The sequence below is a fragment of the Clupea harengus genome, chromosome 19 (assembly GCF_900700415.2).
Source record: "Clupea harengus chromosome 19, Ch_v2.0.2, whole genome shotgun sequence".
Taxonomy (NCBI): Eukaryota; Metazoa; Chordata; class Actinopteri; order Clupeiformes; family Clupeidae; genus Clupea; species Clupea harengus.
The window spans coordinates 16264289-16336377 of NC_045170.1; the positions used below are offsets into that span (position 1 = coordinate 16264289).

A 72089-nucleotide genomic window follows, 5' to 3' on the forward strand; every position below is an offset into this window, starting at 1 on the left:
ACAAGTCTGATGAGACCTAATTAATTAAGCTATTAGTGTGTGCATATAAATAGGGCATTGTGAAAGGCGTTTCCTCACTCGCCTCCCAACAAGAACTTGAGAGTTGCGCGTGGGCATACTTAGCCATAATAAGCTACTTGAACGTTTTATTACGATGGTACGTGTCATTTTGCAAGAATATTGACATTTTAACAGTCCAATGTCTCAAACAAAACTTTTTATGAATAGAATTATGAAATGATAGTCTTATCCATTGTTATGAAATATTTCTAAGGTAGCCTATGCCAAAGTATCCAAACACATTAAATATGCATCAAAAGCTAGATATCTGAGCTTACCCCACTTACTCACTAATGAAAGATACAGGGCCTGAGAAATGGCATCAATTTACGTTTATTTTAGACCCCCGTTTTTTAGACCCCCGTTTATATAACACCAACTAAAAGCTTCTAAACTTTATGCATATGCCTCATTAAAAGGCATAAAACGTTCAGATTGGATTTAATCCTTTATCACCTGGTCAAAAATAACCATGAGATGATTAGACTGGCATAGTCTAAGTTTTACTTTAATAAACATTATCTTAAAATCAGTCTGTGAGCAGGTCCTGGGTGTACATATGGGCCTTGACTTGCAAATGAAATTCACATTCTCCCCTCCTCCAAAAATAAAAATAAAAATGAAAGAGCTAAACAGAAGGGAGTGGGCCTGGCACTGGCCTTCCCACCACAGCAGACCGGAGATGGCCTCTCAGACCAGGCTGAAGGGAGAAGCACTGGTGACCTTTTAGGGCAGTAAGGGGGGGAGCACATTGACCTTGTGGGGTATTAACCTTTAGGGTCCCCCTCCTGCTCACCACAGCAGTCCAAGGAAAGGGAGGGAGGGGGGAGGGACAACACAACAACAAAAAAAGAGTACGGAGGAAACAATGGCCGGCGATGCACCCCCACCCCCTTTTGCTGACCTGACCCTCACACCCTCATCTCCATAACACTGCCCGTGCCTTTCTGGTAGGCTGGCCAGATTGAAACCTTATTAAGGAGACTGTGTGTGTGTGAGAGAAATTCTGTGTGTGTGTGTGTGTGTGTGTGACTGAAGTGTGTGTCAGGGTAATCCCCCCTGCAGCTGGTTGCCCATGACCGTGTCCACACACACACTGCCCCCCCAGCAACATCTCCAGGTCCCGTCCCTCCACCCTGTCCACGCAGAGATAGGATACACCACTAAGTCTGACAAGACACCCCTCTGACTTAATCTAGCCAGGCATAAAAGGCCCAAGCAGGGATGGGTGGGCGATGTCTCTATCCCAGCCTGGCTTATGATGCGCTGGGGAAAGGAGTTCCCCTGCTGAAAGTACAATTATAGGGCCAAAGTGATGGCCTGGCCGCAGCATGAATCTGCTCAGCTTAATCCAGATGAAAGCGTTTGGTTGGCAGGGGAAATCCTGGGGTAAATTTAACCCACGGGCTCTTTGAGTGAAGCGGATAAGATGAGGTGTTATAACTCCTACCAGGAAGCATTGCCTTGGTTACGGTTCTGAAGATAATGGTGTAAAATCCCTTTCTAGAATAGTAGAATAGTAATATCCACATGATGAGTTACACTGATGCAACATAAGGTGTGTCACTCATAAAAGTTGAATGGCACATTCTTGTTGGAGGCGAGATTTCCCCAGATGAGACTGCTGACCAGTTCAGTCGATGTCTCATAACTGACAAGCAAACAGGTTGACTGACTGTGGGACATATCGTGAAACTGACCCTCAATGGCTTTCCCATAAAGTTAGCAATGACAATCTTGTCCTCCATTGCAAATCCTCCATATCATAGGACTCACTTGACCATGAACAAAGTGGAGTCCCACAGACTTGAGGGAAAAAGCTGTCTCTGGCAGGAAATGTCTCTGGCAGCATAAGTGCCAGAGAGCTTATTGATTTTAAAGGGTTCGTTTTTTATTTATTAGCAAATATTCTTTATTAAACCAAGTATTTTACAGTCCAGAGAGACGCCTGAGGGGGTTGTTTATATGAAAAGAACAGTTTCTTCCCGAGGTCCTCCCCAATGGATTTAAACTTGATATTATGGCCGTTCAATAGTAAACACCGAAATTATTGCCTTGAATCCATACCATGCCTAATTCCGTTATGAAGCAGCTTGCTGCAAAGCAATAAAGGACACATTCAGTGATGTTGGTTTGAAGGAATGCCAGCTGGTCACCAAGCAGCAGCCATAAGTCTTGAATGACACTCAGCAAGTGGCTACAGTGGACAGTGATGCACAGTGACATTCAAAATCAGTGTGCATGTATCAAGCCCACCTGAAATATCACAGTTTGTGTGGGTGTTTATCGATGCTACCCAGGAGAGCTTGTGATTGATCGCACGGAGCTGTTTACTCAATCCCAACTCAATGTGCTCCCATGTCTGCCCCATGGCTCAAAGCATCCGTTATTTTAATTAAAACAAAAACCCCGGTTCCCATGGTGATTAAACCTTTATGGTAACCTTTATGGCCGACGCTCCTTTATATCATCACAGAGCACAAATCCTATATGTGGGTAAATAATGGAAACCCCAAAGTTCTATGATCACTAACAGTCAGTCATTTGATGTTCTGCAGACACTAGAGGAAATGTCCACTTGGGAGCTATGCTTGGTAATTATGCCACACACTAGAAGTCATTTAGCAGCAATCTAACAGCACCAGCTAAATTAGCATGCTATAACTTGCTATAACAAGTATTAATGGTGCTGTGTATATTACACTGTTGCCATTCAAATAAACTAATAAAACAAACTATGGACAGGACTAATACACTGGGGGCCCACATTTCAACTTTTCACTGGTGCCAGTGGTTTCCATATAATTCAGTGGCTTTGGTTTTCTTCCCTTCAGTATATTTGGCAACTTAGTCAAAGCTTCTTGTGAGGAGGGCCAAGTCATACTTGGCTCATCACAATCTAATGAAACATTGGGGGTTCCCTTCTGCCATGTTTTCATTCAGCTTTTTGAACATCACAAAGGTCCTTGCAATAAGGAATATGATGACATTACACAGAGGACCACTTGTTTTTCAATACTTTTTTCTACAGTCATAAATGGCTGGCTGAAAGTTTAGTGGTCCACTTATGGGACTTTTGTGGTCCACATAAGATGTTGTGGCTCATAATGTGATTGCATTAATGGAATCCTGTGCCCCCCCAGTTACTCTTCTTCCTTGTAATTAAAGACTAAAGGGGAAGCCATGTGGTGTCCTCCCCCCTGCAATTGGGGATTATTGCATATTGATCCGACCACAGGTTTGGCACACCCTATAAAACCTGGTTGTTTGACCATCAGAAACAATCTAATCAAACAAATGCAGATGGTCACTTCTGCTAAGGACCAAGAGGCTTTTATGGCTGATAGCAATCTGACCAGTAGTGGTCAATAGTTTAATTCCAAAAAAGGCTGAAATACATTGTATGATTAGATTTAATAAATTACCTAATAAAAAACATCGTCGCGTATCTTGCAATGATCATTTGCGGTATTTAATTAGCGTAGGCCACTAACGTCAGTCCGCAAAAGGCTGACAAAAACTAAAAGGAAGTGATAGCCTAATTAAGCCTCATTAAAAACATAGCCTGAGTCACAGAGGTGGCACGCGTTTGTTTCTCAGTCGGAAACGGTAGCATGTTTACACGACTTTGAACTTGGCATATGCCCACTAATGACAATCAATTGTTAAACAAAAGACTTTTGGCTCCCCCGCAGCATCTAAGCGCGGTAAGAGGCGGCAGTTGTGGGGAGGGTGAGTTTAACTCCCATTACGGAGACAAAAGGCGCAGCCGCGGGGCACTGAGATTCACACCCGCCCAGAGAGTCCTGTTTTCGCATTCAGCTCTTTTCAGTCCCTCCCCCAAAGTTCACAGTCTCTCATTGTCGAGCAGGAACGTTGTAATGGATATTATAATAGGGAAGAGGGATACAACGAAATATTTTTTTTAGACGTCTATGCATCTAAAACGTTAACAAAATAATCGTTTACATTTATTTTACACCCATTATACGAATTAAAAAGTAAAAATGTGTAACTGTTGGACAGGCTGTGACCTGAGGGTTCCATTTGGCAAGGACATTATGTATCAATGTTAGGCCAGTCATTACAGGTAGATTTGTAATGTCCAAAGCTGTGAGATTTTAAACTGTTAAACAGTACAATAACTTTTGCACATTGCTTAAATACATTGCAGCACTACAGTGAATTCTAATACTAGTATATTTAAATCTGTGTTCACTGAGGACAGGTGTTACTGGCAAATTAGTGGGTGGGAACAGCTTAGTTAAATATATCACATCTTGATCAGCCTTTTGGTTGCATCATGCAAACAGAGAAATTGTGGAATGCACTCAGTGAAGGGATTTGCTTATGTTTGCCTTATCCTGTTCTCCAGAAGTCTTTCAGTCTTTCTAGTTGGGGGCTGGGGTGGATCAGAATGAGTGTTTGGCATGACAATAGCCTGAAGTTCAGGCCCAAGCTCAGTGGGGACAATGGACCAAAAGACAGTGGGGGACGGAGAAATGACAGTTTCGGTGACCAGGCCCAGGCTGTCCTCCAAAGTCCCCTCCACCCTTCGCTAACTCTCCCATGACCCCCAGAAGGTGGAGGGTCACAGACTTGAAGATGAGGCTGGGTGGATGGGAACTCCTGCTGTGTTGGACAAGCCCATTCAACCTCCCCACTTCTCAAAAAAAACTAATTTATGACTCCCCCCTTTTTGATGCTGAATTCATCCCTGAATTTGAGCACTCAATCACACCACCACCAATGCAGGATGCATATAGGTTTGAATAGGCTATTAGCATGTTTCAAAGACTCTAAGCTAAGCCAGAGAATACATCTGGATAAACTTCAAAAGGCCCCTGTAATCAGGTTGTCTCAATACTTAGACACACACAAACACACACACAGACCAGATTATCCATGATATGGATGCTACTGCCACAGCTACTTTTGATGTATAAGGCGCTTGCTGTCCAAACAGCTCAGATTAGGAGGCAGTGAATGCTTGCATTGAGATACAAATAGAAGCTGCTCATAGCTGAGGCCCTTTGTGGATGCATCAAAAAGTGATGGATCATATAAGGGCCCACTGAGGCACTCATTGTTGTAATAGACAGCAGCAAGGGACTCGACTTGGAACTTTATTCATAGTGGCCCAATACTGTTTATATACAGGCACTCTATGCGCAGTCTTAATGATATAAAGTAAAATCAGTATTTTCCAAAGAGAACATGGTTTGAGGTTTATATATTTATCTATATATTATAATTAGTATTGAGGTGTAAGTGGTCAAGAGATTTACCAAAGATGTTGGAAATCAGGCCCCATGTTTATTTCACAACAAAATGAAGCATCCGTCGTTTGCACTTGAGACCTGGTGGTGCCGCAGAGTGGAATGGATTCTGAATCATCCAACAAGCACGGGCATATTAGACTGCACCTAGTGCGAATGTGAAGTCAACTCTACTGTTTGATCAGGAAGTAATTTTTCCTTTTGTTTGGAACATTTCCCCCTTCAATACCACAAACATCCTCAACCACCTATTCCACAAGGTCCCAATATTAGCCTTCCCAGGCCCTCTGCAGTGCCATGTGTTCAATATATGAGAGCAGTGGCTGCAGCTTGTGATGTAACCTTCCCTCCCCACAAGGGACTCCTGAATTACATTACCACCCATACGGCTTGCTGGTGGACCTGAGAAAGGGGCTTGAAGGGGGGTTGGGGAAGCAGTGAAACCTAACTAAAGCAGGAACAGCTGAGCCAGAGTGTCTCCCTTCTACATCTGCTGGGTGTGACCTCATTACCGGGGGAGCAAACAGAGAATTGGCCATCTCCTAGAGTGGACTGGGGTGTGGGATCTGGGGAGGGGGGACACTAGGAGAGATGGACAGGTGTTATGAACAGACAGAGAGGAGAATTGAGGGAAAAGCAGTGAAATGTATATAGTGCTTGCTTGCCATAATGGCATTGTAGAGGAGCTCATGTTACATAGGTAGAAAGGGTGAACCAAAATAGCTAAATTGGTTTATTGGCAGTAGTGTGAGTGACATAGAGGTCACTGAGGCAGAGACTGAGAACTGAGAACACCATGTGGGCTCACTGTCAGCTGTGATTATGATATCATGTGAGATGCTGCTAAATCAAACATAGGTGTGTACCACAAGGTGTAGCAGTCCACTCATCAAAGACCTTGAGGGATATAATTTCATGGAAAATGTAGCCAGGGCCTGTCTGTTTTTATGAGATGAGATGTATGCAGTGAGAATGGGTCAGCTTCTTGTTCGGTGATAGACAGAGCGGGATCAAGAGTCAAGGCATCACTAGGATATTTTCATCAACATCAGTCCAAAGTGTAGCCAGAGTCAAGGACAGGAGCCATGCATTGCAGTGGATTGGATACTCATGTGGGGTTTGCCAAGCAAGTGCAGCCAGCAAGACCCTGCTTTGCATCCTTACGTACAAGTTCAAGAGCAGACTTTAGCACCTCAGGCAAATCTGGCTCCCCACAACCCACAGCAGCTGGGAGAAGGGGAATGGCTATCAGTCTGGGTCAAGATGGGGCAGAGGGGTCGTCCCAGATCTGGGGTTACCCCCCCCACCATCACCCCCATGAAAAGCAGGGAAATGGTCCATGTCGGCAGGGTCGACGTTAACACAGAGCCGGGGTGAGGTGGTGGCATGGGAAAGTCACCCCGGGGCTGGAGAGAATGGAGGGGACATAGAGACTACGAGGAGGCGGGGGGATGAATAAACGAGGAGCAGGGCAGATGGCCCCATTTTTGGGAGAGGAGATGAAGGACCCCAGTGGTTGATGGGACATTTTTGGGGCGAGGGTGGGGACCGCCAGGGGTTGGAGGGTGGAGAGAAAAGCAGCAGTATCTCAGTGTCGTCACAACCCCTATTGTTATCGACAGCGGCCTGATTCAATGGAGGGTCCTTTAGCTTGACCCCCGTAACCCTTAGCGCTCTTCAGGCAGATCTTCAGCATTGTCCCGGGCTCCTGTGTGGCTCAGTGGCTGCTCGGCATTCGGCCCTATTGTGGCCAGTTAGTCAGGGCAGGCCGGGGTTTTTTTTTTACGAACATACTAACACAGCCATCAATCTGTCCAAGGGGATTGGATGTCAAGTGCAGTTCGGGTCTGAAAAAGTTTGCCCTTAGGGGTCGGTTTGAGTGGCGTGTCACTATTGTGGTCTCCGTCCGTTCATCAGTGCATTGACAAAATCTCTTCAGAGAGTAAAGCAGTTCCATACAACAACAGATGCCAGGTCAACACTGAAGTTATATCAGCATATATACTTTGTGTTTTAACTTGGATTCATTATTCCACTCACCAACATCATTGTTATAATCACCATCATCAACATAATTAGAAATGCTATCTCACCATCATCATCATTATTATCAGCATCGACATCATCATCATCAGTATGATCATTTTCATCATTAATTTGAAAACTAGATCATCTTCATCTCCACCACCACCATCATCATCATCATGAAGGTCCATCACTAACATCATCATCTTTACCAATGTGAAGTTCCGTCATCTTTGTCATCCTCGCCATCATCACATGATCATGTCTGCAGTATAAGAAGCTGTATTATCATCAGGTAAACCTATGCAAACCCTCCCCATCAATCCTCTTAACCGACCTTCCTCTCTTCCTTCCTCTCCTTACACAGGTGTGTGTAGTGCTTCTGAGTTGGCCTTCCTGTTAGAACCCAGTGACATCATCGCTGTGCGAGACAAACCCCTGATGCTGGACTGCAAAGTGGAGGGCGAGGGGCCCATCACCATGACGTGGCGCAAGAACGGGGTTCCGGTACCCACGGGCCCTGGCACACGGGCGCAGCTCCTGCCCAACGGCACCCTCCTCATCCCCAGCTTCCAGAAGAGACGAGACGGGGACGCCACCGACGCCGGAGACTACGACTGCGCCGCCCAGACCCCCTACGGCATGCTGGTCAGCCGCAAGGCCCACGTGCAGCTGGCATGTGAGTGTTGAGTTTAGGGGAGCATTATAAGGGCTGAGTCCTGAATAAATACAGTATATGCACTCTCATTCTCTTTGACACACACACACTCCGCTCACACACACACAAACACCCAAAGTATCACAATCACAATCAGTTTAGTCAGAGAAATAGAAAATAGAACATTCACTGAAGAACACGTATACATCTATATCACTGTGCTCATTGTGTGCATTATATCAACTGTAGGCTTGGCCACAACTAGCCCTTTCATACAAGCACAGGAAAACAGCTTTGAGCCTCACCACAGGACTAAACCACATGGGGTCCAGCTTCAGTGAAAACAAGCTTTACATTCTGATGTAACTGATGTCCCCCCCACACAGAGATACCTGGCAACCTTTGGAGAGATTATGTTTATCTCTGTTCCCTATAAAGAATGAGAAAGAAAATAGTCTGAATACCGAAAACTTTATTTCAGCACTATGGTACCAAAAGTAGACACACACACACACCCACACCCACACACACACACACAGACACAGACACACACCTACACATAGAGAGAGAGAGAGAGAGAGAGAGAGAGAGAGAGGTAATTTCCTCACCAGTTCCCACTCTGCTCTTGTCCAGTAAAGCCAGGGGGTTTGTGGGTAATCAGGCAGAATTATAGCTGTCACAAGGTGTTGCTCTCTCAAGGCAAGGGGGTTGCCATGGCAATGCACTCACATTGGGAGTGCCCTCTCCACTCACACCCCTTTATTGATTACAGGAATGACCGCTCTCTGGACTCTGTGTTCAGCTGGTTCATACCACTGCTCATTAGAACAGGAACAAAAGCAGTTCCCTTCTCATACAAATCAAATGGCAATGGATTATTTTGAGTAATAAACGGAGACACTAGTGATTTAAGATGCTTTAAGATGTTTACAAACATGACATCAGTTCTGCAGTGTAGTTTCACAGTGGTGACTTTGAACTCCCCCCCTGACCTAATGCAGTGTTGATAGTTTTGTGTATAGTTTCATGAGCAAATCACATTTCCCCGTCCCTGTTGGATAGAGATAGGCTGCTAAACCCATTGACTCTCTCAGTGAAAGATTACTCTCCAACTGTCTCATTCCCCTTCTGTCTCCTGTCCACAGCTCTGCCTAAGTTCCACACTCACCCAGAGTCCATGTCAGTGAATGAGGGTGGAGTGGCTCGCTTCCAGTGCCAAGTCAATGGGATCCCCGAGGCCAAGATCGCCTGGGAGAGAGACCGTGTGTCTGTCAGCACCAAGGACAGCAGGTGACGCCTCGTTTCCATACACACGCACACTCGCCTCTCACAATCACAAACGCATAGATGCATGCATCAGAACGTTCATTCACTCAACCACACAGAGACGGACGCACACACGCTTGCACACACACACACACACACACACACACACACACACACACACACACACACACACACACACACACACACACACAAATAGACACAGAACATTAACACATGCACATTGATGTACATGTGCTCATTTGATTATATGATTTGGGATTAAGTGCCAACTGGCATTACAACTCTTTAAACTCCTGTGTCAGCTCTGGGGGCCTCTGAGACACACACACACACACACACACACACACACACACACACACACACACACACACAGAGTTCTCATTGCTGTGTGTCCCCCTCTTTGTGCAGGTACACTCTGCTGCCCATGGGCATCCTGCAGATCACAGGAGTGCGCCGGTCTGATGCCGGCCTCGTCCGCTGCGTGGCCACCAACATCGCCAACACACGCTACAGCCACGAGGCCCAGCTCAACATCACTGGTAAGGGCCCATCTACTTCATCACCTGGGGATGCTCCTTGTGCATGTTATCGGTGACCATGCTGTTCATCCATTCTTTTGTTAATATACTTGTTCACACTTTTTTTTCAAGACACTAATAAAGTCTCTCTCTCTTTCTCTCTCTCTCACTTTGTTTTACTACCATTCTCTTTCTCCCTCTTTAGGTGGACCTCCCCGTGTATACAAAGAGCCAGTGATCCTGTCAGGTCCTCAGAACCTGACCATCAACGTCCATGAGACGGCCATCTTGGAGTGCATAGCCACTGGCAACCCTCGACCCATTGTGTCCTGGAGCAGGCTGGGTAAGACCAAGCAAACAGGCCCCAACCGCAGGGTTTAAAAGCACCATTTATAACTCCAAAGCTAAACACTCACTGCACAATGCATAGGCTTTTTTATCAGTGCTACCTGGATGCTGAATTTAAGGACATTGCAGCTTTCTGCCCATGTTGCACCAGAGTCATCTTTTAAGATTATAAGTATGGGCGGTACATAACTGACCCTTCCTAACCATGTTACTGTATGTCTGTCTTGCGTGTGTGTGTGTGTGTTTTCTAGATGGGCGCTCTATTGGTGTGGAGGGCATTCAGGTGCTGGGCACGGGGAACCTGATGATCTCTGACGTGTCGCTCCAGCACTCTGGCATTTACGTGTGCGCCGCCAACCGCCCCGGCACCAGGATGAGGCGTACCGCACAGGGCCGACTGTTGGTGCAAGGTAAGCATGTCCACAAGGCAGCATGGACACACTCAGCTTGAGGAAGCAAAATCCAGACATGTTTTCTACACCATCCTTGTTATTAGCCACATGCTTTGACAGTAATTATACCCTCAGATTCAGGAAAATTGGCTGATTGGCAACGGCACCAAAACGCAGGGGAGGATATTTACACTTTGTAAATTTGTTAAATTCCACGTTTGTTTAAAAATCCTTTTTTATAAAATCTCTCTGCGCCTGTCACTTTGCCAACACACAGCAGCTCACTAAAAGATGATAACTTCCAACTCAATGAACCAGATAAAGATTCTTCAGTTATCTGTACAGAAGAGGTATTTTTAGCAGTTAAGCAGATTCTGGATGCTGTAAATTATTTTTATCACCAGTGGCATCAGGTGATTAGGAGATGGCCATTCCATTCTTCTGATGGTGGCAAAATCATGTTTGAAAGCTGTGGTCAAGCATCAAAACATGATGGAGTTTTTTCTGCTGATTTTGACAGCAGTGGTCAAGCACCAAAACATAGCATCTCAGCTGATCAGTCAGATGGACCTTTCTCCTCTCTCTGCTCTCTGCTACCCCCTAAAGACTGACGGTGGCAGGGCTGAATCCTGTCTCTGTCCCCTTTTGTTGACAGCCTATCAATGGTAGTCTATGACACAGACAAACATGGCAGTGGACATGGGGTGTGTGTAAATGTTAAGTGTGTGTGTGTGTGTGTGTGTGTGGGGGTGGGGGGGGGGGGGGGTATTGTCAGATGGGGCCTTAATGAGAATTGGTGGGTGTGGGGCCTTTTGCCAACCAAGGAGAAAAAAATATTGGATTTGGACCTTTGTCCTGGATGATGATTGGTCAGAAAAAGTCAATATCCAAGCTCTAAGCCCTACCCCCTTATTTTCCCTCATCACCTTGGCGTGAGACCCTGACTGCCTCTATTTTGTAATTAAGCAGTGAGGGTGGTTTCCATCTGGTCATTGTTGGGGGGTTGGCTGGAATGGGGGGGTGTAGTTTTCATGACGGTGGGGGTTAAACCATGTGGAGGTGTCCCTGCCTAACTGATGACATTACTCATCCATGATGCAGCAACCGTCCACACGTTCATTCCGCTCATATTTCTCTGTGTCATTACCTCAGTTTAATTGGCTGCCCAGTGGGGTGAGATGTCCCCTCCTGAGCCTAAGAGAAACGCAGCACAAGCACACAGCAGAGATGCTCTGAAGGTTTTGCACACTGCGTGTCTCTATAGTGTAGCTCTCAAACTACACATTTTAAAGGCCCTGTGTGTTTTTTTTTGTGTTGAATTTCTGTTGTGGAGACATACTGAATGGCATGATGAGTTATTAGTTATTAGTTTGGTAGATACGGTTGGCTGTGATTGTTGATGGTGGCCTTATCAAAATGCACTGTGTTTTCAAAGTTGTTATGCAACCTTCACTGGTGGACAGCGCCTAATCAAAATCTTCTCAGCATTCAAGTCTGTCTATACTTCAGTTAAAATGAGCACTGACATGAGTCTGTGATAGAGTTAGGATTTAGAGCCATGGCCATTTTCAGTGCTTGTGTGTTTCCGTTTTACCGTTCGATCGTTACATTTTGCACCCAGCTGGGTTTTTTACCATTTTCTTCCCCCTGTGTGCGGCTTTTTGACCTGATCAATCAATACTTCCCCCTATCAGTCTTTCACAAGTGGATTGGCTCTGGACACTTTTGGGGAGCCAATCTTTAATGTATTCATTAATTTATTGATTGAATTATTTGGGGAGGTGGGAGCTACTGGTCTTAAATCCCCTATTTTCTAGCGCACCCCTAAATCCTCATTGCAGTTGATTGAAGCATCAATTTGGATTTTAATTGTGCATCCAATGTTTGTAATCACAGACTAAATGCTGGAATTAGTGTGTATCTGCATTGCCCCCAAACAAATACACGCTGCATCTATATGGCTCAGTAAAGAACAGCATCTATATGGCTCACTAAAGAACTGCATCTGAAAGCTGATACCATCATCTTTGTTCCTGTACTAGAAAAGCTTCCTTGCATGTGTGCTTTTGCCAGTCAGTGTTACTTACTGCCCTCTGCAGAATAGTTAAGGAAATGACTACTGTGATTGCATAAGATCACATGCTGTGACCTAAGGGTCATATCACATGCTATATGGGTTATGGGAACCCATCATAAGCATGACCTGAGTGATAAGCCTCAGCCAAGTTCAAAACTAAGCCCAGTTGCTGTGCTTCCCATCTGCCTCATGTCCATAGTGAGGTGATGGGAGGCCAGACTGTGGCCTTGTGTTGCTGGTCTTGGCGTGCAGGTCATCAGATGGGAGGTTTTGTTGTGTGTGTGCATATGCATGTGCTATCAGAGGTCTACAGAGGTGCTCTCTTTCTCACAACCTTGGAGTTCACCCTCACACACACACATACACACACACACACACACACACACACACACACACACACACACACACACACACACACACACACACACAGTTATATATATTCAGCTCCCCCTGGCCTTGAACTAGGCGATGCATGGTCACTTTTTTGTCACCGGCTTTGTTTTGCCGGCCGGCAGGGAGCAGATGCAGACTTGGTCAGAAGACAATAGAGGAGAGAGGAAAGGGTGTCGGAAGAGAAAGAGTTTGGGGATGGGAGGGGGGTCACAGTGGGGGAGTGAGGGATGACCTCTCACCTCTGGTTCCTCACCTTTGACCCTTCCCTTATGGGCTCCCTGGGATGCGGGTCGAAGAGAAGCACGAGAGAGGGCGGAGCTCAATTGATGGGCTGGGAATGAGAGAGAGTGAAAGGGGAGGTGTCTGGCTAAATTGCTGGGTCCCAGTGAGGGAGGGGTCTGGTGACAGACCCCCCCACCCTCCATCCCCATTTCCACATCCCTCTCATCCATCCTCCCATGCCTCCAATTGCAGTTTCCACAACGTCAGAAGGGGGGCAGTTGTTCTCGTCACAGCTGGTGGTCAGGCAGTGGCCTGCTGTGGGGCCGAGGGCCATTGTGTGTGGTGCCTGCACTCCGCTGAAAGGACCCCCCCCCCCTTTTTTTTCATATGAAAAATGGGAAAGGGATAGATCTTGCTGCAAGGCTTTTTTAAATGCAGATCACACAGCTGCCATAGCTTTTTTGACAAAATATGTCAGAATGCATCAAATAGATATCAGTCAATGCTTCAAAGAAATGATTCGTGGATGTCAAGAAATCTAGCAGAGATGTCAGTGAATGAGAGCCTGAGTGGCACTAAACATTTCCCTGTGTGTCATATTCTAGCCGTGACTGACACTGACACGTAGCTCCAATTCCTTGTTGATAACATAACATCAAAGCTGTTTTTGAAATGTTGCGTAGATGTGTAGCTGCAGATACAAGCCACAAACCACAGCGGGCCACCATACATCAATACTTTCTTTGCATGCTTATCACAGAGAAGTGGAGAACAGATGTAAAAAAAATGCAAAAGCTGTGACCTATCCAATCACATTCAAGGTTAGATCTAAGACCCTGTCCGAAGAATAACTGATCAATAACTGGTATGGTCTGCCTGATGTATGGACACCAGGCCTGACAGTTTGATCCTGGGATGCAGTCAGACAGGCGATCAGCTGAGAGACTGGACCTGACAGCAATCCCCACTGGAGCTCTCTCTCTCCTTCTCTCTCTTTCTCTATCTCTCTCTCTCTCCCTCTCCTTCTCTCTCTCTCTCTCTCTCTCTCTCTGATGCCTCTAAGGCCAGCCTTCTTCCTCTTCCTCCTGATTTAATTTCCTTTTTTTTCTTTAGTGACTGAAACAGAGGAGGTGTTATGTCTCTCTCTGAACTCCCTGTGAACCAAACATGGATGTGCTATATGGCATGATGCAGTGCTTCTATTTTTAGCCTCCCCTCAATCAGAGAACCTTAACCCAGAGGAGAGAGGCACGCAGCATGTGTCACGCAGCAACATACATCGCACATGAGGGATTATCATGTTTGCCATGTTGCTCCGGTCTGTAAACAGTAAAAAGTCCTCTGTGTCCTATTATTCCACAATAAGGACAACACTGCTCTATGGTTTACAGGGACAGAATCAGGTGCTAGCGCTATGGTGCTATGCTGCTATGGTTTACATGCACACAGTCACAAACCAGTCACCATTGTTTACTGCCATTGTAGTTGTAGCATAGCATATTTGCTTCTCTTCTCTGTCCTCTTTTGGTTGAAGTGGACAAAGAGAGCACAGCGTCTTTCTAAACAGCTGATAATTACTAATTGTACATAAGTATTTCTTTCTATGCCTCTTAGACTGGGATTCTAATTAGTGTGATCTTCTGACGAAGCATAGGTGTGAAAGGCTTCTAAACAGATATGGTGAATGGGACTAGCATTTTTTGAGTGAAGGAGATTAATAACACCACACACACACACACACACACACACACACACACACACACACACACACATTTTAAGTTTCAGATGTTCTTCCAAAGGTTTGGAGGTTTGGGTTGACCCCTAGTTTCATCCAGCCTGACAATGGCTTCCCAGGCCCAGCCCCTCCCTTCTCCTCCTCAGCCTACCCCTAAAGCCTGAACACAGCCAGCTCTAGCTCACAAAACCACACACTCATTTGCATGTTCAAGTGCATTCTCACTCACACGGACCCCCATTGGCACACTTAAGGCAATAATAACACTTGTGCACTAGTGCTATACTCTAGCCTTGCCCTGTTATGGCAAATTATATTGAGGGAAAAGCTTTGAAGCATAGCCCAACAACAGAATGATCATCAGCATCATTAACAACAGCAAACTAACTGAACTAAAACGACAACAAATTTATTTTGCTCATTCTCATTTCCAATGAGAGCACAGATCATAGTCAGCACCTGCAAATGACAAATACACCCTGCAGTATCTCCTCACTTTGTTTGCCCTATTAAAACGAATCTGGGACACAAACAACCGCAACCTTAAACCAAAGACACAGGAACCGTCCTTAAAGCCACCTCTCTAATGACCTTCCTCAATTATGGATCGGGGGACGATCCATATTTTTTGTCGTGTCCTCAAAGAAATTGGGCCTGGTGGACTGGGGTGCGGAGCCAGGCCTAAAGATCCGCGCCTGCATTGATTAATGAGCCCCTATTGAAATTGGCCGTTCAGGTGACCCCTGACCTCTCTGCACACATCCCACTAACCCCCACCCCCCCACCAAACTCTTCCAAACCCCCATCTTCCCAGGGTCCAGGGCCTGGTTGGAGAGGAGAGGTGGGGGTGGTGTGGGGGTCGTGTGGTTTCTCGTGGTGGTGGTTTGGGATAGTGTCAATAGATCAATGTGATGCTGGGGGATCGGGGAATAAGGGGGCTCTGAGGGGGCTCTACATATATGCATGGCCATTGTGCGGCTGTTGATGGAGTGTCATGCGTAACGTTGAGCCAGCATCTGTCCCTGCTCTGGTGGAGGGGAGGGGAGGGGAGGGAGGAGGTAAGATGGTCATTGGAGGAGACAGACTGGGGTTATTAAGGGACCAGGGGTGAAGTTCAAGCTGCAAGAAATAAAAGATGATTTTGGGGTGTTTTGTGGGTAAAAGATGAATGGCCTGAATATCTTACTTTCAGTGAATGAAAGGGCCACCATTTGTGGTTTGGCTCCAAAACTCTTTCCATGAGTCCATGACACATATACTTATACTCCATGTTCAAATTATACTGATTTGAAAAGGTCCACAACAGCAGTGCAGCAAAATACCCAGCATCCACCACTGTTCCTTTAGATTTAAAAGGACATTTATGTCATAGATTGTGTTTGCAAGCATAATCACATGCATATCAAATGTGTCTATGGCATTGTACTAGGTTTCACACAGTTGAGCAGGTCTTTACACAGCATTTGCTCATGAGAGAGTCCTACACATTAGCTCAGTTGAAAGTCACACATGTTATAGGGAATACTAAATAAAGTTGTAATCTTCTTCTGTGGTCACTCTGAAATCTATCTGCCATGGTCTGTATTGTGATGTTAATGCTGGCCATGGTCATTACCATTAATGCTATTCATGCTGAAACTCTGCTCTACAGTGCCACCTCTGGTGCAAATACATATATTGCAACAGCAACTTGCCTTTAATGGTGTTGACTCATTTTAATTCTTCACCTTACCCTTCTCTCTCTCTCTCTCTCTCTCTTTCTGTCTCTGTACATCTCTTCTTATCTCTCCTTCTCCTCTCTTCACTCTTTGATCTGTTTGCTCCTCTTCCTCCTCCTCCTCCTCCTCCTCTTGCTTCTCTCAGCTCCTCCTGAGTTTCTGCAGTGGCCACAGTCTGTGTCTAAGGCGCTAGGTGGCAGCGCTGTGTTCTCCTGCGTGGCCCAAGGTGTCCCCGAGCCTCACCTTATTTGGCTGAAGAACGGCAAGATCCTGACTCCTGGAGACAATGTTAAACTCACCAACAACAACAGGTACAGAGCCAAAACTGTTCATGACCTTCACTATCTAAAACAAGCTCATATGGCTTAGTATACACAGGGATTTCAATGACATGTAGACTGATATGACCACATATCTGAAAATATTCACCTTTTGTATTTGGTAAGAGGTATATTGGCCTTCTGTTTTGGGGTACAGACTGTTGTAAGAGACCTAGGCAAGGTAGTATTTCTTTCCTTGCAAGTATCCCTGCTGGAGGCATAGGAAATTAGATTATTGTATTGCAGTTCTGGCATTTGGCCACAGGGTGGCAGTCTATGATAGCTGTATACTCCGTCTCAGTTTCTCTCAAAGCCAGACATCTGTTGAAGTTATTCGAGACATATGGAGCTTGAATATATCAAGATCAAATTGATTACATCATAAAAACGTCATCATAAATCATATGACACCGATATGTGAATTTGATCATGTATCTCTCATTCCCAGATGCGAGAGGAAACACATAGTTTAAGCGCATTCTTTTTTAGTCTTCCCTAATCATATCTTAACTAATTGTCAATACTATTTCTACTATTGCTTCAGCACCCTTGCCTTAACTCGCATCACCTCTGAGGACGAGGCTATCTACCAGTGTATCGCCGAGAACAGCGCTGGCACCAACCAGGCTAGCGCACGCCTGTCGGTCTCTCTGGCTAAAGAGCTGCCGGATGTCCCGGAAAGTCTCAAAGCCACCGCGCTCTCCGGTACCTCGCTGCAGGTGTCCTGGACGCAGCCACCTGCCGAGGTCACAGATGGCATAATTGGATACGTGCTGCACATCCGCAAGATCTGTGGTAAGTTTCATTGGTTCAAAAGGTAATACAGCAGTATGCAGTAATATAGCCTGAGTTTGATTCCAATTATGTTGAGAAAGTTTTCACACAATATACATAATCTGGTATTTGATGCATACATTGGTTTATTATTAGGCTACATGATAATTATAGGTCATTAGATGTTAAAAACACTCCCTGTATTTTGTGAAATGGGATAGCCCAGCTCAGTGCTTTTAGTTTGAATACGAAAGCTGACAAGCTTTTTAGTTATATTACTAACAGTGATTTCAACAGTAATACTGTAATGTGTGTTGTGTCCACCAGGTCTATTATTATATGTAGTGTTGCTAGTTCATCATGAGTCACTGGCACTGCCATAACGGCAAGCTGCACTACAGACATTATTTACACTTTACCATTGTTACAATTATCACGTGTGATCGATTTTCAGAGCCAGACAGCAAGGAGCTCCAGGAGGCCATCAGCAAGACCACCTTCCAGCACGACCTCGTCAATCTGGACCCTGCCACCACCTACTCCATCTACCTCAAAGCCTACTCTGCTCTGGGGGCCAGCCCTGCGTCTAGCACTGTTGTGGCTACAACACTAGGGGGAGGTAGGGACCTGTGCACTGCCCTTTACAACACTACATTACATGGAGATATACTTAAGGAAAGACTATAGAGCAGTGGTTCTCAAACTTCTCTTGACTGGACCCCCTTTGATAGTGAAAAAAAATAGTCAAATGAAAAAAAAAACATTTGAACAGTTAAACATTTTCAATTTCATTTCCAATTTTTTTTTACATCAGTTAAGCTGAAATATTTGATCAGTTAAACATTTCTCTTTTTAAATCATATTTGATCAGAGCTCTTGTTTAAAACATTTAGTTGGTTGTTTAGGTTTCTCATTACGTTTATTTTACGCTCTGAACCCACTCCCCTCTTGCTGTAACTCCGCACCCCCAGGGGGCCCCGCTCCACACTTTGGGAGCCACTGGTACACCACTGCTACAGAGATTGTGCTATCCATGTACTTGAAACACTTGACCCTGAATGAAGTCAGCGTTTCACTTGAGAATTATTACTCTGCGTACACTGTTTAATATTTAAGTTTTGAAAAGAAATGAAATGACAGTCTGCTCTAATTTCTGAAGTGAACAAATCTCTTTTTCTCCTTATCTGTATGCTTTGTTAAATGCTCATTCTAGCAGTGTGCTTGCGTTTTATATTATAATGGAAGAAAAGTATTTTTATAATGAAAGAATCAACCGTCCATCTCATTTGAACTCCCCCTCTCTCTTTCTCCCTCACTATTTACCCATCTTTCTTTCCACCTCTCTTTCTCGCTCTCTCTTCCCCCCTCTCACTTTCTCCCTCTCTTTAATTCACAGTGCCCACTCCACCAACCTTCTTCACCAAGGTGGTGAACTCCACAGCGGTGCAGGTGATGTGGGAGCTGCCCAGTAAGGCTGGCAAGGCCGAGGGCTTCAGGCTGTCCTACCGCAAAGTCCCCCACGGAGAGTTCCAGGGGCCTCTGCAGATGCCATGCCATGCCAATGCCCACACCATCACCCATCTAGGTGAGGGGCTACGCTGTCCGTTTGTGGTGTATGATTGAGTTTGCACACAACTGATTAAATCTCTAAATAATTATTTCTCTAAATACATCTCTAAATAATTATTTCATAATAATTAGGTTTCGTTGGCCCATTACCAAAATGTATAGTTTTGATGCGTTGAGTACAATAGAGATTATAAGAAACCTTACCTTTTAGTGTTTCTCATTCACTGAAATGTTTGCAAAGGAAGGAGAGCTGCACCTCAGGCACAGACTTGCCAAAAAGCTAACTTAGCAACGAGGTGAAGGCGGGGGAAGTGACTTAAACAGAACTCAGAGAGGTGCTGTGAGAAAGCCTGGAGAAAGAGGAAGAAAAAACGTATTGGGAGTCACTTACAAAGTCAGAGAGGAAGGCAAAAGAAAGGGGGGCGAGGCAAATTGAGTCCAGAGGGAGTCTAGAGGGAGAGACGCCACTCAAACAACCACAACAAAAAAAGCAAGTGTACACAGCAAGCCCCAGTCAGTGTCATCCAGCGGATCAATACCTCCCTATATACTGCACTTACTTCCAGATGGGCTCAATATCTCTTCACCTCCTACTTTGCCAGGCCGTACGTGAGGTGAATCTATGATGGAGATTTGTTTGTGTCCTCTTTCTTGTCCCTCCCACAGTGCGTGGCGCAGTGTACGAGGTGAAGCTGGCGGCCTTCAACGGCAACGGGGAGAGCGACTGCTCAAAACGGCTGGTGTCCCTGGCCGAGGATGGGGCCAGTGCCAAGACCAGCAGCGGTGAGAGCCTGTGTGCGCTTGAGACTGCAGAGTCTCGTAACGCATGAAATTAGATGTAAGGGGGTGATTTAGTGCAGATGGGGGCATCCACAGCTGGGGTTGCAGAGAGTCGAAAAAATAGATACAGTACATGGTATGCATGATGAGTGTGTGTGTGTGTGTGTGTGTCTGTGTGTGTGTGTGTGTGTGTGTGTGTGTGTGTGTGCGTATAATCACCATTGCCATACTTTTTTCTTATGGCAGGGAGCCTATTTAATTGGCCCTATCCCGTGTTAAGTGATACGTTTTATTTTGGTCTCTGTGTGACATTGCACCACATGTCAGTGTGTGAATATCTATATGCCCACGTGTGCTTGGCGCAGGAGGAGAGACCCAGTGCGACTGCAGACAGGGCATGGACAGCTCCATGGGGGGCATCGTGGTTGGCATCCACATTGGCATGGCCTGCATCATCTTCTGCGTGCTCTTCCTCATGTTTGGGTACCGGCGCAGGTAAGGGGACTTCAAGCTCAAGACCTTCCTTCCTGTAAAATCACTACACTTTCTTGGCTATTCTGACACACCCTCAGATGAACTTGTAAAATGTATCATCTGTTTGGTTGAACTTTTCAATTGAACAATGCAATTTAAACATATAGAGCTCATGTAGATTGTAGCTATGAGATTAATGTTAGTGCGTTATGCTAGAGTATACTAGTGTCCTGTATAGCTTTCAGCATTACAGGATCTGTAGTTTTGGAGAATCCTAGCTGTGGTGATGAAGTCCCAGTTGTGAGCCTGGATGCTGTCTCCAGTTTCTTCTGTAGGAAGGGGACCCAGGACACTTGGTCTGTGCCACGGGGGGACGATGGTGGGCACCAGGTTCAGAACAACGGGGTACCCAAACAGGCGGTGACCCGAACGACTGAAGCCATTGAGTTAATGCCTCAGGTAAACCCACCCCCCTATCCCACTCACACACATACATATACACAAACCCAGATACACATGGAGCTTGTGAATATGAATAATTCAAACGAGTGATCCATAAATGAAAGTGAAACAAAAGATTGAATGTAATGTGTGCATTATATTTTGAAAGAGTGATCTATTTATTGTCTTTGGAAAGAGAGTTACCTTTATGTAGTCCCTGTAATGTCCCTTGAAGTGATCTGTCCAAATTGGGACCTGATGTCTTTTTTTGCCATAGATTATAGTTCAGTTCAGTTCACTTCTGTCCTTATTCATTTCCCAAGGTTAATTGAGTTGATAGGGAGGCGAGTGCAACCTCTAAGTGTGCATGAAAATACATGCATCAATATAGTCCTCCACTTGTGAAATTAAGCAATGTTGCACTTTTCTAATAATAACTGAATAAAATAATTGGCAGAGCGTGTTGCCTATAGCACACATGAGTCATTCTAAATACATTTGACCTTTAGGACTCTGACTCATGCCTTTAATCAATGAAGCCCTGACATATTTCTCCATCTTGGCCTGATGGCCTCCAAGCCCTCCATCTACGCCTAAATGAGATATTACCTCAGACCAGTTTAATAACAAGAGACACAGTGATTGATCACTACAAGAAAAAAGCTTAGCTGCAGAGATTAGTGTATGGCAAAACGGCCAATGTTGAGATTGAGGGCTGAGTCTGAACAAGCTGATTGGCACTTGAGAGCAGGAAGTGATCGATCAACTCTGATTGACATGTTCCTGATTAAAAACACTCTTCCTGTCTCACCTCCTCTCTTCTGATCTCCGCAGGGTCGCAACATTATCAGCCAAGGAGGTGCGCCATCTCGCCCAGAGCAGTGCCACGTTCTCGTCGAGCAGCACCCGTCTAACCTGCCTGGCACAGGCACGGGCACTGGCTAGCACTAACCCCCCCACCCCCGCTTTCAAACGGTTTGCCCCCCTCCCTTTACCTACGGTTCTTCCACTTGGCCTGCCCACCATGCCCCCTCTTCCTCCTTTAAAGTCTGTCAGCATTAGCCATGTCTTGTCTGCCCGAAACAGAAAACTTGCTGCTAAAGTAAAAGGGATCGAAGTGACCCCTGCCACAACCTAAGAGTCTAATGATGAATTTGGGGTCTTGTCTGGTTCTCTATGCCTCATTGGACTCCATTGCAGAGAAAAACCATTGGTTGTCCCCCCCCCCTCTCCCCATGACTAGCCTATCCCAGTTCCTCTCTTAGAACCAAAGCTTTACGCCTTTATGATCTGTGTGCCATGTGTGCTTTTGTCCACGTACGTTGGCACTGAATGTTAGCCTTAGGAGATATTATGTGACCGTGACACACTTTAGCCTCGGTTACTCAAAGTCTTATTTCCCATATATTGTGTTGTGGAGGAGAAGAGAGCGCAGTACTGATCCATACTGAGAAAAGCTATGTAATATTACCACAGGACTTTCTGCTTTAACCAAAACTTTCCCTCCAATGCAATGGTGTCCTGTGGTAATATTATGTCCCGCTCTTGTACTATGATGGTTAAACCCTAGTTGGAGCCAAATATTCAGATGTAGTAGGGAGTTTTAAAATGTATAGATTTCAAAAGGGACAGGTGCTTGTTTGACCGTCTCCTCATGTTTTTGGCCTTAGCTCTGCAATGCCAACAGATACACGATGCAGCCTTTACTGTAGCCTTGCGAAAGTGTGAGTCTGATAGAGTTGATTGTGTTGCGTTTCACCATGTTAGCCTCGAGGCAGGCCAACTCGGAAGAACCGTTTACTCCTAAACCCCCTCCAAAAGAACCCTAAAACCCTTTACCCACACCTCTTCCGCCTACTGGCTCGAGTCCTTCCCAAAGTTCCATACAATACCTCCAAAGATAGCTACCTCAGAATGTCCGAGCCATAGTTGAGACGAATATTTGCCTGCTGCTGTTTGAGCAAGCCTACCTCAGCCAAAAAAAAACCTGAAAAGAACCTACCCCTTCTTTTCACGCCACATTCCCTATGCCCTCTTCCCAATGCCCTGTACCCCCCCTCCTCCCGTGCCCTCCTACCCCTACTCAGTGTGCCAAGCCAGCGTCCCGTGCCAGCCTCCGCCGCCGCCCAAGCTCAGATGCCCATCAGGTTGACTGCCATGGAGAGTGTGACCCTGGGCTCAGAACGTCTGCAGCAGCCTTCCGTCGCCGCCTTCCTCCGATCGTTCTTCTATCTGCCTTATTCAAATACGTGCCCTGGATGGATGTCTTCTCATGCTCAAGGATTTTTTTCTTCCTCCGGTAGCAGTCTGTCTGCCAGTTGTTTTGTCTTTAGGCTACCAAAAGGAATGAAGGCACAGCACTGTGTTTTTTCTTCTTTTTTAACAGCCATAGATTGCTAGTGGAACAGATTCTGCCAAAAAAAGTGCTGCCTGTGCCACGTCAGGAGATGGCATGGACAGGTGCCTTGTCTCCCCTCTGCTTTATCGTCTTCCTGGAAGGGTTTTTCTATGAGAAGTATGGACCTATAAGAGTGTCTCCATGACTTTTTTTGCCTTATGGTGATGCTCTTGGCCTTTCCGTGGAATCCTTCAGGAGATCTTCTGATGCCAAAATACCTTGAGAAGACGCCCCCCAAACCCCCAACTGAAGAGCCAATCCCCCTGAGGTATACCGGATGGCTTTTGTTGTCCACACCCAACAGGTGATCTTTCTGAGCCGAGCCAACAGGTCTGCTCTCCAGATGCCAAATCGGTTACTGTGGGAACGAGTGGGCGCAAGCTGATGGCTGACCGTGTTTCAGGGTTACCTGGGAGACTGATGTTTGTATGTTCGTCATGGTGACTCCTGCCACGACCATGCACGGGCACGGCTAGCTTCCATTACTTGACAGCCTATCCAAAAAAAAAAGAAAGACTTTTTTATATGAAAACCAAGCTGAATGGTATCCAAAGATGTACAATTTTAAAATGGTTTTCGTTCTGTTGCTCTTTTCTAACATTCTTTTGAGATATACTTAATGCCATTCTAGTTTAGGTTTCTCATAGTTCCTGTTTTAAGGGGTAGCCACAATGAGAAATGCTTTCCCTGAACCAAAGCCAATTGTTACACGCAGATTGCTAGTGATCTGCTGACTAACAGTTTTGAATAACACAGGTTAGTGATTAACCACGGCTCACCTCTTTTGATATGGAACTGTCACATTTGCTTTGAGTTTACCATTTAACTTTTAAAAACTTTTAACCAAAATGAAAATGGGATATATTTTCAAGGAGATTTTCTATGTGAATAATGAAGAATATGACAGTAGAATTATTGCCAAAAAGAATTTAGATGAAATAATAATGTGACCAAATACCTTCTACATATTTTAACATTCATAGTCTTTATCTTCTGTACCACTTCCTCGTGACCAAAGCACAGGACCATGCATGTATGCATGAGGGCGTGGTGGGATTGTATAGGTGTGTGTGTGCTCTGTGATTGGCTAACAGTTGGTTAGTCCTTGGGACAGTAGAAGCTTACCGGAACCTTCTAGATGCAGAACCATGTCAACAAAGAAACAATTAATCCTAGTCAGATGACTAGATGGGCCAAAGAATGTCTGTTCAATAGTATCAGAAAAGCCTCCTGTGCTTTATCTGATAAACATTCTTTTTCCTCTGTTGTAAGAGGTTGGTCATACGATCTGAAGGTCTTTGCCGAGATGATGATCTCGGCACCAAAGAATTGTACTGTGAAGGGCGTTCATGGTCTATGCCAACCAAAAGCAGAACCAAAGGAGGTGTTCCTGTAGGGCTCTACTGTTCGCAAGGTCAGCCTGCAAACCAAGATGAGTGTTAAAGGTTTAACCAAAAAGCTGCAGTTGAAACGAGTCAAAGATGTGACTCAAATCCTTTTTTTATGTCATTATGAGATTGAGTGTGAGATGACTGTGATACCAAAAGACAGAGAGAAAAGAAGGACGTTTGTAACATGGGAAGTTGTTTGAATTTGCCCCCTCCCCCTCCTCCTTTCTTATGTGATCCTTAGTAGTGGTAAACCTAAAGCTTGCTCATTCTTCAGAAATTTAAAAACAATGTTTGCTGGTTGTGTTTGCAGAACATGTCTCTTATGTTTTCTTACGTTTTATCCAGCATAATGTTATGTTCTTCCTGCTATGTGCAGGCAATGTTGCCAAAATGAAGACGTTCATTTTTTTAAAATGTTATGATTATTATTATTGTTAATGTTATTATGAATGTTATTATTATTATTGTTTTTTTTCTGTTTGGTTTTTTTACTTTCACACTCTTGTTTATAGTTATTGTCTGGCATCTTATTTTCATTGAAGCAGTATTAGACTAATGTGGAAATGTTCATTAGGAAAGTAAAAATACACGGTGAGTCTCGAGTACGATATATATGGTTCAAAACCTCAACACATCCTAACTTCCCTCCTTTCAGTTCAGCATGTTAACTGAATGTTAAACTGTAACCATTTTGTCTTTACACCATGAGGAAACACCCACCTCCTATATCTTAACAGGAATACTATTTGATTAATTCACCAGTTCAAGGTCTCTTACTTTACCCCGGTACATTGACAGAGACAAAGGAAAGGAGATCATATATGATAAAGTAGACAGTAGAACTGTACCATGGACTCCCGTGTTCGATATTGGCTTCAATAGACTGAACCATATGCTTCTGACCTCTTGGCTCACCGGGTAGAAAATTAAGAAAGAAAAAATGATAGAGAATTAGAAACTAAAGGCTAGAACCAATGACAGAGAAACAGCAATGCTTTAATACCTGCTGTAATATTTTGTTCTGCAACATACCCACTTGTACGTATGTCTGTGTGTGTCCCATGAACCTTAAAAGCTTTAAACCTTTCTGTGAGGCAGGGAAACGCACCTGTGTCTCAAACCAAAAAAAAATGTGAGAGATGGGATACAGTTGACACTGTGTGTTTTGAAGGATAAAAAAGCAGCTATCACAAGAGACCAAGCAGCTGTCACCGTCATATACTTTTGCACATTGCATTTACAGACTACTACTGACACATGAATCTCACAATGTCAAATTGTTTAAAATTCTTAAGAAGCTGATCTTTATCCAGTTTAAACTTAGTTTGCCCTCAGAGTCCAGACATAAGTAGTTTTTGGATCGTTCGTGTCCAAACTGCCTCTCCTTTGCATCAAAAAGATGCTGAGCAGTAGTACATTTGGCCCAAATTGACAGAAAATGGCGGCATACATTTTTTCAGTCCTGCCAAGTCAAGATACAGTGCTGCCACTATATTGCCATCCATTAAGAACCACTACGGCATTTTCATGTGTCAGGTTGTGCATCATTCACCGCGGTGCTCAGGCATTAAGTTGCCAATTATAACCGCCGTATTAATCTATGATATTTGCAGCCTATTTGCTGTCAGACTTTAATTGAGATGCTGGTCATCGTTAAGAGAGACGAGGACGGTGAAATGCTGTGGATGTTCTTTCAGAAACTCCACTGCCAATAGCCTGATCGATAGAAAAGTCTCTGCCCTTCTCCAAATTCTTCTCCACACTCCCCATTGCAATGAATTACTTTCTTTGGCCTTATCATTTAATTGAAAGCGAGAGGTGATTTTGCATATTTTTTCCCACGACTATTGGTCAATAGGCAACTTGTACATCTTTAAATTGAACGGGCAGGAAACTCAAATGGCACCAATTATATTTTCTCCATCTGAGTTATTTATTATATAAGGTAATACTACAAGGAATTTCATCATTAAGTCTGGTCAAGTAAAAATGTCTTTCATTTCATCTCACGCTGCTTGGTCTCCGGTGAGGACGGCTTGCATTTAAAGGACTGAACACATCTTTATCCAACACGTCTTTATTTTCACTTTCGGTGTTTTTTTACATTCTCCAGATTCCATGGCGCCTAAAACCAAATAAAAAAAACAATGAAATAGAGAGATTGTGTGCGAGATGTGTTTGTGTGTGGATTTATGTTGGGTGTATGTATTACATCCACTCAGACAGTACCCTTAAATGGTTAATTATTTAAGAATATGTGAGATTGCATGTGCAATTACTGACACGATTGCAGTTCTTGTTGTTTTTGAGAAAACATATCAATAGTAACATCCATAATCGAATATGAACTTTGAAATCCTAACAGACAGATAGCATCTTAGCTTTTTGAGAAGTTGCATAACAGGTCGATAGAATATGAATAGAATAATATATAGAATAGTAGAATAGAATAATTATTATTACTATTCTATTGCTTATTATTCTAAAAATATGTAGTAGAATAGTAGAATATGATTTGATTGTGATGTTGCTGTGTCTTAGCCAAGCTGCTGTTGACTCTGGAGCGAAGTATTGAGAGCAGACTTTATTCATGACCTGATGACAGCATGAAGTGCCACAAGAGGCCAAGGTGAGAGCTAAAGGCCGAAATATGCTTCTATGACTGCGTTACGCAGTTGCTTCGACGGACTTATGAACCTTTTACAGTTCTTTGACAGTTGGTGGGTGTTGCAAAGCAATTTACTGCCAGAACATTAGGGGCGTGACTTTTTTTCCGAAGACCAGAGAATCAAATCGCAACGCTGAAAAAAAAAGATGGCGGACCAAACTCCGTAGATGGTCATATTTCTACATAAAAGTTGTTTGTTTGACTTTTTTTGCCTAGATTTTTTTAAAGTTACAGAGAAATAGACACTGTTGGAATGTAAAAACCCTGTTATTGTAACTGAAAAATACGTCTGAGGGAATTTGCAAAGTGTCTGAGCCAGCTATCTAATTTTAGCATACTACGACCCACAAGGTAAACAGCTATGTATTGACAGATTGACGGAGACGGATAGTTAAAAAATTTGGGAGGTGCACGTCAAGCCACGGAGAGGTGCTCGAAGAGGGTTTGCAATGACGGAGAGGGCTCTGCGTGTCTGCGTAAAAGGTTGACCATAAATTAGGCTTAAATCACTATGTTCCTAGCACACTAATCCATCACCAATCCATCTGAAAGACAGGGAAAATATGATTCTTTACCAAGCAGTAGACATTAGACAGGCACAATACATTCTAACTATGGCATGTACACTATTAGCAGAGCTGGAGGAAAATATGTGTCTTGGTTGGCAAAGCATCAGTGAACAGGATCCAGGTTCTGAAAAGATTAAGGTGCCGAAACCTTACTCTTTCCTCCTCCCTTGAGGGGCTTGAAACTTTTCCCAAGCAGATCAACCATAGCTGCCGGTGCCCTCAGACGGCATGGATGGGAGCCCGCTCGTAAAATGTTTGGAGAAACACCTTTTGGTTAAATTAGGCATATCATTTCTGTGAGCCCTCTTTGTATTCTCCTCAAGGGACTTCACGCCGAGTCAGCATATGGACTCACATATTAACCCAGAGCCTGTGGGACCTCTGAACATCAAATTACTTTGAAACGCTCTGCCCTTAAGGTACGATGTGCACGGAATGACATGATGTGGTGGGAAGGCATAAGCTGAGTCATAGGAAAGGCCACATCTCTATTAAGTTTGAAAAGATACACCACTCTAGTCCATGAAGAAAAGAGTCATTTCCAACTTCAACACAGTGACTATTCTGTGCAAATGAATCTGTCTGATGGATGAGAGCGAACAGGGCAATGTTGAAACGGCTGATGGATCTGTCCGCCCCGTGCCCGTTTCCACGGTAATTGGACCACCAATCACGGCCAGCTCATTCTCCTCTCATTAGCCACTGGCCAGTGTCAGGAAGCTCAGCTATTGTGTGTGCCTACCTTGTTATAGGACGGCCATATTAGTGTAACTTAGTGTATCTAGAGAGTATCTGCCATTTAGGCCTGAGCATACACCCCCATATTGTCCCCCTAGATACAGTCAAAGCTTTAGTTAGCTTTGGTGTTCAGTTTATTGGAGCACAGCGCTAACAAAACGTCGAGTGTTATATCAATTCCCACTGAGAAAAGAAGTGCATATATGCATGAAGTCAGTGTATTATACACACCGGTCTGAATGAAAGCTTATGCTAAATCACAAATTGAAGTCAAGATGGTTTTAACAAGATCTATGAGATTTTAAATAATCAAAAGAAACTAGAGCTACATGCTGTTATCCTACAGAGTAGAGCTACATGCTGTTATCCTGCAGAGTAGTGCCGTGGGAGGTACGCTCAACCTCTGAATAGAGAGAACACATCACTGGAGCAGACTGCAGAAGATCAAAAGACAAAAAAGAAGAAAAAAAAAGACACTTCTGACAGGCAAATATTTCATTCTTTTGTCAGGTCTTTTCAAGAGCAAAGTGAGCCTGAGACACTGCGTCTTTGACTCTGCCTGTTCCCAGTCCCGTTTCCCAGGCTGGCACAGTGATGGTATGCCCTCTCCATTCTCATGCATTATTTGTGCATCGCTTGCCACGCCATGCTTTCCACTGAGCTCCAGATGTTTGATTTTCTTCTCATCCCACGCCGTCATAATCCCATATTGTGTTTCCGTGTGATCCGTGACCACACAGCGCTGGTTGGAATTGATTTGAAATGCCTTGTTAAGGTTGATGAGGTAGATCCCCCCCCCCCCCCCCACCCCCTGTAAGAGGCTATTCAAATATTTTGATATCACAAATAGATAGATGTGCTGGCGGACAACATTATGAGTATTCCTCACAACACACAAGAAAGCCTATGCCATCTGTTGCATTGGTATATGATGTAATTTAGCCTTGCATTCACAGTCCTGCATAGTTATGTGCTATTTGTTCTTGTGTTTTAATTTGTTTTGCTTGTTGATAGAATTAATTTCGAAACACTGTTCATGACTTAAGAATGTATTAATCAACTGCCTTGTATTAATAATTACCTTGTATGAATCATGTGCTTATGTAAGCAACACTTGTAACAGCCATTTTTTTTGTTGTAATACACATACACTTTCATCTTCGGTAGAAACAATACATTTTGCCTAAAAAAGATTATGAAAAAACACACAGGAGTTCCCAATCCGCTCTTCTCTGCTCTGGTCAGCCAAATAATCCCCTGTACACACCCATGACCCCACTGACCTGAAAATCTATTATGTCAGTGCAGACAAGACAGATCCTCCCCAATGCAGTAAGTCACTGTCATTGTCTGCCGCAAATGGACACATCCAGTGACACCAGGCCTGGGATATTATCGCTAGGCCACCCAGCATCCTCTGCATCACCACGACTCGACTGTAATTACAGGGCTGTTTCGAGAGCCATTAGTGTTAAGAATGAGCCGTCGGGTATTAATCTGGGATGGGTGAGGACCATGTGTGGTGACTGTTAATGCTAACGAGACGGAGGGAGGTGATGGAGGGAGGTGACGGAGGGAGGTGATAGAGGGAGGTGATGGAGCCTCAGTGCCTGCCTGTGGGTCTCAGCCCCTGCTCCTTCATTCAGAGTGTGCACACATGTCGCGGCCCCTGGGGAACCGTGCCTTAGCCCACATGCCACATACAGAGCAAACATGGTCAATGCCGATCAAGATCGCTCGGTCAAACTCACACACACATGCACACATGCACACACAAACACACACACAGACACACACACACACACACACACACACACACACACACACACACACACACACATACACACACATATGCACAAGACACAAGCTTGGATGTTGTTAGATGCAGAAACACACACTCGCATACACAGACAAACACACACACACACACATAAATGCACACATACTGACACTGATGATATTGGACCCACACAAGCAGACCTGGCTTGGTTCATTACAGACACACACACACATAATTAAATGCGCCACCACCACCATTAGGCCTACATGTAAACAACACGGAAGCCCCTATTTACATAACTTACATCTTTACCACATTCGCTTTGACACGCCCAACAGAGAAGACACACGAGCATACCTTTGACTCAAGGATGCTACGTGGCACACTACGTGAGCTGTTACCATGGAAACAGTGCCATGTAAGTCCCTATCGTCTCAATCTGCACAACAGAGACCTATCTCTTTCTTAGAGGTAGTCCTTTGGCTACGCGAACGGTCAATGAAAGGTGACTAAATTAAATTTAAACATAACGTAGAGAGGGATAAAAGGAAAGATAGAATTTTTGTAAAACCAAAATGAGAGCTGGATGCTAAAGACTGTTGTAGCTTCCTCCTCTTTGAAAAACCAGTCATTTTTTTCATGTGCACACATTTGAACATTTGCATTCATTAGTTCCCACTTATTCCAGGCTAAGCGAAGGGGTTTGTGAGAGTTATGAAGATGTCAAAACTCATTGTGTAGCGCATTTCATATTTCTATTTCTGCTTCTCTCTGCAGAGCCAGTCTCAGTCTTCTCAAGAGCCTTCAGTGTGTGTATCCACCCGCCGCTGTTTGGAACTCAAAAGTCGAGTGTGATGAAAGAGTGTCTGTTGCCGCATTGCTGCAGTCAGGACCACACACACACACACTCACAAAACACACACACACACACACACACACACACACACAGTGACCGCAGCATTGATCGGCTCAGCAGCTGGAGTTGCAGTGTCCAGTACTGGATTCAGGTGCGGCTTGGCATTGGCATGACTACGCAAAGAGCCTGCACCTGTACCATCAAACAAAATGCCTTTCTCTCAAGCAGCCATTTTGATAGACCTGAGAGTCACCTATGTATTTTTTACCTTCCAACAGGCATAAGACTAGATGTCAGTCACACACACACACACACATACACGCACACAGACACACACACACACACACACACACACACACACACACAAACAAACACATTCACATGTGTACACAAACACCCATTGTGTACATGCACACATTTTATAAGCGCTGATAAAATGGCAGTATTGGGTTGTAAAAATAAAAGACAGCTCAGCTCAAACTAATGAAGAGTGTCACACATTTACACTAACACACTGCCTATTTAACACACACACACACACACACACACACACACACACACACACACACATACAGACTGCCTATTTAACAGTTTGCACTTAAACCTGATTAAAGCAATCACACTGTTGTCCACGGCCCCCGGACGCACTTGCAGGGAAAGGATGGTGCCTGGGAGCGTCTCGATTGAAACGTTTTAATCAGGGACGCGCATGGAGATGGCAGGGCTAATTACCAGAAAGACTGCAGACAAAGCCAGAGTGGTGTAGACAGCCATCAGCCTGCCTGGCTTCTCTCTGCCTCTCTGCATCACCAGGCTATTAGCATAAGCTGTCAGCCTGGAATTCACAGCATTGTGATGGATCCTTTTTGCAGGGGCAGCTGTTGTTGGTTATCACTGAAAGTTTTCAAGTTTTACTAGTCTGCATGTAATGAATGTATCGCATATATGCACGCACATGTATATATGTATATTGTGCACATTCATCGGAATACGTGGCTGTGCATATGTTAGGGGTTCATAGGGGGTTGAATGTGACGTCTGTAAGCCGAGCTCTTCGTTGTGTCTATTTTGTCTGTTTGTTGAGCTATTGATGCAGAGTACCTTTGGGATGTCTGTCTCTACCATGTCTCTACCTTCTATAACCTTGCCCACAGCAGAAACCCATTTACTTTAATGCTGTCAGTCTCCTGATCTTTTAAAAGCATAGTTCCTCCTCTACCATTCTCTCTATCTCTCTCTCTCTCTCTCTCTCTCTCTCTCTCTCTGTCTGTCCCTTCCCTTCTCTTTGATGTCTTTATACTCACAGACTTTTCTAATATCTCACATTTAGATTTGTGTACGTCTCAGAGTTCTCCTGTTACTTTCCATCACATTCACATTGCAACGTGCTTCATAGCACCTGGCATGAATAAATCCATGATTGCATGTTTTATAGTCGATCAGAATTTATTGCCGCATGGTGACAGTCTCATATGTCAGCTCTCATGGAGGCCACCTGATGCTTACCACACAGCTTCGCACACACACACACACACACACACACACACACACACACACACACACACACACACAGCTTAGCTATAGAAATCTGATTCCACAGAAATTATCCATAAAAGGCTTGCCTCCATGGTTACTTCATTGTCTCCAGCATGTCTATAAACCTCCTCCACGAACCTCCTCGTCCTCCACAACCCTGGCACTTTTCTCTTTTTTTAGACTCGCCAAAATCTCATCATTCCTTGTGCTAACTCAGACGTGGGGTGTAATGGCTTGAGACTTATGCCTGTGTGGTTTGCCTCACACTGGTAGAGAGGGGGGGGGGTTCCGAGGGTTAGCTTTTAGCCTTGGCTAGTTTGTACCGCCTAACCCTCACTTGCCCCCACCGCAGGAGGCATCGTTGGGGAATAAAGTGGAGTATTAAAAATCCCATTCTGGGTCCAAGGATTTCATTTTCCCAGGCACACCCCCAGAGATGGCAATTGACTCACTCAATAGGTTGTTTGTGGATATATTGTGGAGAGTATTGAATCTGTCATCGGACAACAAGGGACCCTGTGGTGTAGTAAGAAATTGTTGCACTGTGAAGGACATTGTCCCAGCACTTCCTGTCCTTCAGTGTATTGGGTCTCTGGAATAAGTGTTTGAAGTACTGTCGCCCTCTTTTAGGGAAAGTGATATGAAAGAACCTTGGCTAAAAGCAACAATGAAATGAGTTCCTCTACAACAATGAAATTAGTTCCTTTACAAATTTCAAACACCATTCACACAAACACACACACACACAAAGCTCCCTCCACCCCAAAACATGATAACCTTAATACGTGTGTATATCTATTTAGGACACACTGTTTCTTTTTTTTTTTTCAATAATGCATCATTTTCTTTATTTGTCAAGAATAAAATCTTTCTCTTTTTCTTTCTAAATAAAATACATGTACCTGTAACGACGAGAGAAGAGAGAGAGAAAAGTAATTAGAGAGAGAGAGAGAGAGAGAGAGAAAAGGAAATGGTAAACGTGTGTGTTGGCCTTAATGCTTGTGCTTAATGCTTTGCTCAGCCATGTTTTATTTCTGTTTTCATTTTGATTTGCTAATTTAACACACCAGCAGCGGTGGTAAGGGCCAACGATGTCTCTGAGCTGACTGGTTCAGAAATAGAGGCGATGGGTAAAGATGGCTGTTGAAAGTGAATTCATTACAGACCAAATTAGATAATGTTTTTGTAAAGCAAAGATTATGAAGGCAAAGGCCCGAGTGGTCATCATTGTTTTTTGGAGAAGGATTCAGACTTGAAGGTTCCTCTAATGTGGCTAATTTAGTCGCTAATTAGCTTGTCAAATATGTTTGAATATAGTAGTAGTAGTAGTAGTAATTAAAGATGATTTGAACTCTGGGGGAACTCTGTGGGGGGAACTTCACCCAAATTATTATTTCTACTATGTCTAGTACCACAAGATGGGCTTGAGTCACCCTTGACAGCAAAAGGGAAAACACTTACCCTTGTGAGACACTCCGGAAAATGCTTGTTTTCTTGCTTTGGCGGAGAAAATGAGGTATTGACCCCTGTGTAATTACACTGATAGCTCAGAAAATGACTCAGAGCCGGGAACAACTTAGTGGTTGTCTTGATTACGGCCCTTTAAATGTGCTTTATAAGAGAATCCTGATTGTGTTCTTTCCCTTTTGTGTTTTCTGAGCGGGTCTGTGCTTTAAGCTGATTCCTTCTCCCTCAGTTAAAGTAAATGTAGTGGACTGATTGGTCCTCACACACACTCAGGCACACTGCCGTCCATCTCAGGGGCCCCGGAGGCGAACTTGAGTGGCACTCACACTGTGTTTACATTGTGCATGTAGTGAACTCCCCATCAGCAACACCTACTTTAATGCAGTACATTTTCACCACATATAATTCCAATGAAACTCCCATGACGTAAATGGTCTATGTGAATGTCATGTCTACATCAAGGCTCAGGCCATCGCTGGTGAAGGACATATTTAATATGACTTCCATGTCATCCAATGCACATATTTGATTGATTAGTGAGGACGACACATTAATTCCTTGCCTGAGGATAACATATAATCTATGTATTCATATACGCTTATCAGGGCTCATATAGGCAAGCAGATAAACTATCTTTATACTTCGATAAATATGTCACTGTAGATTAATGACCCATTCCCACATTAGCAGATCATTTGTGTGATCCATAAGGGGTTTTAAATAGTCGAGTCATGGCCCATGTACTGTAATCTGCATTGTAAAACTTGCCAGTAAATATAAGCACTCCCAAGATTGCAATATAGCAAACCATTGATTCTTTCAGTTAAATGTATATGTGCGGGACACTACATTGTATTCAAGCATATAAATCTTGTAATCTTGTAAATAAATAAAGCATCTATAAATGTCAATAGATTAATAAACCATTAATAAACCAGCTATCTCTGAGTATGGGAGCTGCAATGCCGTACCCTGTCACTGGTGCAATAATCTCAAGTAATGAATATTAATGTTCCTTTTCTGCACAGGACATTTACCTCATAGCTGGAGGCTGGGCTATCATGTCCACACACACACACACACACACACACACACACACACACACACACACACACACACACACACACACACACAGGGGAAAGGACCGCATCCTAACCTTTCCCAAGTCTTTGGACTCGGACGGTGACATTTAGAAGATGTAATGAAGGCAATGACCCCAGTAGCATGTGTGACTGGAATACAGTGTCTGTTGGAGTGGAGTTGTGAACTGCCCTTTCGGCTGTATTGGGTCCCAGTGGAGGAGACCTCTCTGGGGATCCTGTGAGGGAAGGTGATGCATGGTGAGTCGCTGTTCTGTGGGTGTGTGAGGGCACGTCTAGTTGTACAGTGATGAAGTTGGCAAAGCATAGTTCACTGGGTCATTTGTGTGTGTATGAGTGTTGTGTTGAGAGGGGTAGGGAGGAGGAGGTGTGTGTGTGTGTGTGTGTGTGTGTGTCCTAAATGTCCTAAATTTCCCTCAGGATTAATACAGTATCCATCTATCTATCTATCTATTTATGTGTGTGCATGCATTTTTCATTCTCACCTGTCACAGCCTACCAATAATTTACTCTCTTTTCCCCCCCAAAGATGACATCCCATCAGTTTTCTCATCCTTCCCCTTTTCCTCTTTCTCTCCTCTACCTCTCTTGTCATCTCTCTCCCGTTTAGGTACGGCTGGAGGAAGCACTGGCTAATGAGCTGCAGGTGTGTTAATTAACATCGTGTTTACACTGGGATTTGGCAGCCTGCTGCAGCCACTTCTGTCAACAGGAGCCATTACAGAGATGATGCCTCTATGCTGCCCGCCATTCCTCTATTCTTTTATCTTTTCATACTTCTCTTTTTTCTTTCTTCTCCCCCCCACCTTCCCTTCCGTCTTTCCCTCTCTCTCCTCTCCCAGTCTTCCCAAGATGCCTTATGGCTGTGTTTACTCACGCTTTTCCCTCTGGCTCGGTCTGACGCATCTGCCGATTTAATTTTTTTCAGCTCTCCCTCTCTTTCCTAACACACTTATTTTTTTCTCTTTCATCCCTTGTTTACTTCCCTCCTTTTCTTCCTCCTCTGCCTGGCTTTCTCTCATCTCACACTGAACAGTTCTCCACCCCTTTTATACCCAGACTGCCTCTATCTCCTCTCTCCCAACGGAATATATCGTGAAGTTCCACATGTTCTCTATCTAATATAGCTATGGGAGAAGCAGCTGGGAAAACATGTCTCTTGAAATGGTAATTTAGCAGATGAAACTGATTAGTTCTCACAGAACCATGACTAAGAGGATTGACTATTTGCAGGAGTTTACTCGTTCGGAGTGATGTGTCAATAAGCACGGTCATTACCCTTTCCTTATACAGGTGACCTTGCAGGGATACTTCACAGGGATCATAATCCACAGTGCGGAACTGAGACATCATTCACGTCAACATGTGATATGTCGCCGTATATCACATATATACTGTATGTATGCAAATACTGCAGTGTTGTGCATCTCCCCCATAACGTGTTTTGTGTGCAAATGAGGATGTCATTGCCACAAGTCTACCACTCTGTTACCGCTCTCGACTCTCTGGATGTGTGTTGGGTGATTGTTTCACCCCTGGGGAGTCATGCATAACACTAATTATTTATCAGTGGACAACACATTTTCTTCGTGAGGCAACTCAGACAGGAGAGGGAGAGGGAGAGGGAGAGGGAGAGGGAGAGGGAGAGGGAGAGGGAGAGGGAGAGGGAGGATTTGGCCTTGTGGGATCACAATCTGCTGTTGTCAGCGGAACGTAAAGGGGAGCAAAGGGTCCATGGTGACGAGAGCTGCTGTATGAACATGGACACGTGCACACACTAGCACACACGTGCACACACACACGCACACACACTCACACACACACACACACATGCACACACACACACACACACACACACACACACACACACACACACACATGTGTACGCATCCACTCGCACACATACAAAGACACACAAGCATGCCCACACAACAGGCAAACACACACACACACTCACTCTCTCTCTCTCTCTCACATACACACACACACACACACACGCACACACACACAGGTTGGCACACTCCTCGCCTACATTATGAATCCATAAAACACATGTCAACTCAATTCTCTCTGGCCCAAGAGCAAGATTACTGTGATTTTGACTAGAAGTTATAATATAAACATCATGGTCGCATGGAATAAATAAGTTAAATAAAAGCGAAATGCTTGCGTTCACAATGCTCCAAGTAGGTTAAGTAGTTTACATAAAATAGTGACATGCATTCATTTTACAGTATACGCACCTGTGCCTTGTTCTGTTCTGTAATGCATCTCACAGAGAAATGAAAAGCTGTGCTGTTTAGTGGGCATGTCCTTTGGGGGCATGAAGTCCAATGACAGGCAGGTTAGTCACAGGTGTACAGTGGTAAACCACATTCTCGTAAAACCTCCCAAGGCACCAACAGCCAGTTAATCTTCCAGCTTGGAGCAACCTGATTTCCCACCACAAGATGAGTTTTTACCCTTAGAAAGAGACAGCCAATCCTAATGCACTTTCTTGGAACAGCATCACACACCAACTGAGGGACAGAAATACACTTGTGCTCTGATTTAGTGTATACTGTACACACACCAGCACATGCAATTTAAACACAGTAAATCCAGGTACTTTTGAGTGAGGCATTATGCTGTAATTTAGTTGAGCTGAGAGAGTTATAATTCGGACTGTGTAAGTGTCTGATTCTCACAAAAAGTCCCTCTACACCAATTTGGAGAAGTTCTTCCCCTAATGAAAAAGGATATTCAGTTTACAAAATTAATCACATGGAAGACATTTCCACGGACAGTTTTTGTTTATTCATTGCAATAAACTATAATCGTGTTTGCCGTTACCATTTGTGGGTAATGAAGACTGTCACCCGGTGAACATGAGAGGCTATTTGTGGATCCAATTATTTGCGGATGAGTTTGGTGGCCTTTAAGAGAAAGGTAGCATAAATATACCTGTCCTTGCATATTTAACATCTTAATGGCAAATACAGTTAAGTTTTGGAGTTAGGAGGTTTTGAAAAGTTGACATCCTAAAGGTGTTTGTGGAAAAGTTGACGTCCTAAGGGTGTTTGTGGAAAAGTTGATGTCCTAAGGGTGTTTGTGTACGTCACATCACTGACACAAGCTACTCATCAGTCATGGTGCTGCGTTATCACACAAACATTAAATTGCATACAAAGCAGCTGACATCTCTCTCTCTCCCTTTCTCTCCCTCCCTCTCTCTCTCTCTCTCTCTCTCTCCCTGAACAAGGTTTGTCTCGCCACATCCTGGTGTTACTCACAGAGAAACCAATTAGTGACGGCTGTATCCATTAATCATACACAGGTAACCACATTCACGCCGTGTTTTCGCACACAGCGGCAGCTGGTAATTGATGTAATAAGCTGTGGCAGGAGAGGATGACAAAAATTAAAATGTAATTCAATTTGTGATGTGCTCCCGAAAGGTAATCAGGCAAGGGAGTGATTGTGTGTTTATGAGTGCGAGTGTGTATGTGAGAGTTGTGTGTTTTTGTATGAGTTTGTGCATGATTCTGTGGATGTTTTTAATCTCCTTTAGTTTTCCTGTGATACACAGCATGAAGGTAGGAAATATGAGGAAACAATTATTAAAGACGATCTGTAAAAATGACACCGTGAGTGGTCCATAATGACCTATGGACAACAGCAACCTTAAACTCAAATCAGTTTACAGTAACACACTTCATCATATGGACACATACACACAGAAATACGCACCAATAGAACAAATATGAACCCTAATGCCGCTCGTTCCAATTAATTATGAATATATCTGTTTACAGAGGCAAAAATAAGAGGAAAGATCAATGGAATCTGTTTGCTTTCTAAAAATGAGGAGGACGAGCGAGAGAGAGAGAGAGAAAGAGAGAAAAAAAGAGGTGTAAAGTTTTAAGTGCACAGAAAGAGACACAGTCAAACTCAAAGGCAGTAAATGGGAAAACATGCAGATCTACACACTAGGGGGTCAGATGCAGAGAAACACATCTGTTGGGCGCCATCTCAGAAGACCCCCCCGCCTCCCCCCCTATATGCAGGTGCGTATGTGTCTCTCCACCTGAATCACCTTTTACAACCCTGTCAACTTGCCAGCCTCCATGCTCTTTCTATCGCACACACACGTACGTCAGTCTGCTTCTCCTTGGTGATGCACATCATTGTCAGACCAGCGTGAGTGTGGCCAACCGGGCTGTGCTGACAGATGTAAGCCCATCAACGGCGGCCTCAGCAGCAAGCCAGGGCTTTGCGGGGTATCAATCACTCTGAACAGGCTGAGCAGGAAACCTCTCGTTACGGTGACCTTACCTGCCCTCAATCCCTCCACAGTCTAAACAGATAATGGGCGAGAGGGCTTAAGACTGGGAACAGGGAAGAATGACATGAGAAGGAGAAACAAGGGTTGGTGGGTTTGTGTGTGTGTGTGTGTGTGTGTGTGTGTGTGGGGGGGGGGGGGGGGGGGGGGGAGGTGTGAATAGTGTAGGGAGTGAGGGTTGGATAGAGGGGGAAAGCTGAGAGTAGGGGAGCTGGCATTTGCTTCGTATCATAGCTCAAACTAATCTGCCCTGGTGGCGGCAGTTTCCTAATAATTGCCCGACAGCTAGGCTGAGGTACTGAGAAGGCTGTATAAATCAATTAATGAGCATTAAGTAATGACTCTCAAGTCATCCGCGCACCCATTCCATGTGAAACATGTAGGAGAGAAGAAAGTGAATGGAGGACCAAAATGTCACGTTCAAAACTCATTAGTCTACAATTCTTGTAGGGATGCCGTGAGTTACAGCTAGACGTCAGGTCAGAAAGTAAACAAATAAACAAGTGAGCTCCTTAAAACCTAAATCTTTCCTTCATGGCCCAGTGACAGCCCTGAAATATTTTGTAAAGAAATGTTCTTTCAGCAGCGTGGTTTGGAGCACAGTTCCTGCAGTGCCCAGGTGGAGACCTCAAACTCCGGAGGGAGTTCATGCAAAGGTATGCCTTTATTACAGCATAGGTCTCCCTGGTTACAGACTTCTGCTGAATGATTCATTGTATTGAACCACATGTACACTTTAGCATAGCATAGCTAACATAACTAGCATTCTAGCCAGAGTGGCTACTGCCAAAGCACAAGATTGCGCTCCATGGGGCATGTGCTGACATGTTTGCATTTCCAACACCAGCAGGAGGTACTTTATAATTGCTGGGGTATTAGCGCGTGACCAGTGGTCTTTAGTGAAATAGCCTGTGAATGGAAGATGATGAAGAGCAGCATCTTTTGGCTTGAGTCAGAAGGCTTTTTCATTTTCATGAAATTTTCAAACTTGCAGGATGCTCTTCCATGTTGGAAATTGGTTAATTAATCTTAAGATTGTGTTTATTAACAGCGTTGTGTTTACACTATTTCGATTGCACAGGACTGTAATTGTGCCCATTCATCATGAAACAGTTGCTCAGTCTTTTGTCTAGCTTATAACTATTAGCCAGTAAACAGTGGTTTATGTAAGGAATTTCACACAATAAAGTAAACAGGCAGGGTGGCAAGTGTTGGAAGACTTTCAAGGTGAAAAATGGTCAATTAACGTCAGCAAAAATGTTAAGGGTTGGTGAAAATAAATGAATACTGAAGAGAAAAAGGTTAGTGGACCGCCAGTTCTGCCCTCAGTGGGCCAAAAGTGGTCCACTGGCCTTTTGCTATCTGGGATGTTTTAAAGTGTTTTACAAAAGAATATTTCTTCCTTTTGAGACAACCCTCCACTGTACCCCCTAACAGAGACGTTTTTTTTCCCTCTTTCCCTTGAGCAGTGGCGGCTCCTGAAAAAATTCTCAGGGGGGGGCAATTTTTTTGATAATGATTAAGGCGACCCATTCAGTAGGTACATTAAGTTAGCTGATTAACTCATACAGAAATACCTTTTTGTCCACTATTGGCAGCACACAACAGTAATATGTCCCCTCTTGCTACATAGCTAGAGTAGCAAGTTACAGGTGGAAAGCTATGGAAGAAAGTTGCATCCAGGAGCCTTCATAAGCAAACATGATGTGGCTCCACATTAAGTTATCCCACTTTTTCATTATCCACGTGTCTCAAATGTTGTATGATGTAACATAGCTTAACAGGACACATGATATGTCCAGTAACATCATAAAGAAGGGGTAACATAAGTCAAAACCAACAATATTTATTGACTGATCTTGAAAGTATTGGCTTACAAAAGCAAAATAAGTCATCACATTAAAAAATTCAGTGTTAGTGCAAGAAGCGAACTGTGAAACACACTGTGAAACCTATGAAAAGTGACAGTGGTATATGAAATACAGACCGCGTTCACGACCGCGATTTTCTTTCGTTCCAATTCTTGGATGTAGGATTTCCCTCCCTTTGTAGAAACCTGTTGAATGGATACATTTGGTCTAGGAAGTCCTAATTGTTTTGTTGTCAGTTTATCTTCATTAGTACGCCAACTAAAAAGCAGTTTCTGTCAAAGAGCGAATCAAGTTATTGCACTGAACATGGCAGCCATCTTGACAGAATATGCCTCCGTCGAAGCTGTATGACGTTCGTATAGGCTTTTACGTCCACTACTTATGACACGACATGGAGGGGCGAGCCCTCCCGGAAGCCATAGAGAATGCTGTCGCTACACGATGGTAGTCCTTTGGGGGATAGTAGTCCCTCACATTGCGCATGCTCAGACACAAACGGTTTACGGCATAATGCTCAACATCAACATCAACATATCTGGCTTGTCTTAACGCATAATGTAGGTTTATTTAACGTAATATTTAATAATGTTGTAAACGGTTTAAACGTCAACATATGGGGCTTGTCTTAACGCATAATGTGGGTATATTTAATGTTATATTTAATTATGTTGTAAACGGCTAACAGCATAAGGCTCTACGTCAACATATGAAACGAAACTGGGGAGAGACTTTTTGATCCTCCACCTCATCTGTTTTGTCCACTGTGACAACATCTTCTTTGTTTTTAAATAAATGGTCATGTTTTAAAAAAACTGGCTTTCGTCGCTTTTCTCCATGATTGAAAACGGATCTGTCGTTGTGACGCATGCGCGCGCGGCTTCGCTGTCGACAGCAGTCGACAGTGTCGCAAAATGACGCATGCGCAATGTGAGGGACTACTATCCCCCAAAGGACTACCATCGTGTAGCGACAAATGCCTTGAGAGCTCTGTTTTGTGAAAAAATAATGGATTTAACATGGGAGTCAATGGGAGAGGTCTGGGGCGATTTTCATTTCGCCCAAAATCGCCCCAGAAGGGGCGGGGCCATTTGAAGCACGACTTTAGGCTGACTGAACGACTGTTACCTGATTCGACAATGACATACAGAGGCAGATCAGACGGTCTAGTGGTAGAATCCGACAGAAAAAAATGATTACATTTAAATTTACATGTCATTTACGCGACTTACAAGGATATTGCGTTTATACATCAGGAGGTTTTTTTTTTGCCCTTATGGACAAGCCGCCCCTGCCCTTGAGAAATGAAACAGATAGTTTACAACTTCAAGGGTCACAGAAACTCTCACAGAAAGTGCCTCTATGTGAAAACTGTACACGCATGTCCTTCTTAGCCGCATGTCCTTCTCAGCCTGTATTCACCACCTTCCTGCAGGTTATGATATTACCTCAGTGAGTTGCAGAGCACTGAGGTCTACTTCTTTGAGATATTGTAATCATTTCCTTCCTGAAAGCATACTTTAATCTGTCTGAATCTGGATGGAAAGGTTCTCCCATGCCTTTGAGAGTAAAAGAGAAAAAAGGAAAACAAAAGAAAGAATATAAAGAAATATAAAGTCTTCAGTAGCTCCGAAAGATATGTCTCTCAGAGGAACCTACATTCATTCATTTCAAAGCTGGTCTCTTTGGGACTATCACTGTCACAAAAGTCTTTTTCACTGCGCTGTTTCTAGTGCTTTCATAAAGGGTATTATCAGCTAGAAGTCTGGAACGAGAGGAGCATCGACAAAACCGTAGGCAGACTGATGGCCTCATCTTCAGATATTCAGCAGTACAACTATCCAAAAAAGCCCATTTTGGAGTGGTGAGAAGAATCACATCATCATCAGAAAAGTAAATTCTTGACCTCTGGCCCGGTACTAGATAGAAGAATCTACTGGATGATCAAGGATTTTACTGGCAGGCAGATCTGGTAATAATGTGCCACACACACACACACACACACACACACACACACACACACACACACACACACACACACAGAGAGAGAGAGAGAGAGTTATAGCTTCTTCCTTGTAAAGCATCTTCATATAGGGCCTTTCTGTTTAGATATACATGCAGTATAAAAGTGTTCACACACAGAGCTACATAGCAACATAGTAAGATAACTCACTGAACATCTTCTCTCATTTGACCGTTGAGAAATGCAACAGCTCAGGCACCATTGCCACAAATGTGAAGGTGGCTCTCTTCTGAAGCAGTTTGGTCTAGGAAGTCCTAATTGTTTTGTTGTCAGTTTATCTTCATTAGTACGCCAACTAAAAAGCAGTTTCTGTCAAAGAGCGAATCAAGTTATTGCACTGAACATGGCAGCCATCTTGACAGAATATGCCTCCGTCGAAGCTGTATGACGTTCGTATAGGCTTTTACGTCCACTACTTATGACACGACATGGAGGGGCGAGCCCTCCCGGAAGCCATAGAGAATGCTGTCGCTACACGATGGTAGTCCTTTGGGGGATAGTAGTCCCTCACATTGCGCATGCTCAGACACAAACGGTTTACGGCATAATGCTCAACATCAACATCAACATATCTGGCTTGTCTTAACACATAATGTAGGTTTATTTAACGTAATATTTAATAATGTTGTAAACGGTTTAAACGTCAACATATGGGGCTTGTCTTAACGCATAATGTGGGTATATTTAATGTTATATTTAATTATGTTGTAAACGGCTAACAGCATAAGGCTCTACGTCAACATATGAAACGAAACTGGGGAGAGACTTTTTGATCCTCCACCTCATCTGTTTTGTCCACTGTGACAACATCTTCTTTGTTTTTAAATAAATGGTCATGTTTTAAAAAAACTGGCTTTCGTCGCTTTTCTCCATGATTGAAAACGGATCTGTCGTTGTGACGCATGCGCGCGCGGCTTCGCTGTCGACAGCAGTCGACAGTGTCGCAAAATGACGCATGCGCAATGTGAGGGACTACTATCCCCCAAAGGACTACCATCGTGTAGCGACAAATGCCTTGAGAGCTCTGTTTTGTGAAAAAATAATGGATTTAACATGGGAGTCAATGGGAGAGGTCTGGGGCGATTTTCATTTCGCCCAAAATCGCCCCAGAAGGGGCGGGGCCATTTGAAGCACGACTTTAGGCTGACTGAACGACTGTTACCTGATTCGACAATGACATACAGAGGCAGATCAGACGGTCTAGTGGTAGAATCCGACAGAAAAAAATGATTACATTTAAATTTACATGTCATTTACGCGACTTACAAGGATATTGCGTTTATACATCAGGAGGTTTTTTTTTTGCCCTTATGGACAAGCCGCCCCTGCCCTTGAGAAATGAAACAGATAGTTTACAACTTCAAGGGTCACAGAAACTCTCACAGAAAGTGCCTCTATGTGAAAACTGTACACGCATGTCCTTCTTAGCCGCATGTCCTTCTCAGCCTGTATTCACCACCTTCCTGCAGGTTATGATATTACCTCAGTGAGTTGCAGAGCACTGAGGTCTACTTCTTTGAGATATTGTAATCATTTCCTTCCTGAAAGCATACTTTAATCTGTCTGAATCTGGATGGAAAGGTTCTCCCATGCCTTTGAGAGTAAAAGAGAAAAAAGGAAAACAAAAGAAAGAATATAAAGAAATATAAAGTCTTCAGTAGCTCCGAAAGATATGTCTCTCAGAGGAACCTACATTCATTCATTTCAAAGCTGGTCTCTTTGGGACTATCACTGTCACAAAAGTCTTTTTCACTGCGCTGTTTCTAGTGCTTTCATAAAGGGTATTATCAGCTAGAAGTCTGGAACGAGAGGAGCATCGACAAAACCGTAGGCAGACTGATGGCCTCATCTTCAGATATTCAGCAGTACAACTATCCAAAAAAGCCCATTTTGGAGTGGTGAGAAGAATCACATCATCATCAGAAAAGTAAATTCTTGACCTCTGGCCCGGTACTAGATAGAAGAATCTACTGGATGATCAAGGATTTTACTGGCAGGCAGATCTGGTAATAATGTGCCACACACACACACACACACACACACACACACACACACACACACACACACACACACACACACACACACAGAGAGAGAGAGAGAGAGTTATAGCTTCTTCCTTGTAAAGCATCTTCATATAGGGCCTTTCTGTTTAGATATACATGCAGTATAAAAGTGTTCACACACAGAGCTACATAGCAACATAGTAAGATAACTCACTGAACATCTTCTCTCATTTGACCGTTGAGAAATGCAACAGCTCAGGCACCATTGCCACAAATGTGAAGGTGGCTCTCTTCTGAAGCAGTGATGGGGGCACCAGTGCACATGCTAACCGCCTCATAATCTGGTTGCCGTGGAGCTCAAAGTTTCCATGGAGCTCAGAGCACACCCCAGCTGAATTTAGCTTCCTTGTCTGTCACCTGCAGAGGTTCATCAACAACTGCCTGAATGATCAGATGAGGATTTATGGTTATATCTCTCAATAAGTCAACCTTATCACTCAGAAATGATACAAAACTTCTTGTGATGCAGTGTTAGAGTGTCAGCTCTCTCGGACAGCCACATTTGGTTGCTATCCATGTGACATCTGATGCCAACAAACACTTTTTCCCTTTCTTACATTTACATTTACATTTACATTTAGTCATTTAGCAGACGCTTTTGTCCAAAGCGACGTACAAGGGAGAGAACAGTCAAGCTAAGAGCAATAAAAAAGCATGGTGTAACAATAAATACTACTTTACATGAGAATTAGAAAAACAACAACCTAGAAAAGAGGAAAAAGAAGTGCAGGAATGTAACTGCTGAAGTGCAAGTTAAGCGCTAGTCAGGTGCCAGTTAGGAGGGGAGGTGCTCTCTGAAGAGTTGGGTCTTCAAAAGCTTCTTGAAGGTAGAGAGGGACGCCCCTGCTCTGGTAGTACTAGGCAGTTCGTTCCACCAACGTGGAACTATAAATGAAAATAGTCTGGATTGCCGTGCTTGCACGGACGGCAGTGCCAAACGACGCTCACTAGACGAGCGCAGCGTCCTGGGTGTAACATTTGCCCTTACAAGAGCATTTAGGTAGGTGGGAGCAGAACCAGTAAGCACTCTGTAGGCAAGCATAAGTGACTTGAACTTAATGCGAGCAGCTACTGGCAGCCAGTGGAGCTCGATGAGTAGCGGGGTGACGTGTGCCCTTTTCGGTTGGTTGAACACCAGACGCGCCGCCGCGTTCTGGATCATCTGTAGTGGTTTCACCACGCAAGCCGGCAGGCCCGTTAGGAGGGCGTTGCAGTAGTCAAGGCGGGAGCTCACCAAGGTTTGCACCAGCAGCTGGGTGGCATACTGGGTTAGGTACGGCCTGATTTTGCGGATGTTGTATAGCGCAAAGCGGCACGACCTGGAGACAGAGGCGATGTGGGCCGTGAAGGTCAGTTGGTCATCAATAATGACCCCGAGGTTTCTTGCTGTTTTGGATGGAGCAAGAGATAAAGAGTCAGTATTGATCTTGATGTTGTGGTGGATGACCTGTTTGGCTGGGAAGACCATCAGTTCCGTTTTGGCCAGGTTCAGCTGAAGGTGGTGATTTTTCATCCATGTGGATATATCAGCGAGACAGTCCGAAATCCGCGTCGAGACCGTGGTGTCCTCAGGAGGGAAAGACAGAAACAGTTGAGTATCATCGGCATAACAGTGGTAGGAAAAACCATGCGAGCGGATGATAGGGCCCAACGAGGTGGTGTAAATGGCAAAGAGAAGTGGTCCCATCACCGAGCCTTCTGAGGGTTTGTTTGCAGCAAAACATGTTGTTTGTGTTCCAGGAAAATGTACTTGGTTCTGGCTTCTCAGCGGCTGACTCTTTCCAAACTAGAATTTAAGAAAGAAAAACAAAAGTAATTTGTTCTGGTTCAGCACCACATGAAAACAAACAAAGGAGACGACATCTTTCCAAGAAGAGAATGCAGGGGGGTTAGCAGCTTCCCCTGAGTCTGATTGGCACTAAATAAAACACAGAGGGGTAAGGAGGAGAGAGGGAGTCTCTAATTGAGACTAAAGAATCTTGGCTTTGCTCCGGTATGGTGCAAATGACACAATCAGAGGACAAACAGGCCACTCTGCACCTTGAGGACTATTATCCACAGATTGTTGCTCAGTGAAGTCTCTGTGAGCTAGAGCATTACCTTCGCATTAGTGCCCAAATGTTGTCTCTGTTTAGTGGCTAATCTGCTTCTCATTTGACGACTGTGTGCATGTACTTGCAGTAAATTACCTCACATAGCAATTTGTGACAGTGATCAAGGACTAAGATTAAGACTTGTATAGTCCACCTTAAGGTTAAAATAATTTATAATAATTGAAATAATGTATAATAACTTCAAGTGACAGTCCACTATAGAAACCTCTTTTAAACACAGCAAGCCCTACTGTGATGGATCCCATGAGAAGTTCAGCTATGATTCAATCAATGTGTACATGATTTTGTGTTAATTTGTGCCCTCCCTGTGGATTTGTACTCTACACACTGTGGAGAAATAGAGTTAGTGAGTGAGTGAATGAGCGAGTTAGTGAATGAGCGGGAGATTTCCACAGAGATAACCCAAAACAGCTTAGACCGAAGCACGACAAAGCTGAGCCTGGGAACACAGGTTCTCAATGACAGCCTGGAGACGTGCACCAGCACACAAACTGCTGCTCTCATGTCAGTCATCCACAGCAGGTTGCTGTACGCCGTCTCGCTATCTCGGAGGTTGAAAAGCTCTTCACTGCAACAGGCAGCCTTATCATCAATCAGAGACATGCATCAACCTCTTTCCTCTTTTGTCTTTCTCTCGCAACACTGTGATTCATGTTTACACTGGTATTCTATTTAATGATACATTTCCAGATTAAAAAAAAGAAAAATGTGTTTGATTCCTCTCTCTTTACCAGCGTATATGAATTCTGGTAGGACTCGATCAGATAACTATGACTTTTTCAGTCATTATCAGGTGCAGCTGGAGGGTCTCACTGTTGGCTACGAATCACAGTCACAAAGAACAGAACAGATTAGAGTGTGAGTCCTGGGGGGGGTGGGGGGGTTGGTGACGCTTACACTTCAACTTCAGCACATCTCTTTCCATTTGAAAGGGATTCAGGTTTGTTTTTTTGAAGAAAAAAACATCCTGATGTCTAGATCTGTGATGAAACATTCTCATAGTTTCTGATGCAAGTGGGAGTTTAACGACACGATGGCTAACACGTGCTCTATCAAAGACATTGTAATTGTGTCCTTCCTATATGTGACCTCTAAACAAAGCACGCTGATCCTGAATTTATTTCGGGCTTTGGGCATGATAAAGATCAATTCCCATGCATTTTTTACGTATGGAATTTTTAATGAGTGCCGGGAGCATGTGAGCGTGTGCTGTTATTCTCACACAGCCCCATGTTGAGACGACTCAGGAAGGATCTCTTGCAGATCGATGCATGAAAGCATATAGCCAGCGGGGGGATGCATGATTGGTGTCACTCACATAACTGTGAGAACACATGCTCCCTATACCCTTAACCCACCCGCTGTTTTGAAACAGTCCAAATGAGCGTTTTCATATGAGCCAAGCTTCAGCCTTTAGACCAGCCTTTAAAAAGGATGTCCAAAATGGTGATACTTACGTTTTATGAGTGAAAATAAATGGTAAAGTTGTCAGATGTTACATTTAATACAGGCAGTGTCCCCACAAGTTATTATGTTGTAAAATTACAGATTTTATTATGTATATTTTATACATACTGTATTTTACATTGTACATTAAATACATTGTTGAATGCATAAAATACTAATCTACCAAGATTTAGATTTGCACTACCTGCATGTATGTAAAAATATTTTCTGAATATCCCAAATTTGAGTGGTACAACATTAAAAACTAGAGATGATACATTTGACATGAAGGCTAAAATATGAATATAAGTGCATTGTGATCTCGACTGGGCTGTTGGCTATCGTAGCTACCTTTGTGGAATGCAGTGCAGTGTGAGGTAATAACTTATAATAAATTATTAAAACATTAGACTTACTGAAAAAACGAAAAAGAAGATCTGTTAGTACAGATCACACAGAAGGTCTGTTAGTACAACCAACAGGACATGACTGTCAAAACTCTTAATTTGAACAGTTACACGAAATGACAAACTCCTTTACCTGGCAAACTCAACTACAAACTCAGCTACTTCACGTAACGAACCAGAATGGGGCGCTTTTCAGGTACTGCAGCTAGTCTCTTCTAGCGAAGACTGTCAATAATTTCATTCCCAAGTGTACCCCCGCCTCCTTATAACATAGCAGAATAAAGTTTAACAATTCATTTCTGGGGAAACATTTTTTTTGTAGATATCATCATAGAGAAAACTAACTTTTTTAATTTAGACACTGTGAATGGAAAGACAGTTTAGACGAGAAAAGTGACATGGAAAATAGGCTACTTAGTCGTTGAATCACATGGGGATGGGCAGAGTTACACGTTGTACTGCAGCCCACCATCAGGGGCGCTAGACCAGTGGTTGCTTCATGTTTTGAAGACGACACTCTGTCCATCTCTTTGTACATTCATTGCTTGGTGCTATAAATTACCCATTTACCACCCAACCACAGTTTTGTTCACAAAATAAAAGATGTAACACTTGGCTGACGACATACAGTATGTCATGTGATTGATCAGCTGGCTCAGAGTATGTCAACACTGTAAAGATTGAAATCTTAGTAAGATGAAATATCTTAAATCAAGGCAATATATGCTTGTTTTCTCTTCCTACCAGGCATTTGTTATGTTACAGCATTTCACTTGCTTTTTAGCGTTTCAGTCTTAAATGATCTTAATAAGGTATTATAATTTGTTACTGAGATTTTATTACTGGTTCTGAGCAAGTTAATGCTTGAAACTAGTTTGATCACCACTGACAAGTACAAAACTGCTTTGTCAAAGTCAGAATCAAGACAAATGTACTTATGATGTACTAATATACTAGTTTTAAGATACATTTAGGTCATTTTTTTTTAAATCTTGGTAAGTCAAATTTTCCTGTTCTGTATGCAGATTATTTTGATTATTTGAAGTAATATATCCCCCATTACATACTACATTACTTTTTTTTCTTGTTTTAAAAGCTGAATGTTTGCAGTGAATGATAGGGGTCTAAACTCAGTCTATGTCCCTCAGGTCATCACACTGCAGGTAGGGATAGAATGAAAAAGACGATGAGAAAAGGAAGGGGAGGGCTGGAGGAGAGTTGCTGAAGCGGTGGCATTGGAGGATGCTGACGCAGGGGCTGAGGTGGGAAGGATGCTATTTATATCGGAGCAGCAAGATAGGCAGCACGACCCTCAGGGGGAACATCTTGAAAATGTTAGCAATGAACTTTCATATCAGACCCCAAATGCTGACCAGAGTTATAATGTGAAACAGAGCTCACCACCACCACCAGTGGTGTAACTGTGGTTTAAATACATAGCTCTCAACAATGTCAACAGGACTCTGTCTAAGCTCATGTTATTAAAATTAACATTTTTTGTTCAACATCATTTGAATGCCTCTAATTGTAGAGTCAAATGGCATTTGATAGTAAGATCAGTCTAATCACTGCAGCCCCTGTTCCAAATGTATTATTTATAATTTATTCATAAAAGAGATCTGCAATAACAACCCCCCACTATTCTTCTTCTGATGCGAGAGAAGAGAATAAGAAACGACACGTGCTCACTGGGAGCAGTCTGGCATCTTTGATGTTGTCATGTGACTAATGATGAAAATGACTCCACACCACCCAATGGGTCGTCTACCCACCCAGCAGGAGAGCACCTCAGGAGAAGGATCTTATCTCTTGGTATCACTGTTTATACCATAATACAGGCACCATACCGTTATGCACAGAAGGGGGTCTTCTTGGGAAAACGTCCACAAGAGAGCGTTTTCTTTTATAAACTAATCTGGCTGATAGACAGTCCTATTCCTATTTATGTAACTGTCTAATTACAGTGCCCTCCAGAATTATAGGCACCCTAAATAACTTTAATATGAGTGCAAAAGGCTGATGAAAATTCCCCTTACTGTTTATGAAATGTTTGCTCAATAAATAAATACAATATCTAAATTCCATAAAAGAAAAAGATTTTATTCCGAAAATCATCTGTGTCATACTGGTGCTTCCTCATTTAGTATTTAGTGCAATCCCCGTTGTGCCAACAGAACAGCACTGAGTCTCCTCTTGTAATGTCTTATAAGACTTGAGAACACAGAGGAAGGGATTTTCAGCTATTCCTCAATGCAGAACCTCTCCAGGTCTTGGGGTCCTGGGTATTCTCCTGTGTACTCTCTTCCTGAGTTCAACCCACAGCTTTTCAATTGGATTAACGGGCAGGGGCCTAGGATGGCCATAGCAGAAGCTTGGTTTTCTGGTCATTTAACCATTTTTTTGTGGATTTTCATATATGCTATGGATTGTTGTCCTGCTGGAAGATCCAAGCATATACAAGTTTTAGCTTTGTTTTAGGCAGAGGCAGCCAGATTTTGATTTTAAATCACCGGGTACTTCCTGGAATCCATAATGTCATGTTTGCGAAGAAAACTTCCAGGGCCTTTGGATGAAAAACAGCCCTACAGCATCACAGATGTACTACACTTGGCATAACACTTTATCCTCTAACATCCTTTAGCACTTTATCCTCTAGCATCCTTTAACACTTTATCCTGTAGCATCCTTTAACACTTTATCCTCTAACATCCTTTAACACTTGGCATTAGGTGCTTTTCTCTGTAGCCATTTTTATTCCTACACCAAACCCACCTTGAGTGTTTGGAGTCAGAGAGCTCTATTTCTGTTTGGTCTGACCTCAGCACCCTGTCTAAAATTAAAGATCCATTGCCGTCTGGCTAACTCCAAGCACGCTTGTGACAGAAAGAAAAGAAAGGCTTCTTTCTGGCAAACCTTCCAAACAGTTTGTTGTCCTGTAGGTGACATCTTATGGTGGATTTGGAGGCACGGTGACCCCAAGATGCTACCAAACTGTGTAATTCCAGAAACTGTGTTTGTTTTTAGATTGTTTTACTTCTCTGACCATCCTCCTCACTGTGGCTGCTGACAAAATAGCCTTGCTTCCTCTTCTAGGCTGGTTCATGATAGATTTGAGTTTCTTTAGCTTCTTAATGATTGCCCAACTGTTGTTATGGGTATTTTAAGCCGAGTTGCTATTTTCTTGCACCCATTTCCTGATTTCTGCAAGTCACCACACTTTTGCCTTATTGCGATGGAATACTCTTAAATCTTTCCCATAGTGATGGATGACTAAGGCTTTGGGGGTTTTGGACCTCAGGAAACAGGAAATCATTGATGACTGCTTACAATTTCCTTAACACTTAAGCCAACTTTAAATTTGTTAAATATGCGCATACATACTTCATTCACACTTCCTTAATTCAAATTTCTAGGGGTGCCAATAATTGTGACATATGTGATTTTGTTTTAAAATAAATGGTTGCTTCATTCTCAGACTAAACTTACCTCAAATAAAGGTACGATTTGTTTTCTATTTTCAATATAATATAAAAGTCTTTGCAATCATCTTTAGCCAATAATACTGGAAGGCAATGTATATCAATAATAAGCTTTTATCATAGCTTCTGTTGTTTCTTTTTCCCTGAAAACAAAACTAATGTGATGACTCACGTTTGCCTAAAGAGCGTCATACAGACATACACAAACACTGCATTACCAAGATAAGGCTGATTGACAGGCAGAGGTTAAGTTTTATATTCAGGTAAGATTAATGTGTTGATGTTCTCTGTTCCTTACGTCATTCTGCTGGGGGTGTAGATATAAAGCAAACATGCCACTGTTTTACTGTACCTTTGGGAGAATGGTCTGAAAGCTAAGTCCTCAGCTGGCAATTCCCTCTCTGACTTTCTACACAGCCAAGGTATCAATGGGATCGGAAGGACGCCCAAGAGTACCACGAGCCAAAGAGACCAAGAACAGAACAGAAAACTCTGTCATCAACCAAATATCAGCAGCTGGCGCAGCTGGCGCAGCTCTTTGACCAATAGAAACCCAGTCAAAGACCTGGACTCAACACAGAGGATCTCACCCCAGAAACCTGCCCCCTGTGCTATGTTCTCAGGTGTTTGAGAGGATCAGAATATATTGGTTTTGCAATTGAACACTTCACTGACCTTGGTGTTCAGAGGTATAAAATGTAAACTAGACAAGCAGAAACAGCAGCAGAGGCACATTGCAGCCATCGACTGATGCACTGTAACAGAGGATGCAATAGATGGAAATCAATATCAGCAGTGGAGAGCGAATACAGGCATTTCTTTTCTTAGAATGCTAACAAGTAAGAGAGGGTCTTACCCAATTCACCCTCATCTGGGACTGCTGTTCTGTAGCAGGATACGATACAGAGAGTGAGATTCAATTATATTAAATTGAATACTGTCCCAGAGGTTTGGGACTTACCCAGGTAATCCACTATTACTCTTGAGACTGTATCTGCTGTTGTGACTGCGATGACAATAGTGAATCAGTTGGCATGAAATGAACATTAATATTATTTTACACAATCCCAAAGAGAACCCAGCAAATCCAGCCGCAATGCATATTACTGTATTTGATGCATCCAAAACAACAAACAGGCCAGTGCTATACCGTAACACTATCATAGTCTTGGATATAGTCAGTTTAATCTTGTGTAAAACTCATGTAGTACAGATACACCGCGTTCCACATTATTATGCAAATTACACTTTGCTCAGATTTTCCTAAATAGTAATGCACAGTCAGTCAGTATCATTTTCAAGTCATCAACTGTTAGAGTATAATTCAAATTTTATTGAACAAACCTCCTAATGATAACAGTATTTTTTTCAAAAATAAAAAACTCAAAATGCAGTGTTCCAAATTATTATGCAGAATTTCAGAGTTTCAAGATATTTTATAGGTTGTAAAGAACAAAAAATTGTCATTTGTTGAATTTGCAGCATTAGGAGGTCATATTTACTGAAATCAAAAAAAGTTTGAATCAAAAACATCTTAACAGGTCAAGTTACATGTTAACATAGGACCCCTTCTTTGATATCAACTTCACAATTCTTGCATCCATTGAACTTGTGAGTTCTTTGATAGTTTCTGCTTTAATGTCTTCGAGGATGCCATGATAGCCTCCCAGAGCACCTGCTTGGATGTGAACTGCCTTCCACCCACATAGATCTTTTGCTTGATGATGCTCCAAATGTTCTCAATAGGGTTAAGGTCAGGGGAAGATGGGGGCCACACAGTTTCTCTCCTTTTATGCCCATAGCAGCCAATGCGCCAGAGGTATTCTTTGCAGCATGCATACTTTGCCGAGGTCATTTTCACACCGTCAGGGACCCTGAAGGGGCCTACCAGCTCTCTCCCCATGATTCCGGCCCAAAACATGACTCCGCCACCTCCTTGTTGACGTCTCAGCCTTGTTGGGACATGGTGGCCATTCACCAACCATCCACTACTCCATCCATCAGGACCATCAAGGGTTGCACGGCACTCATCCGTAAACAAAACAGTTTGAAAGTTAGTCTTCATGTAGTCCTGAGCCCACTGCAACCTTTTTTGCTTGTGAGCTTGGTTTAGGGGTGGCCGAATAACAGGTTTAAGGACACTTGCCAACCTCTTGAGCATCCTACATCTTCAAGTTCGCGAGACTCCAGAGGCACCAGCCGCTTCAAACACCTGTTTGCTGCTATTCAATGGCATTTTAGTGGCTGCTCTCTTAACCCTACGCATTTGTTTGGCAGAAATCTTCCTTATTTTGCCTTTGTCTGAACGAACCCGCTTGTGCTGTGAATCGGTGACAAATTTCTTCACCGTCCGATGATCACGCGCAATTCTTTTGGAAATATCCAATGTTGTGATACCTTGACAAAGGTATTGCACTATTTGCCGCTTTTCAGCAGCAGAGAGATCCTTTTTCTTCCCCATTTTGCCTGAAACATGTAGCTTGCTTAATAATGTGGAACATCCTTCTTAAGTAGTTTTCCTTTGATTGGGCTCACCTGGCAAACTAATTATCACAGGTGTCTGGGATTGATTTCAATCATCCAAATAGCCCTGAGACACAATACCATCCATGAGTTTAATTGAAAAACCAAAAAATGAATGTTTATGACCCTTAAATACAATTTGCCTAATAATGTGGAATGCGGTGTATATGTAAATTCACATGCACGTGTTTCACACTAGTAGATTAAGTAAAATGAATGAACACTACGGTAACCGTGTCTTTTGAAGGGCCATTCTTTAGTCCTTTGAATATGAATATTGAATACAGACATCAGTGTCCACTACAGTATCTTGATAGTCTCTTGCTTTTAATGCGCTTTCAATGCGCTTTCAATGCGCTTTCAGAGTTTGAATGGCTGATAACGCCCAGACCACTGTCTGATCTCCCGGTGAGGACCATCCCATTGTAATACTCTCTTCATGATGGACACTAATGCCCAAACAAAGGCACTGACGTTCACCAGCGTCAGTCACACTGTGAGAGGTGGGTGGAGGAGATGGATGTGTTTGTTTGTGTGTGTCGCGCCAAGCAACCAATCCAGCCCCCCCACCCCCATTCAGAGATGGTTATATCAATCTTTATTTACCCAAGGAACACAGGACTGCAGGCAGAGAGACATTGTTTAAAGACACCCACTAGGCAGGCATACCACCCACTAACATCCAACCGTGTCTGATATGAGAGCCCCCCCCATGAATATGAATGTTGCAGAAAAGAACACGTATTCCCCCAGGAATTAAACAGTATGCAATCATAAATCCAAGCCCCCACAAGGACTGATTCCACAGCAAAGGTACACACCAATACGCCTGTAGTAAGAAATAAATAAATCTGTACGGGTCGGTCTGTCCCCACTGACCAGTACCAAAATCTGAGTGAGTGTGAGTGAGTACCTGTGTATGTGAGTGTGTGTGTGTTCTGTGACATTGTGAGGCAATTTGACGACAAAGGAACACAACACACACAAACAGCCACTCAGAATAGTCATTAAGTGGCAGGGTCCCATGGCAACTCAATGAGCAGTAAGATGAAAGAAAGAACCTCCCTTTGACTGGCAGTGGAGACGGTTGAATAGTTGGATATTGAATAGAGCGTTTCACTCCTCAGTAGTTTGTCATGTCAATGTCGCGTCTGAAGCAGCATCCAGTGGCCTTCCTCAGTCTTCACCCCAACTGCAACATAGAAGCTATCAGGACACAGTATGTTAATACTTTGAGCTGCACAACACACAGGTATCGACACGCAAGATCAAGAACACTCACATCCCTTTCGGGAATACTTAGCGGGCATTGAGCTACAATCCTCCGGGTCAGTCGTGCAGATCCCAGCTCCCCGTCCGACTTCCGCTTTACATCCCCCATCGACAGCTCGGACTGCCATCTTTATAGAGGGAAGAGACCTATGCCAACCGAACGCCCCACTCAAGCCCATCAAGCCAATTGTGGCGTAATTGGTAATTAGACAGGCATCACTGATCATGCGCTTGTACAGTTCATAAAAACGAGAAGCAAACACAAGTCCTTGCATAGCAAATGGTCCACATTTAGCCCACAACACACACAATCAAACATAATCAACAAACCAAATTAACACAGTTCCAAATAATCAGTCTGAGCTTGGTGGAGGGGATAAATGAATGCAGTCAATATATAACAATCATTTCATGACCCAAGGCACTTGACCTGTGTGTCTGTCTGTGGGTACTTCTGTGTATGTGTGCATGTGTATGGTTGTGTGTGGCTGTGTGTGTGTATGTGTGTGTGTGTTTCTGTGAGCATCTGTGTGGCTGTGTGTATCTGTGAGAGAGCACCTGTGTATGTGTTTGTGTGTGTGTGAGTGAGTACCTGTGTATGTGAGTGTGTGTGTGTTCTGTGGCATTGTGACAGTGACGTGAGGGTCCTTTGAGATAAGGATTCTCATGCAGGCCTCTGCCAGAGCGCTGTCACAGTTCAGCTGGGATGCGACAATGCACGCTGTCTCACCCATCCACATCCTGTTCCCCACACAAGGACCAATCACCCTGACAGTGATTTGTATAGGATTGCCTCGCCGAGAAACAAACATGCACACACACACACACACAAACACACACACACACACACACACACACACAAATCTATTTTCGGTGAGATTTGGCTGAGATTTATTTCCCTATAGACTTGGTGATGCGCATCAGAGCAGCAAAAGAAGGATGGAATTCTCTTGGAAAAGCATAGCCTCTTCTTTTTTTCCCCTCCTTCTCACTCCATCTCTCTCCCTCCCACTCTGTCTCTCTCTGTCTCTCCTTTATCTCTGTCTCTGTATCTCTCTTTCTCTGTCTTTTGCTTTTGTCATTTTCTTCTTTCTCTATCCCAGCACTCTAAGGGGCAACCATCTCTGCTGGCTTCATTATTAATGCCTGCACTCCTGCCCCCGTCATTGCAAATGACTTTCCCAGGATTCCTTTAGTCTAACAACATCTTCCACTCAAAGCCCACAGATCCAGCGCAAACACCTACTCCACTGAAGATAATAACGTCTGAAGAATGCCCCCAGCACTCTCTGCTTTAAGCTAATTTGTTTCTCGCTTTTTTTTATTGAAATCTATGATGTTTTAGCAACAATGATGTCTGTATAGTGTGCCATCAAACTCCAATTCCTTTTTTGGATAGAATAAATGACACAATAACCAACACATTTGTAGTTGTTCTGTCATATATATTACTACAACATGGCAGTTACATTCAGAGATACCCACAGATATGACCCAAAGCCACTAAAGACTGCAATTTCACACATTTCACACCATAGGTTAAAAACACGGTTTCGGCCAAAGCCATGCATATCATTTTTACACAGTTGAACACATTTAGCTGGACACACTGCACAAACCACTGGGTCAGAACAAGTTCAACATCAAGTACTTCGAAATGATTTCACCGGCCTGTATACCAAGAGCTGATATCAGACTGCATATGCTCAGTTGGCAAGTAAGTACCTGAATGCTTTAAATACCACTTTAAAACATGAACACTCGATGACGAGAGATACTTACTTGTCATTGTTTTACAGATAAACATGTCTATTATGAGATGGTCTACACTATAATAAGTTACATCCTAAAAGGTAACAAACAACAAATTGTGATTGGCCCAACCTCTATGGTGCTATCCTACAGATTGTTGTCTCATGCGTCTAGACTGTGGAAGATTCTCTGAGGAGTGTCAAATAGGGTATTCATTTCGTTTTCCTTCGGAGATTTTTAGTAACATGGAAACCAGCCCAGAGCTCTGTGTGCCATCTACTTTCAATTTCCTTAACGACTGGAATCTGAAAAATGGGCAACTGGAGACTGATGTTTGATGTTGGCATTTCAGGTTCACTCATTTCCAAGTCACCACTGGGACAGCATGAAAGGTAGGAATTGGAACCCAAGCAACTTTACGACCATCAGTGATTATTCATTCACTATAGTACTGAGGTAAGGTGATCTTGAAGGCCCTGTGGTATGAGAGACTTCTTTACTGCTCCAAGTCAGAAGCAAAATACACATGAAGTGCAACGGAATTGTCCATACTGTCACAGCATGAGAAATAACATGAATAGGTTGCAGGCCTACTCAAGTAGGACAGTACACCCAAAGACAGGATACGCTAAAAGGCATTTCATGGTGTAGAATGTCCCACACTGGTCCAACACTGGTCATATGTCTCCATATCTTTAGTCACGTCCTGTAGCCGAACTTCCGGCGTCCAAACAGGACGTTTTGTTCCCATTTTTAGGCCATGTTTCCACTTGGCTGGTCACCACTGGCGAGGTCTGACTCTGCATCCCCGCTGGCCCCGCCCCTGCGACCCGAGAGGTGGTCCAAAGATTTGGGTGAGGTGTTCTGGGGGCGCCTGCGCCAACAGCGCGCCAGGTCTGCGCGGAACGACGGGGTGTAGAACCCGTAGATGATTGGGTCGCAGCAGGTGTTGAGGTTGCCGAAGACAAAGAGGGCGTGGTGCACATACTCCGGGGTGACCTGGAGCATCTGTGGCTGGAACCAGTACCAGATCCCCAGCAGGTAGTAGGGGGTCCAGCACACCACAAAGGTGGCTACAATCTTTATCGTCATCTTCAAGGTCTTCATTCGCGCTTTGGGGATCATGTCGGTCCCGCTGCGTCTCAGGCAAGGCTCTCCTCCTGCAGGGAGACAAAAAAAATGACCCACTGCACCTCAATTCTTCCCCCTTACAATCAATACACACCCAATGCTTTGGTTTTCAGGTCTGTAGGTTTGCAGTAAAGTAATCAACTTCATCGATTCCGTTCATAAGACTCATTGATTTTGTTTTGGTGCTTTGTGATGGATGAACACTCTCATGGCAAGTATCTGGCACATCGATCACTGCTCTCGTGAAGGTTCACGGTACCTTTGGTGGTCTTGGTTCTGTGCATCTGCCGGTTGATCTCGATGAGGATGCGTGTGTAGCAGAAGCTCATGACGAGCAGGGGGAAGACATAGAGGGTGACGAAGTGGAACATATTGTAGGCGGTCTCCTGCCAGCGGTGCTGGAAGCTTCCGTGGGTCACACACTGGACAAAGTCCACCCCCTCCGCCTTCACCGCCCGGAAGATGAACAACTGTAAAAGTAGTCGGCACAGGCAGAAGGGCCTCAGTTTTTTAATTAAGCGTTATAATACAGACATAATAATACACAATTATATATGTACATGTAAACTTGTACATGTAAACTTGATTGTAAATTTTTCCCTGGACATATTTGTTTTAAATACATATTCTTTTTTAGTTTTTGAATGTTTTGGATGAAATGGAGCAAATACACTGTAAAATTATTATGTTATGCTTAGTAAACACATTTCTGCAATATTGTAATAGCCAGTTATATGGACAAATCCAATACCTATCCAAGCAGCAGCACTTTCAAATATGCTCATTTACTATATATGTCTTCCATAAAACAATGTCACCTGTTTTGTTCTGACTATGTTTTTCATAAAAGTATAGAGATGTTTTTTTTTTCAGATACAGTTTTAAAGCCTTCTATATCTTTTTAATCTGCCTCTCTTTGGAATGTTCATGCCACAGACATCAAATTTGGTAACAGCTGTAGTAACATTGCTTATATTCCTTCCCTTGCATCTGTGACAAGGTTCACTATCCAGAGGTGCCGTGTCAATGATAACCATCTGTTGGAGAGCCAGCCTACACCCTGCTCCTCTGATCTACAAGGCGAGACATCCACACATTTATGCAGCCTGCTCAAGATCTCAAGGCTGGGATGGAAATACAACTACCAAGAAATGCATTCTAAGCATCCTTCTGTTAAGCCATGTCTGTATGGGCACCGTATTACTGCACCATCCTGTGGAGAGGTGTCATGGTTCAGGAAATTACTTGTTCAGTGTCGACAATCTCTTTTCATAAATCAAGTCATGCCACCCCTCTCATGGAATGTGATGCTATCGGAGAATATTTATACAAGACTTTCCACCATCATGTGTCAGACAGAATAAATAAGTGATATCAAAATTCGGTAACAGATATAGATTGACATCTTGTTGTTGATTTACAGTATATGGATGCATATGGAACAGAACTTGCTTGGTGATTTCCATCCTATTCCTTCCATTTGACATCAGAAACGCCTGCGAAGGGACTGACTTGAAATATACAGAAGAGCAGCTTACTTTCCCTCACACATTACCTTCTTCTCCAGCCTCGTCAGAGTCACTCTGCTGGGTTATTTATATCTGTGTGAAGTGTGAGGGGTCGTGATACTCTTTTGCTCTTCACATTTAATGAGATCATCCATGGCTTGGATCTCTACTGACCTCTGTCACAGCAACCTCTCTGAGCTGCCACCCAACCAGGCTCACTCCTCTCTTAAGTCCTCGCAGAAAAACTAAAGCCTGAAAAGTTTCAGTGTGCCAGAGGCTTCTAGAGGCTTCTATACAATTCAGTTAAGTTCACCTCGTCTAGGTCCATCGGCATTCATCTCAAGCGTTACAAAAAAAAGTGTCAAACCTTTCCGCTCATGTCAAACCTTTCATGAGATTGGTATAAAACAAAATATTGATCTCTGACACCTTTACCACTGAGGAAAGGCTGGGGATCAATTGCTACAAATCACCACCCACCTTCTACGAGCAAGCTCCATTTTGTCAAGCTGGCCACCAATCTCTTTCTTTATCTATCTATCTCTCTCTCTCTCTCTCCCTCTATGGGAAACTTCTCTGTGTGTTCTCCTTAATGATGTATGAACATCAAGGTCATGGGCACAAACAACTCCGTGCATTAGGGGAATTGAGGGAAGCGGAGAGTTCCATCTTGGTTGCCAAGACCCCGGGATGTCTCTCAGGGAGGAAGCCATGCGGATAAAAGCTCCGAGCCAAAATCCCCCGGGCTCAGAGAGACTAACTAACTAATGGCTGAGATCAATGGAGCATCCCGTTTCTTTTTCAACTCTACTGTTCCAGGAAAGCACGCATCCCCATTGTTATTCTAGACTTAAGTGTGGAGAGAGGACACTGACCCAAGATAAGTAACAGGATCAGCAACACTCCTGACATGTGGTGGGGAGATCCAGGGAATTAGGATATGGACAGCTATAGCAAGCAACATCAATATTGTGGTCAATGTCCTGTCTCCTTTTCCACATAGTCCTAGGTATTGAGATTAAAGCTACCCATTTGAGAGCTTTCATTTCCGCCTCTGTGGGTCACTCACACACAAAGCGCACACAATCTCACACAGACGTAGTCTTAGTATCTGTCATTACAGTGATGGAACTGGTTGAAGAAATGACTGATGGGACCTTTTGTCCCGCCAGTTCTGCACTTACATTTGTCTGTTTTAACACTACATGTCCCATGACGCACCTGTGGGGAGGCCAGTAGCACGCTCAGACTCCAGGCGACGAACAGCATCCTCTTGTTGCGTTTGCCTGCGTCCAGGGAGTCCAGTGGGTGCAGGATGGCGTGGTGGCGGTCCAGGCTGACCACCACCAGGATGAAGGCGGCCGAGTGCATAGCAAAGAGCTTTAGGAAGCAGAGTAGCTTGCACATGATGTCGCCGGCGTACCACTGCACCGTCACGTTCCAGATGGCGTCCAATGGCATCACCACGAAGGTCATGACCAGGTCGGCTGAGGCCAGGCTGGCGATGAGCGGCCGCAGGTGCGAGGCCAGCCGCCGGCCGCGGCCCTTGGTCACGCTGAGCAGCACGGCCAGGTTGCTGATGGCGGCGAAGACGAAGAGCACCGCCGTGGCCGCCACGCGGAAGCGGGCCGCCACGGTGAAGGTGGGGGCCTCCCAGTCATGCAGAGGGGGAAGGAGGGATGGAGAGGAGTAGTTGGGAGAGAAGGAGGAGGAGCCGGAGACAGGGATGGAGGTGTTGTCGTATGAGACTGTGGGCAGCAAGATGGACCAATTCGCCGACATTGTGCTCTGCAAGAGAGGAAACTTTTTATCATTTGATGTGATCTGTGAGTGAGAAAACTTCACGCTTCACGCTTTCAGTCCTCAGAGCGTATCATCTAGTCACGCTTTATCACTGCTATGGTTCTGGGGAGTATTCTAATGCTTTTCATTTGTGAACTAGGCAGTATTTCTGTGATGTTTTGGAGCAAGAGACAGCAACAAAATGCACTTCTAATATACTGTATCTATGAAAAAAGCACACAACTTTCCACACAAGCATTGTAAGCATAAATACTGAGACTTTGACATCTCAGTTCAGAACAAAGATAAATAATGATAGCAAGGCAGGTTTGTGGAGTCCACTATAACACTGTGGTCGATAGCAGCCAACACAGTGGCACTTTGAAACAATATACGACCCTGTGTTATGGTGTTTTCCACAGTTTTTCATCAGCACAAAGCCTTGGTACTAGATTGATTCCCTCCTACAGCCATGTTTTTTTCTGTTTTTGAAACTTTCAAGGAACTTCATGAAGACCTTGGAACAAATTGACTGTTCTGTCAATTCAGCTGCAGCCGTTTAGATCCAATATGTGAATGGACAGAATCAGCTTTGTGCCTCACTGAGGAAGAGGAACAGAATGAGACCAGGGCATTCATCATGTCATCCACTCTGGACCGACAGACACATACAGAAGCTTAGAGTCCAAGGTTTTTCATTATTCAAACTGAATATCCCAATCCACTCATAACTATGCTGGACACGTCCTTGAGCAATACTTAAGAAAGCAATCAGCCTATCAAAACGTGGCACTTTAACCCTATGAAACACTACCGGCATCTGTAGGGAATATCGGCTGCGACTCAAACTATCTTCCAGCAAATGTCCCCATTGAGGAGAAATCATTCCTGGGGTGTATTGTGTTTGAAGGGTGAGATGACCCTTGTGGAGATGAAATCACTGGATCAATGTGTGTGTGTGTGTGTGTGAGAGAGAGAGAGAGAGAGAGAGAGAGAGAGAGAGAGAGAGAGAGAGAAACCAGGGGAAAAATCAGTGTTGAGATGAAACAAATTGAATGCAGGTCTGAGATACAGTTCTCCTGGGACCGTGATGAACAACTCACTGCATCCACCGGTACAATCTGAATACAGGGGGGGAGGCTCTTGGATCTGAGACAAGCGTAGTGTATCAGCAATTCAGAGGAAAGGGGTAATCTTCTGTTGTCTGTAATCTTCTGTGGTCTGTAATCATCTGTGGGGATATAAAACACCTGTGTGTTCCACAAAAATGGACTACTGAGACTGAATTGCTTTTACTTAACACGGTCACTGTTAAAGCAGCAATAAGGAGTTCTGTTCCAAAACTAGCAAGTTAACTACTTAAAAGGCATGCAAAAACCTTGCAAACACCACCAACAGCCCAGTTGACACTGAAAGAAGCTTGCCAACACACTAACTGGTGTCTTTTGGCAGTATAGCTGGAAATGTCATGCTGTGAAAGCTTTTCTTCCATTTTTGCAGGGTATTCCAGCCCGGTATACAGAACTACATAGGGCATATCCTGAATGGCTAGTGGGAAAAGACACAGGTGTGTGTCTGTCCTTCACATGACCATATGTTGAGGATGGTACCAAAACTAGTTGCCTATAAAACCATACCTCAAAAAGTGTCAAATTGTTGCATAGTGTTACTTTAAAAAGACCTATAATGCACATTTTCAATATTCATAATTTTACTTTTTGGGGGCTACTAAAATAGATTTACATGCAAACTGTTGCATAGTGTTACTTTAAAAAGACCTATTATGCCCATTTTCAATATTCATAATTTTACTTTTTGGGGGCTACTAAAATAGATTTACATGCTGTTCCAAAAATACATTACTTTTCCCATGTGTTACATCTCTGTTCACCCTCTGTCTGAAATGCTCTGTTGAAGTTCCTATGTCTTCAAGCCCCCCCCCCCCCCCCCCCAAACTAGGTATTTCAGGCAGCTAAAAAAAGTGGTTTCTGTGGGAGAGAGTTAGTCTCTGTGGTGTGTACTTTGGGCTTTGTAACTACAGACCGTTTACATGCACAACAAGTCATATAACACACTAAAGGAAAGGGGAAAAAACTGAAAAGCATAGGTCCCTTTTAAAGCATATTAATAACCTAGGTAACCAGTCAATACACAAGAACAACACGGAAAAACAAAGATTTAAGTGATGTAGGGATCTATTCCTGTGATGCTCAGTAATGCAGACTAAAACAGTCAGTCAGAGCATAAACTGTGTTCTGCTGTTTGCTGGCATTAATGTTGTGAAATTGGTATGCTTTCACTCTCAGGAGAAATTGGCTTAACTTTCTCAGTGTGCTATGCAGTGTTCCAGTGTGAATGAGAGGCTGTCAGCAACCGCCAATGTAATTAGTTGGTATTAGTGCATTTCAGAACCCTCAACACACACTCACACTCACACACACACACACACACACACACACACACACACACACACACACACAAGCACGCGCACGCGTGCTTTACAGCATGGCAGGCGCAAAAGAATGTTACACTTAATGACCTGACCATGGTTGTCAAATCAAAAAATTGTAAATCATGAGGGGTTATTGAAACACAGTCAGTGGGGTGTGTGCACATCTACTGGTGGCCAGGGGTCACTGCTTATGACTTATGAACTCGTGAACCATGCCATAATTTGAGTGCACTGAGCACTTACTGCAACATTTCGCCATTTCTAATGATTCTACTGTAATAAGCTAGGACTATATGTGAGCATGCAAGGCACCTTGAACATGGTGATGGCAAGGTTCCAAGACCATGCTGCTCTGCCTTCTGTTCAGCCCCAGTCACTCCCAGTGACTAATACTAAGCACATCCCAGAGCGTACCTCACGCTGAGCACATCTACCCCAACGACAGCCCACTGTGGGCCGGATCTGGCCCAGATCTGCAGTGAATCGGTCCGATGCCAGGCCAACCAGCTCTGGTCCAGGTTTGGCCTAAGTGTTGGCAGTGGTATGATTAAAGCACCAACTGGCCCACAGAGACCTTATTTAGTGGCACAGAAATTTCAATCCCACATTTAGGCTATGTCTCGTTGCTATGAAGATAATTGAAAGAGAAACTAAAAAAGTGCTTGTTAACAGTGGCTAACCACCATCGCATTCTTAAACAGAATATAGGCTTAGACCGATAAATTGGCAGTTAGTCAGGGGTACTAAAAAAATTATGGTAGCAAAGAGGCGAGGTTAAGGTAGCTTCCATCTTTCTTCTGTTGGACAGAAATATGCAGCATTCCATGGATCATCAGCTTAAGTGTTTTCAAGGCCAGTGGTGACATCTCATCACTATAGAAGCCCTGTAAAGTACCTGGCGCCCTGCTCGCAGTGTTATTTTGCTGCTGTAATTCAGATGCTAATAGGTAAATCAGTGATTACCGGTGGCTAACATTATGGTTTACAACACATGGCTGGTGTCAAATATAAGTCGATAGGCACACACCGAGAACAAGCAACGATGGAGCGAAACTGTATGAAACACGAGACAAATATAACATTATGACAGGTAAACAATTAATTTAATAGAGACAATACCCTCAAGAGACCGCAAAGATTTCCCGTGTACAACTTTACTCTGAAAGAATGCTCTTGCTGCCAATAAAATAAAGAAAACTGCCTTAAAGGAAAAATCAAATAACGACAGCTAGTATTACAGACCGGGGAGCTATTGAAGAGCCCTTACCTGAAGTATTCGTCAAAGTACAAACATATACTAAAGCCTATCAGTGTTTTGCACCATTATCCCTCGTCCATGGCCACACTTTGGTTCCACCATCGACAAGTTTGATCAAAGGTATTGGTGCATGCAGGTATACACTGACCAAAAGCGTCTATAAATTGTTGAGTTATCCTTCGGCAACGTTTTCATCTGTGTCATATTCCACACCAAACTACATCTGTCACTCTTTGAAAGGGAGAAAGGTCCAATGGAAAACTCCACAATGTGCCGCAGTCGGTGGTCACCGCTTGCCTGGCACTGACTTCAAGTACATTCCCGGTAAAAGCGTGGTTTTCAAAGAGGTTTTGCACGTTCTTGAGCGCACGTTACTTCAAAGTGAAATTCTCCTGGACACTGGAAAAGTGTTTCAAATGCATAGAGCGGGTGGCAGAGGAGCTGTCCCATAGAAAAGTGCTGAATCTTCCCGGAGAACCGGTTTCTGAAAAGATATCCACGTTGTTCTGCCATGCTAAATCTACAGCACCTGCTATCAGTAACGTCACGTTCCCTCCAACGCGCAGTGAACTGCGCCAAGAAAAGGGAAAGCAGGAGAAGCATGCGGCGTGTGTTTGGAACACCTGAAAGAGATATAGATAGATAGATAGATAGATAGATAGATTGATAGATAGATAGGAGGGGGGGGGAGACAGAGAGAGAGAGAGAGAGACCTCTTGTGAGTAGCAAGGACATCGACCCTGTTGCATTAATTTCAGGGTTGGATTAGAAGCATTATAAATGAGTCACTTTGCCTCTGGATTAAATAGCAAAGCATTCTTTTACTTTTGTGTTTTGGGTTGGACATTATTTAGGATAAACTACCATTACTTTAAAGTAGCTGAAAAGTGAGAATATCTTTTTCATATCACCCTGTGGCTGAAAGCTTTCTTTACAAAAGGCAGTTCAAGCTTCGGCAAGCTGGAATCTAACTGCATTGCGATGCAAAATATCGTTATGGGTGCACCTGATTTTCCTGAGATATTAGATAATAAAAGTAAATTCTGTATAGTGCCTCTGTAACACCAGGTAATTTATTGTGTATCATTCTATTGTAGCTTTAATACACTTCTCCAGCAATAACTTTCAGTGTCAAGATATTATAATTATTAAGCAATCCTAAAATGACTGTTTGTGAAGCCATATATTCGTTCAAGTCCGGGTGGGGTGACCACGCTCTCCCTTCGTTACAAATGGTGTCAGATGTGGGATGGCTCACTGTGAGGTCATCGGAGGCGTGCCTGTAAAACTGTGTGAGGGTCCCCAAGGTAAGTTGACCCCTGTGTGAGGGACCCCATAGATGGGTGAAGCACTTGTGTGTGGGGCGCTCTGGATGGGAGAAGTACAGTTGGTGGATGCGCGAGGAATGCCTGTGTGCGTGAAGCGCAAGGGTGCGCTTCCCGAAGGTGAGGGCAGTGTGACGATGTGGTCGTCACTACAGATGAGTATGTGCCATGCCATCGAGCCTGGCTCTAGACCCGGGTTCGAGTCCGGGTGAGGTGACCACGCTCTTCCTTCGCTACACAATGCAACACTGACTTCACATTTAAGAAACCAGGATGTAGTACTGTTGATGAGGTGATGCAAAAGGCCAGTTATCTCTGCTTGTCTGCACTGAGCAGCCTCTACAGTCATGGACAAATGTTTAAGACCACCCTTGAATACATTTACATTTTTATCCTCTGAACACAGTGATTGCATTAGAGCTGCAACCGATTGCATGAGATTGCGTCATCCTTATGTTAGCCTGTTGTAGTCACTTTACAATTGACCATCACACAGTAAACACTGCATTACGTCATTTTTTGCTGTATTTGCCTTTTCTAAAAACACAATCAAATGGAATCAAAACCAAACGTAATGTTACTTAATTTGATTACTTTCTATTACTGTTTGATTAGAAGAAGAGAGGTAGTGCAAATTCAGACAAGAGAACCAATCAAAAACAAAGCTCACAATTTTAATGCTGAATGGAGCCAGATGGATGTAAACTCTTTGTAATCACCAACATTTTGATTAGTAATTGTAATTTAATTAGATATATTTCTCAGTAACTGGAACGGATTACAATTATATTTATTTTGTAATTTAATTAAGGAACTCTGATTCATGTAACTAGTTACTCCCCAACCCTGTCCATAAGTATGGTTTGTTATAAATGGTTATCATACAGAGCTTCAAGTGCACTAAGAATCAGTTTTAAACACTAATCTTCTCTTCTCTCCTAAACCCGGCTCATCTGCCTCACCAGGCACACATAAAGAGTAATCATGCCAAGCCACTTTCCCCTTAAACGCTAATTAGCCTCATTAAATCAGGATATACAGCCAGGCTATGAGACTCACCTTAGATTCGGCTTATGACCCTCTTTTAGCCAGAGCTTCCATTCTCTTGGGCAGGACACTACAGCAGCATTGCCTGGACATGGTTTAGCATGCTGTATGAAAATGGTTGTGTTTAATGAGGCAGCGGCAAAGAGGCTGAAGAATAAGAATAACTCACCACATATACTTTTAAGGAGTGCAGTGGGACACTGACTAATGAGTCATGTGAGATATGAAAGAATGCAACAGTGAATCTTGCTTACTGCAGCCCTGGGCATCAGAACCAGACTCTTTCATTCACACCAGTCATCTTCTCTGTCCTCCCTCTTCCGTTCAGCTGACTGCTGATTGAAGTCCCCACAGTTTGAGCAAAAACATACAGAGGAGCCCAGGAATGGGAATGCTAAAGGATAACTTTATGCTTTATACATATCTTTATACATATACTTTTGGTGTCATGAAAACCACTTTTAAATAAATGGATTATTTGTATTATTATTATATCAAATATTCATGCCACGAATGGTTAAATTGCCTGGCCTCAATTCCATCCGGCTATTAGTGAGAACAGAGGACTTCAAGAGCCACCCGAGGTACTGTTATGAGTGTCTAAATCCACTGTTGTGCAGTCCGCAAATCTGACAAAAGGTTGTTCCTAAAGCAACATGTTAATGAGGTGAAATAGGGCGTTGCTCAGACCAAGGCCTTTTTTAAATTTGATTTATTTACAGGACTGTGTACAAACACCACGTTTTTTGAGTGCACACACATAACTCACAGCTAGAGGGTGAGAAGCAATTAGCTGAATGTCACAAAAATGTATTGGATTAGAACAGCGTACTGCACCTTTAAAACCAAATCTGAGGACTAACATGTATCAATTCAAGAAATATTTAAAGACATACTGTAAACTGTAATTTACTGTAATCTGCTTCTGTTCTGGTTGTTTCAGCAGCATCTTCCTGCGTGTGTTGAGCTCCTCGTCCAAAAGGACACCTTGGCTGAAGTATGAATATGACAACTCAAAACTCTATTATAAAATGTAAAAAAATATGAGGTTTAATCATTTACATAAATTACACGTCCTGATGGGGATTCGCACACCATGGTCTTTGATTTAATTTCCCTCATTACATTCAAGTCTCTCAGATACACCCCATTCACCAGCTTTTCATTTTTCACGTAACCCCCAAAGTCAAGCCATTAAATGATTAAAAGATGACAATCCCGTGGCGTGATTAGAAATTCAGGCCATTCCCTGGGTGGACACGCAGTTATGCAAATTGTATGCTTAGTTATGGCATCTTCCTGATTGACAGGGAGAACTGTGAGTGTGAATATGTTATGAAAGGCTGTGTGTGTATATGAAGACAAGAAGAGGCCCATGAAATGAACTGAAAAGCTTACTGGAAATCCTATTTTATTAATCTGCAATTCATAGGAGGTCGTATGGCTATGACTATGCCATTATAACATATTGTTTAGATGAGAGAAGAGGTTTCACAGATGTGGTTGGGCTTCCTTAACAGCATATTAAAATTCATCCTGAATGTTTGATCAGCCTCAATGATTTGGATATGGTACACAATGTTTTCATGTCCAGTAGATAAACAGTTTGAATGATCTCTGCAATCAATTCATTCCAAATGTGTCTGTCGCGGAGTGACGTAACTACGGTTGAGTATGTGCTCTGAATGCCATACCAATGAGCCTGGCTCTTTGTTGTCATGGTCAGGGTGCAGATGTGGTACCCCCATAGACCTGGGTTTAAGGCCAGGCAGGATGACTGCTCTCCCTTTGCCAGAGGGTTACATTTTTTATAGAAGTCTGTTACAGTCTAGGCATTGCCCACATTGTTTAGTGCCCATGTGTTTATGCAACAGCATAAACGAACAGCTGCTGAGAACAACAAATCTTTGCAAATGGGTAAAATGGTTGATAATCCTCAGCAATATTGAATCCTACTGGTGTGAAAACGTCTTTAGGTGGTGCCATGCTGCCCCCTGGGGCACAGATGAATGCATTGCATTCAAAATAATTTATGGACAGAACCCTGACCACTTCCTTGTAGCACAGCTGTCATATATTTTCAGCAAAAAGATATGCTGAGTATTATAATTACGTTATTTCATTATAAATGTAGTGGCCTAATAACATGTGAATCAACATAATAGGCTTGTGGCTAAAGTAACTTCATGTAGACATCCTGACATCTTAAAGTAATCTTGTTTTACATTTTCATTTCTTATCATTGTGTTTGGCATTTTGCACAAAACACAACTTAACCACAATTATGAATCCAAAATGAACACTTCATGAATATTTCCTCAGTTTTGACTGAATAAGACTGAAATGTCATCATAACCGCGCTGGGTTTGGTAATGGGTGGCACCAAGAGATAGATGCTTGTCATCATTTCTGCTTTCTGTGACCAGAACCAACCCTCATTCAGAACAGCATGTCCTCTTTAAGTCCTCATTGCAGCAGTAGTCATGTTCTTTGTCCTGCTGCCTTACCAGCTCCTCTCACTGTTGCAGTCCCCACAGACATTGCATAACATTCGTAAGCTCATCTAATATGCACTTTGCGTGTTTACATAACTTCTGCCTTGTGTGTCAGAATATCACGGTTCTGATTCAGTGGTGTAACACTGATACCATTATTCAGGTTGTATTTTGAGGCTCAAAATATTTGGCTTTCCTCCTTTAGTAGTGAATATTAACAATCTTTCAGGAACATTAATTGGTCTGCCTC

At 43.5% G+C, this 72089-nt stretch overlaps 2 protein-coding genes across 2 annotated transcripts; one reads left to right on the top strand and one right to left on the bottom strand.

Moving 5' to 3' along the window:
• The first annotated feature begins 7511 nt into the window (after positions 1–7511).
• LOC105892010 (immunoglobulin superfamily DCC subclass member 3-like) lies at positions 7512–19130 on the top strand. Its single transcript, XM_042710695.1, has 8 exons — positions 7512–8043; positions 9168–9312; positions 9718–9848; positions 10033–10170; positions 10427–10585; positions 16858–17023; positions 17577–17827; positions 18261–19130. The coding sequence occupies exons 1-8, from the start codon at positions 7668–7670 to the stop codon at positions 18491–18493; spliced, it is 1599 nt and encodes a 532-aa protein (XP_042566629.1). The 5' UTR covers positions 7512–7667; the 3' UTR covers positions 18494–19130.
• Positions 19131–58389: 39259 nt separating this feature from the next.
• Positions 58390–67630, bottom strand: LOC105892009 (gonadotropin-releasing hormone II receptor-like). The gene is made up of 4 exons (XM_012818225.3): positions 66982–67630; positions 62702–63268; positions 60232–60442; positions 58390–60001 (listed from the first exon to the last, which is right to left on the bottom strand). The coding sequence occupies exons 2-4, from the start codon at positions 63260–63262 to the stop codon at positions 59595–59597; spliced, it is 1179 nt and encodes a 392-aa protein (XP_012673679.1). The 5' UTR covers positions 63263–63268; positions 66982–67630; the 3' UTR covers positions 58390–59594.
• Between the last annotated feature and the right edge of the window lie 4459 nt (positions 67631–72089).

Bases quoted from the DNA above. Each gene is read 5' to 3' on its own strand.
- LOC105892010 (XM_042710695.1), top strand. From the start codon at position 7,668: ATGCAAACCCTCCCCATCAATCCTCTTAACCGACCTTCCTCTCTTCCT. The intron at 10,586-16,857 runs GTAAGCATGTCC...TGCTTCTCTCAG, and splicing joins GGGCCGACTGTTGGTGCAAG to CTCCTCCTGAGTTTCTGCAG. The intron at 17,828-18,260 runs GTAAGTTTCATT...ATCGATTTTCAG, and splicing joins GCACATCCGCAAGATCTGTG to AGCCAGACAGCAAGGAGCTC.
- LOC105892009 (XM_012818225.3), bottom strand. From the start codon at position 63,262: ATGTCGGCGAATTGGTCCATCTTGCTGCCCACAGTCTCATACGACAAC. The intron at 60,443-62,701 runs GTGCGTCATGGG...CTACTTTTACAG, and splicing joins TGCTACTGGCCTCCCCACAG to TTGTTCATCTTCCGGGCGGT. The intron at 60,002-60,231 runs GTACCGTGAACC...GTCTCCCTGCAG, and splicing joins CAGAACCAAGACCACCAAAG to GAGGAGAGCCTTGCCTGAGA.